The sequence below is a fragment of the Sturnus vulgaris genome, chromosome 8 (genome assembly GCF_052056855.1).
Source record: "Sturnus vulgaris isolate bStuVul1 chromosome 8, bStuVul1.hap1, whole genome shotgun sequence".
Lineage (NCBI taxonomy): Eukaryota > Metazoa > Chordata > Aves > Passeriformes > Sturnidae > Sturnus > Sturnus vulgaris.
In genome coordinates this window covers 5888937-5961025 of record NC_142250.1, presented here as the reverse complement: position 1 = coordinate 5961025, position 72089 = coordinate 5888937, and the positions used below count along the sequence as shown (strand labels likewise).

The 72089-nt window shown below is 42.0% G+C and overlaps 1 protein-coding gene across 1 annotated transcript; it reads right to left on the bottom strand.

Annotated features, from left to right (window-relative positions):
• Window positions 1-20976: 20976 nt before the first annotated feature.
• LOC148222961 (uncharacterized) lies at window positions 20977-58550 on the bottom strand. The gene is made up of 4 exons (XM_088168637.1): window positions 58424-58550; window positions 57649-57733; window positions 24998-25080; window positions 20977-21436 (listed from the first exon to the last, which is right to left on the bottom strand). Exons 1-4 carry the CDS (start codon window positions 58548-58550, stop codon window positions 21270-21272), a joined length of 462 nt encoding a protein of 153 aa, XP_088024763.1. The 3' UTR covers window positions 20977-21269.
• Between the last annotated feature and the right edge of the window lie 13539 nt (window positions 58551-72089).

Sequence of the window (72089 nt, the reverse complement as noted above, 5' to 3'; positions counted from 1 at the left end):
TGGGAGAAAGTCTCCCTAACTGAAGCTGAACAAGCTATCAGCCTGGGAACAGAGATGAGAGAACAGGAGAAACTCCAGCCTGAGAACGATTCTCCAGGCTGTGATTCTCCTAGATCTCTAGCAGTGTTTCCACACTCAAGGAAGTGTTTATCCTTCCCAATATATGTGCTATCCTGGGCATGTGTGATTAGACCCTTTCAAGGGCACTGGATTAAATGAAAGACAACAACAGAAAAAGTGAGCCTTTGGATAGGCTTAATTTGCAATAAATTTGTAATTTGTCATTTGTTATGAAAGACTCTGACATAAAGCCCTGCATGAAACTACTGCGCTTTTTTTGTGTAGAATTTGAAGACTAGTATATTGCTCAAGTGATAAACTACAAGGTCTTAATTTGAGCCATGGAGTTCTAGGCTTCAGTTTCCTATGAAAAATATTGCATTACTTACTATGTTTCTAAGAAAGCAATTGACAAAAATTAAGTAAAAAGAAGAATAAAGGATTAGATAAAGATAATTCTCCAAAGGGTTTGGAAGGAGAATCTTTTACAGGTGATACACAGATTAAAGAGGTGGCAGGTCAAGCATTCACAGTGCAGTAATTGTAGTGATATTGGTGTTTGCTGTGTATAGAACAGCAGGAATTTTTGGTATTGAAAAAGCAGTGCAAACACATGAAACCATCAAATAATCTCGATTCACTTTTACTATTAGAGGAAATATGGTTAAATTTATCTACTAAAATTCACCTAAGTAAAAATATAGTAATATGCAATCTACATGGCATAGAACAAATACTATTTTTCTCCCTTTAGATGATGTGAAGAATATGGTTCAGTTGCCAAAAATAGGTACCCTGGTCTCTGGGAGTGGTCCTGCCTATCCCGTGTAGTGCACAGGGCTCTGGGGAAGTTTCTATAGGCCCCACTAGCAGTTCTCCCATCCTCTTTGCCAGGTTGTGCCTATTCCTCTGTTAGCACAGTGTGCAGGAAATGGGTAAATGTTGGCTACATGAGAAGGATTTTAAGGGATGATGAGAAAAATTACAATTGATGATCTTTTGAGATGAACAGCCTTCAAATAATATTTTTAAAAATGAAAAATGTAGGGCCTTGGGATGGAGGCAAAAGTTTCAGCTGATATATTTTTGAAGGATTTCAGCATATAAATAGAATGGGTATGAACCACTGTACAAGATTTGAAATAATATTTTACATTTGATTATTCACTGCATTATTGACTTGGGTGCAATGCAGGATGTAACCAGAAGCATGTATTCTATCACCATCTATTGAAACCAGGTGGGAAAGTATTCTTTATCTGTTCCATGACCCGTCCTTCCTCCAGAGAAGTATCTTCTGTTAATGGGCCATTGAGTCCCACTGCATGAGTGCTAAAATTACACCATCCCATTGTGAAATGCTCCACCCAGGGGGAGGAGGAAAACATTTCCTACTTATATATAATCTGATATTTGGAACATCAGAGCAGCCTTTTTCTACTGGATTCCACTGGAAAACCAGATCCTTCTACATCATCACTGGAATTTGGAGGAAAACTGCACCCTTCTACAGGACCACTGCTTCAACAGAACCACATCTGTCACTCCAGGAGGACTGCAGCCACCATTTAATCAGACTGCTACCAACACCCTGACTGACAGGGTGTCAGGTTGTATTCTGACTCAGTGTTTGTTTTTTTTGTGTTACTGCATTTTTATTTTAATTTTCCTAGTAAAGAATTGTTATTCCTAGTCCCATATTTTTGCCTGAAAGCTCCTTGATTTTAAAAGTATAATAATTTGGAAGCAGGGAGTTTACATTTTCCATTTCAAGAGAGGCTCCTGTCTTTCTCGGCAGACACCTGTTTTTTCAAACTAAGGCAATTATCTGGAGTTCATCTCAATGTTCTGGAGTCAGCTGCTTTTTGTTTGGCATTCAGGATGCAAAACAAGGGTGAGTTTTGCAATCAAACCTGTATTTCAGCCTTATAATGGAGATATTTTCTTTTCCCAGAAATATAATCATTCTAAATTGTTTCCATCTATATGACTGCAAAATACTAAATGTTAAAAAAGTAAATACTCTTTATTTTCTCTGAGTATATTTATTAACATTCATTATACAGATGAAAAATACGCATCTATTAAAGTGGAGCTGTTTGGGAGTCAGAATATCTACATCCTTGTAGTATTTTAATGTTCGCTACTCATTTATTTGCTTTACAGAGTAAATAAAAAAAGAACTTATTTGCTCTTACATAAACATTAATAAAATTTTTTGAAAAATCTTCATTTCAGCATGAGGTTTGCTTGAAAAAAAAAGGCAGTATTAGGTCTTGGAATAATGTTTTTGCAGCAGTTAGATGAAAAATTAACTTTCTGTATGTTATTGCACAAAGCCCAGAAGGAGAGACAAGGTCAGTAAAAACCATCACTCAGTTTGGTTTACATCAGGTGAATTGTTTTTTGTATATATGCGTCTCAGGGGTAAAGATGAGAGATAATCTGCATGGGCAGAGAATCACTTCCTTCAGGCATGTAGTCCAGAGTTATTTGTAGCCCTGTGAGACTGCCCAGGTTCAGTCGGAGCAAGTACAGGTGAGCATTTCCCACTCAGGATGAACTCATGGGACCAAGCCCAAACTTTGGTACCCGGCTGGCTGGATGAATGGCTTTGTCTTACATTTGTGGATTGTTTCTTCTTCCTTCTTTTTTCTCAGTAACAGAATGTTTGTTTAGAGGGGGAAAAAAGAATATTTAATATGGGCATAGGGAAAGAGTGTCATCTTCGGAAACAATGGTTCTTGTTCTGAGAATGTAGATGCTGGCCAAGAGTACCGGATGAATGCAGTGAAAAAATCAGATCTTCTCTGCTTTTTAAGACACAAAATTTAGAAAGATCTTTGTGCTACTTTATTTGAAGATATAAATACTTTTAAAATTATATCACACTCCATGTTATCCCATCTTAGTTGCTGCCCTGCTACTTTTTTTGTACAATTAAAGCATAGGTAATGTTTAAAGGACAATGTAGCTGTGAGAAAACCATCTATGGTATTTTGGCTGAGTATTGCTTCAGCTTTGACAGCCAGATGGAAACATTTGATTTGCAATCAGAAGACAAATGCTATGGCTGAATGTTTCTTGGCTGGAGAGGAGGGCTGGATATTCTCTGCTCTCTCAGGAGAGGTGGCAATTCTTACTCACAGCTTGGTGCCCAACAAGATGGAAATGTACCACCATCTTCTAATATTGCAGTCTTGATTTGTGTCTGGCACGTCTAGAGTTAATTCAGTATAGCAATTTCTGAATACGTATAGAAGGAGATAACTGAGAGATTAAGTAATTGAAGCAGAGGGTTGCAATATGACTAGAGTCTAAGTCCATGAAGCTAGTGGGGTGTAGCCTGTGAACTGTGATAATATTTGCACTGTACCTGTGGAGAACAGGGGGAAGCAAACATTACACAAGCAAAAAATCTAACTTTGTCAGCAGGCTCTTCCCCTTTCATATGTGCCTCTCTAGCAGATTATGCTGAGGGATGAAAGGATAACCAGCTCTAAGTATCCTCACCCTGTGCTGCTGGAGGCAGGGGTGTGATTTTGCACACTGCTGTCAGTCCTGCCACTCTCACACACACACACACGGCAAGTGCAGATGTGCTGTGAGTGCATTAGTGAGCCAAAGAATTTGTTCTCCACGGTATGACAGATTTAAACTAAATGGGTGCTTATCCTTCCTGCTTATCAGCGTGTAGGAAGTTGGGATTATTCACACAAAAAAAGGAAAAAGTAAGAAGCAGAATTTCTTTCATCTCTCTTCTATCAGCAGGGAATATAGGTCATATTTTGTTCCATAAGGAACTCAGCTATACTGATTTTGGGACACGCAAGATGTGGTATGGTATTGTCTTGGAGTGACTTTATGATGCTTATATCCCCAAATCGTCTGTTCTGTTGGTATTGAATATTGAGTTCTGCAGCTTTAAGCCTGGTTCCAGGAATGAAGGGGGAGAGAAGAGGTGCAGTTTGTTATCAGAAACTGCACTTACTCCCCCACATCCTTCACACAGACTGTGTTGTCTGCAGTGGACAGAGCTCTCCTGTGCTTTTGGTTAGTTTTTCTGACTAGCTGACACAGGGAAGCTCCCTGGACTGTGGTTTGGTTTTTTTTCCCCCTTTTTCTTGGAGTTGTTCAAACCTGCTCTGGACTGAAAACCCAGAAGAGCACTGGGAGCTCACATCTGTGGCCCACCAGGCTTGGCCTGGGTGGCAGCATTTCCCAGCACCAGAGGAACTGAGAACAGACTGAGTGAGCTGGGCTGCAACCCACGGAAGGGACTCTTCTGAATTTGTCATCTCTTTGGAGCACTGAGAGATTTTGCTATTTAGTATTGTTCATTTTTGTGCTGGTAAGTGCTTTGCCTGTTAAATAATCAGGTTTTTTCCACTTCTGTCTGAGGAAATATTTCCCCGAACCAGTTGGGGGAGAGACTGCTTGAATCTGTTTCCTAGAGGGATCCCATTCAGAGATCTCCTCCCAAATTTGCCATAAACCAGGACAGGTTACAGCCTGAAACAAATGTGCATGAAAAACCAATCTCATGTAGAGAACATAATTTTGCCCAAGTCTGTGGCATTTTAGAAATTCTATTTTCATATAACCATCATGAAACTCCCAGCTTTCAAATAGAAATGTATGTACTTTAGAGTTTGGTCTTCTGAGGAGTTTTCCCAGATGGTTTTCTGGCCCTTCTAGAAGCCTACTTGAATCTATAAAAGAAAGTAATTGAATTAATGCATTGGAAATCAGTCTTATATAAAATGTAACAAAGAGACGTGTTTATATTAATTTAAATAATATAACTATTAAAATATTAATAGTTATAATTAAAATATTAATAGTTGACACAGCCCACTTGCTCCATAACCTGGCCCTCTGGCCCGCCCAGACAGCTCCTGCAGGCAGGTACCAGCGCCAAGAGTGGGCTGCTTCCCAGATGCAAGCATTCCAGGAATGCAGCTAGGGCTTTGAGGCCCTTCTAGTAGTGTCCATGTCTGGGAGCAGCAAAGGATGAGAGGGAGTCCTTCTGTTGATTCAGGGAAAGGTTTATTGTAGGGTCCGAAGGAAAGAGGTAGTAAGGAGTGGAAGCAACAAAAGGCAAAAATCACTGCTGTGCAGCAACTTAAATATGGAGAGGGCCTGAGGGCAAGAACAATGCATCAACCAATCAGGGTATTTTGGGGGAGGTGCATAAGGCGGGGAAGAATACATAATTAACTAATAAGGGAAAACCTGGGTGGGGAACAACTTGTATCAACAAATTAGGTTCTGAGGAAGGAGTAACTGATATAGAAGTGTCTGGAAGGTTGGGAGGAGATAAGGAGGATTGACAATGACATGGGAGGGGACTGGGGAGACTGATGGGGACCAATCTGGAGAAATGGGATGGGACAAGGGTAGATTGATAGGGAGAAGTCAGGAACTTGGACAATTAATATTACAACAAACATTGGGGAACAACATTGGAACAAACCATTATACAGGGGAAAACAGCAATAAAATAATACACCACAACAAATAGTAAAGAATATTTACTTGCTTAAAAATTAAAGTGTTGCCTTGTAAAGCAATTTCAGTAGTCTGGAGACAATTGTATGCTACAGTAGTGTAACTCATGGGAAAACACAAAAACAATTGACTTCCTCCAGATTTATGATTGCCTATCTGAGAGCAAGGTAAAGGCTGAAAGGTAAAACTTTGTTTCACGTTATTTTAAGTTAGTGTCATTGCAGAAATATACAAGCCTAATGTGACTATTGTGTAATCTGCAATTCAGAATACAAGAGGGATGAAATAGATTATTTATAAAAATCCTAGTTCAGAATTCCCTGGGGTTTGTGCACAGGAATGAATCACCAGCTGTGTTGGGTTTGCATGGCCTGGCTTTTGGTAGTGGGGGTGCCATGGAGGTGGCTTCTATGAAAAGCTACTGGAAGCTTCCACCAGGTCTGGAAGAGCCAATCCATGATGGCTCTGAAGATGGGCATGTTGCTGGCAAAAGCTGGGTCAATTACAAATGATGGTAAGACCTCTTTAATAACATATTTAAGAAGAAAATCAAAAGACAGTGGGGGCAGAATTTTTTCTAGCCAGAGAAGAAAATCAGGTGAGAACATGTGGGGAAAATAACATGGAGACACCTTGGTGGTAGGGAAGGAGGGGGAGGAGATGCTCTAGGCACCAGTGCTGAGATTCCTCTGCAGGCTGTTGTGAAAACCATGGTGAAGCACCTGTGCTCCTGCAGCCCATGGAGATCCATGGGGGAAGCAGAGATCCACACACAGCCTGTGGGGGAGGTGGCCATGGAGATGGCCATGCAGGAGCAGGTGGAGGAGGCTGTGATCCAGTGGAAGACCCAGTGGAGAGAGAGGGCCCTTGTTCCAGGCTGGAGTAGCCTGTCCCTAGAGGACTGTACCCCATGGAAGAATGACCCATGCCACAGCAGTTTTGGGAGGACTGCTGCTCGTGAGAGTGGACCCCCACTGGAGAAGTTCACAGAGGACTGTCTCCCGTGGGAGGGACCCTATGGTCTCACAGAGGATGACTCCTCTCCCTGAACAGTGGAAGAAAATCTTGGTGATGGGCTGACCAAAACCCCCCCACTCTGTCTCCCTGCACTGTCAGTGGAAAGGAGGGAATGGCTGGGAGAAGAAAGTGCTTAAGGACTTGTTTTACTTCTCATTATCCTCCTCTGATTTTGTTAGTAATAAGTTGACTTTGTACTTCTAAGTTTAGTCTGTTTTGCCCTTGGAGTGTTTTCTCCCCATCCTTATCTCAACTCATGAACCCTTAGTTAATTTTTTTCCTTTTCCTGTACTCAGCTGTGGCAGGAGAGTGTGAGTGAGCAACTCTCTTGGGTGCCTGGTGTTTGGCCTGTGTCAAACTGTGACACCAACCTTAAATTTTCAGTAATGCACTGTTGCTGTTAGTTAGGAGATTAACCCTTGGAACGGTGGTAATAAAGCACACAGCAACATGGTCAACTTTAGGATAGGAAGGAGACAAAGAGACTGGTTTATTGTAACACTACCTTGCTTAAGTACAGTTATACGCTACTCCACGGTGTCTTGGTTTGAAAGACAGGTATGGTCTAAGGAAAGGCAGGAGCCCCTTTTTCTGCGATGCAGAGTGCAACCCCCCTCCCTTTTAATTATTTTAGGTCCAATTCAGACACCTTCAGGCAGGAGATATGGGGATGAGAATAACAGTTCTTTACTGGTATTTAACAAAGCAGAAAAAAACAACAACAGCTATAAAAATTGGCAACAGAAACAGTCTAGCTCCGCTCCAGTCCCTTCTGGCCGCAGGCCGTCTCCCTGTGCTGTTACCGGTGCTGTGGGGGCAGGGCAGGTCCCGCGCAGTTGAAGAGGGCTGGAGTGATGGCGGCCGCGGCCCAGGGGTGAGCGGGGATGGGGAAAGTTACTCCCCCCTCACGGTGTCGGTCGTGGTGCTCAGCAGAGTGTCCGGAGGTAGTAGGGTGAGCTAGGAGAGCAGCAGAGCGATGTCCAAAGGCAGGGAGCGTGGATCTTAGCGCTGGGATGGCAGGGGAAGATGCCAGAGCAGAGCCCAGGTTGTCTTCCCACTCCAGGAGCCAAGCGAGAGCGAGTCCCCCGCTCCAGACCCCCCTATCCCCCCTTTCCTTTTCCGGTTCCCCCCCCCTCCCCCTCCAGCCACCCCTCTACGAGAGAACATTATCTGTCGTTTTAAGGTGTAGCCACAATTACTTAGCATAACAATGGGAGAAATTCCACAGAAAGAAAAGCGAAGCATTCAACCCCCAACACACGGACAGAATACAGTTCATTGGTTAGAGCAAGCAGCACTTGCATGAATGTTTTCATTATAAACAACAGAGTTCTCAAAATACACACTGTGTAAACAGTAGCAGGTGCCTTTGTTTGTTCCTGGGAATACCTCTGCTCCCAGACCAGCTCCTGGGAAAGCTCCGTGCTCATACAAAACTTTCCCATGGGCTTCCACAACGTACTACTTACACTTTGTCTAGTCTTTCTCATCAGGTCTTATTCAGGACTGTTATAATTGCAGTATGTTGAATATAAGTAGGTGAGCATCCCAGTCTAACTTCACCCGTAATACATTTTCATTTATGTTTTCTTTTAGGACATTTTTACTTGAATTGTAAGAAAATTGTCAGGGCTGAAGGGTCTCTGTTTCCAGAGCAGCTGTATCCCATGCTGCCCACAGCTCAGGAAACTGCATGGGTCCCTGCAGGCATAAAATGCCAGTGTTTCTAGGAAGGAGTCACTTGCTCTGGGCAAGGGCATTGCAGCTTTGTCCCCTAGACCCTGACCCTTTCATTTCAAGGTTCCCAAGAAAAAGTATAGTCCAAATTCACATGATGTGACTGTGATGCCTTCAACATGTTTCATTGACATCATGCCATTTGTCTGTGACTTGGTTTTCAAAGAAGCGTTAGAGGTCTTTTTATTTTTAGTTTATAGGGCTTAACCTACTCTCAGAGAGGAGCAGGTGCAGCTAGACCCGGAATCCATGCAGTTTTCTGGCCTCTTCCTCCTCTCTCATCTAACAGTTGTGGTGCAAGATGAATCAGAAATGAAAACTAAATGTGGAACCTGTCTCAAGATTCAGTGTTGACTCAAACCTTATAACTGCTGAAATCACTAAAATGGGGCAAATGCACCTTGCTGTGAGCTTCAGCTAATTATATATACTCATGACAATCTCTTATTCCTGTTATCTCTAATATTATAAAATCATTGGAAGATGCACAAACTGTCACTAAGTCTTTCTGTAAGCATTTTAATGGAAGCCATGGTCTCAAAACATTTAAGGACAATGCCAACAGATGGCTCTTTACAGGGGAGCTGAGCTTGTAAAATGCTCTTGCAGGATTCAGTAGAAGTCACTGTAAGACAACCCCTGTATCATCAAATAATATATGATCAAATAATTGCTGAATGAAAAAAACAACTCAATGTAATAGATTGATGCAACGGCCAGAGCTGCACCCACTTTGCCACTGTGGTCCCATGCCTAGAGTGGGTCACACTCCGGAAACAGGAGGCCTTAGATGTGCCTCGAGCTATTGCTCCATGGCCTTTTTGTCTGTCAGATTGCATTTGAACGAGGCAAGGAGGAGGGGGAGGTCTTTTGCATAGGATAAAAAGGACTTATTACTCTGGGGAATTCGGGAGGCAAAAGACAAAAATGGCGAAGGTGCAACAACTTAAATATGGGGGAGGTTCAAGGGAGAAATTCTGAGGAGGGATAAAGGGTAGGATTCACAATAGCATTGTCCAATGAGGGAGGTAGGAGGGAAAACTGGGGCACATGTACTAATGAGTCGAGTTTTAGGGGATTTTCAAAGGGGAATTCCAAGCAGGGGGCTGGCACAAAGCAGGATTGACAGGTAATTCAGGATAGATTGACAAGGTGGGTGGGAGGGTGTAATTTTGGACTAAACCATTTACTTGAGCAGTAACAGAACATACCATTAACAAGAAATACACTGCAACAATAGACTGTTGTCCTGGTTTCAGTCTGAAACTGGGCAGAAACACCAATTTAGTGTAGTGGTTTTGGTTTGCCAATTTGAAATTTTCCTGCTGTGAGATAGGATTTGGAGGAAGGCAAAACAGGCTCAACTTTAACTGGTACAAAGAGAAATTTATTACTAGAAACTATAAGAAAAAAAAAGCAATCCCTCTGAATGAAACTTTAGACTATTCTTCCTCCCCTCACACACTTAATTTCTTTCACATTGAAAACATACAGAAAACAACTCAGTCAGTTTACCTCCTCTAAAATAGTGTTTCACCAATTCACTTGGGAGAGGAGACTTCCCTCTTCAGTCTATGGAGATTTCTTCACAAGAAACAATTTTCTCGTGGCCTTGATGTCACAGTGATCAGCCGCCTGGGAGAATGGAGATCTGATCACTATGTAAAAACCCCTTCCTCAACTAACAGTTTTCCCATAATCATTATTGAGGACCATAAAATAACTTATGAGGTGCACTTTAAAGATTATAACAAAAGTTCAAACAAAAGCTCACTTCATCTTTGAAAACAGAGGTTTTTCTTCCTCTTCTTCCCTGGGGAGCAGCAGGGGTCTTCTCACTTTTCAGACTTAGGGCATCACAGCAATTTCAACATCTGCTTACTTTAACACCAATGCCTCTGCTCATATCTACAGTTAGAACATTCAATCCACCCCACAATTTCTTTATGTGTTATAAGGAAATGAGAGTCTTTTCTCCACAGCATAAAAAAAAAAATTCAGTCCATGACTCTCTTCCTTCCCTCAACTGGGACCTGACTCTTCCCATTGTCTGACCTCTGTGTTTTCATGCTGTTTCTATGCATATAATCATCTTGGTCCTCTTCTTTCATTCAGGAAAGAGAACAAAGTCTTATTCTGGGCAGTGAAAAAGTTAATACTTTGCCCAGGCAGCAGATGATCCTGTGATCTCCTCCAGGTGAGTGGCCGGAGTTATTTACAGTAAAGAGTCTTTCAAGGCCATGCTGTGGCTGGGCTAGGATCATAGGGCCCAGCCAGAAAGTGGTGATGAGTTTTCTGACTTCATGGCTGTTTTCTGGCATTTGCTGCATTCAATTCCAGCTGCAGGCTGGGGAGCTTCCCTCCACCCTGCCTAGCAGGCAAGGGTGGTGGGGGCCTTGCTAGAATGGGGCCCAGCTGTTTCTCCCTGTCTTGGTATAATTTAATTTCTTTAAAAAATGTTTTGATTTAATTTTGTTTCCCGGCCAACGCACCAAATAATGTCTTAGTTTTGATTTGCCAATTTAAATATACTCATTTTTCTGTTGTCAGACAGAACCAGGAGCAAAAAAGCAAGACAGGCCTAAAACTTAAGAGAGTATAAAAAAAGAAATTCATTAACTACACAAATGAAGGAGGAAAAAAACCAAATTCAGAATAAGATTTTTTTTCAAACCACTCCTTCCTTCCCTCTCTCAACCTTCATAACAACAAAACAAACATACAACAACTACTTCGGTCAGTTCTCAACTTAAGTCTTTTTCAGTTCACTTCCAGAGAGAGAAGCCTCCTCTTGTTGAAGCTGTAGGGATTTTTTTTCTACAATAAGGAAGAAAACAGTCCTCTCGTGGTTTCATTTTTCACGATTTGCATCCGCCCGGACCTGCAATCGTGACACTTTTCTTAACTCTATAGCCTTTCCAAAGCTGTAGATGTGGGCCATGTCTTTCTCATGGGGTATTACTTTTAAGAATGAAATGTTCCACAGCAAAGGTTCTTTTCATTTCGTTTCTCTCTGTTTATGCTTCATCCTCAGAAAACCGAGATCCCCTTCTTTCCTTGGGACAAAAGATTTTCAACACAGGTGCTTTTTGGTCAAATCATCTATTAAATGGAACATCTCCATTCCCCCATGTCTTTCTCTATGGTTTATAGGAATACTCAGTACATCAGTTCATCCCTATAATCTTACAAAAGGATTTTCAGCCATCTTGACAGCATCTCCTCACTCTCCTTCCATCTAAAAAACACTTAGCTTTTGCTTCACTGACTTAAATTTTTTTTCGTTCCCTTTCATATTCAAAGGAAAGCCAGAAGTTTTACAAATTTTATCTGAGCACTAAAGAGTTAAAGTTTAACACAAGTACAAGAGTTGGGCCAGGCCCAGGCTGCGCTGGGTGGAGGGGGGCAGCTGAGGTGTCAATCAGGCTTTCTGGGGCTGGGTTGCAGCCCCAGACTGCTCGTGGTCACCCCTGCTTCCAGACAGGGCCCGGCTGCCTCTCCCAGGCCGAGTGGTGGCTGGCCAGGCCTGGCCCTTCCAAAACTTCTCCAAGCCAGCAGCAGGAACCGGGCCCCCCGCCCAGAGCCGCAGGCCCGTAGAGGAAGAAAATGTAAAAATTCTATCGACGAGCCTCTTCTCCTCCTGGCCATCAAGTCCTTTTGTTTGCAAACAGGGCCCAAGCGGCCTCCCAGGCCTCCCCCTGAATAGGTGGGGGAAAGCTTGGGTTAGTGTTACCTGCTCAGCTACCAGAAAAACCAAAAACCTCGGTTCCAAATTACGTCCTTTGAAATGTGTGTTCACGGAGTGAACTAACTTTCTCTTATTAGCGGTTGAAGTTGTCCCAACCCCCACATAAAAAGCTTCCTTAGAAAAAAACTTCTCTCTGAGTTTCTTTTTCCCAAGTCAACCCATCACACTCCCCTAGGCTGCGTGGGTGGCAGGGAGGGCCTGGCCACCTGGAGCTGCTCCTGGATGGCGGGAGGGCAGGGTTCTGCTGAGCTGCGGCCTCCCTGGCTGTGCCGGGGGGGCTGGGATCTTAGCAACAGCTCCCTCCTCCCCCTGGTTATTGGGGCCCCTGGTTGAAAATGGGGCCCGGCAGCTTCTTGAACCCTGTGTCAGAGCCTGTCCACCCCTGCATAGCCTGGGCTGCATGAAGGGGGCCCAGCCTAGTGTTAACTTCTGAGAGGCTGGAAGGGAAAGAGGGCTCTCCTGGTTTTTTTTTGTCTTTACATGTGTGTTTCACAAAGATGCATAAACTTTCTCATTGGTGTAACAATGTGTCAGTATTAAAAATCCCAGACTTATTGGTTCTTGTACAAGGGAGACTGCCCAGGTCTTGGCTGGTAAAAATTTCAGAGAACCTTTACAAACCACCACAACTGTCTTCATTTCAGAACATTGTGGAAACTTAAAAAACAGAGCCATTAAAAGCTCCACCAGATCTAAATCCCGCTGGAATCTGTGTTTCGTCTTCTGTCTGTAAATGTTGTGTATCAGCAAGAAGTGAGAGGGTGGGAAATAGTCTGTATTTCACAGACTCTTTTGCTGATATTTCTTTTTACTGTTTTATGATGATTCAGAGACAGTAATTACAGAAGTATGGTACAGACATTTAAGGGGAGGTACAGTCTAAATAAAAATGAAAAATGAGATAAATGCTTTCATGTGATCAGCATGAAAAGGAAGGTGAAATTTGTGAGATTTTGCAACTCATATAAGACTGAAAATTCAGTCTTAACATATGAGGAAAACTGAGTGATAAAAAGCTGTGAGAGGATCAGAGAAGATTAAAAAGAAATTAACCCTTACTAGACCAATGACAGTCTCTCAAAGTGTAGTCATTCAGCAATGGAGATGATAGTGGGCATTTGTTTGAATTTGTGAAGGTGGCAGCAAATCCAAAATACCCCTGGAATAGTCATAAGTAGGATGCTAGGTGAAGCTCAGAAATTTTCAACCTAGAATATAATTCCAAAGGTAAATGGATTAAAAAATGCTATCATCCTGCTGACATAATAAAGGATGTTAGTAGAGACAGAAGACAACAGTTTGGACAAAGGAGATGATGGGAGCCCCATGAGCTTTGAGGAATTCTTCATAGGAGCAGAAGACAATGATATGGCAGAAGATTAACAGATTATTTTCTGTTCAAAAGCTAATGCTTTTGGTTGGCTGCTAGACCACAAATCAGTGTTGCCAGGAAGAGGGATATTATCCCTACGAGAAAAGTGAGAAGCAAGAGAAAGTCAACAGATGAATTTCAAAGTTTTCAGCACTGATCTTACCTCCACTTCATGGGTATTTCTAAAAAAAACCTTCAGCACGTAATATTTAGAAAAGGTGTAATATTGGATTGTACCTGGATGAGGGAATGGGGAACCAACTCAAGATCTGGCAATTGCCAAAGCCCTTTGTCTTACCCAAAATAATGTGGCTGTATTGCAATACCAGAAAGCTGCTTGCACTTCTCCCTTTGGTTAGAAATGGTACTTCATATGCAATTTGGTAGAAAAAATACTTGAGTTTATTTCTGGGAATGAAATAATTTTTAAAAGTATATGTCCTAATTTAATAGTTATTAGGTCTTCATGTATGAGATCAATCTATTGTAGGGCTTTATTTATTTTCTTATGGTTTTGTTTTTTAAATATCTCTGGCACTGCTTTTTGTGGGAGGGGTTGATAACAAAAGTTGACTATGCTAACTTCTTACTCTCATTGCTAATAAGATGAATTTTGACAACATCTTTATTTCTAGACATCACAATGACTGCAACTTTTCCTTATCTGCACCTTAATCTTTAAAATCTGTCTCAAAAAATGAAGGGGGATGAAGATAAACTTCATAAGACAAAGTCAACATGAGAACACCTGCCTCAAAGAACTAGCAGGAGAGCTAAGCTTCTGAGTCTTCTGGCAGATTAAAGGTCAGTTTTCTTTAGCTTAAAAGGGAAGTAAGGGCTATAAACATTCAGTGTAGGCAAGAGCACAAGAATTCCTTTACAAGGCAATATATTCACACATTTTTAATAAGAGAGCTTTTGGATTGCTCTTTACATTTTAAGTTTCACATTTTAGAATTGGTCAGAACCTAACCTAATGCACAGTATATGATCTTCTATCATATTAACATTCCTTGTTTAAGTCCTGATGGGAAATTTTGAAAATTGGAATGAGAAGTAACTACATCATCATCTAAAATCTGTTTGTAGAATGAGAGATAATAATAAGGCATCACCCCTTTCAGCTTGCTCTCTGTCAGTATTAGGACTGGAATTACTAATGTCAAAAAAAGTTGTCATGTTCTGCCACTTGGCTGAATACTGCTTATTGTTTGCAAACTAAATAAAACTGGTGCCTAAAGGCAGTGGGATTTCCTTGACTATATGTTTTAGAGGATAAAAAATTGGAACTGAGCCTGAGTGGGTATATCTTGCACCCTTACACTTTTAAGGGGCTAGAGTAAATGTGTGTTCCCACAATATACATCCAGTGTGCACAGCTGGGAAGCAGATGGGAGACAGAACACAAAGCTCCTCCCATCTGTGCAATGTGTAATGGAGAGCAGGAGAACCTGAGTAGTAGTGTAAGGGATGAGACACTTTGCTGGGCTAGTAAGCAGTCCAGGAATTGGCCTCCCTACCAAGACTCTGTAACCTGATCCTCTGTAACCTGACTCTGTAACCCAGACTTGCTTTACAAAATTTTATGCAACTGGTGTGTCACCAAGAGTCCAGAGGGAAAAGCGGTTATGTGAAATGTGCTCCAACCTCACCAACCTGGATTTCTTTGCTTTCAGAAAGTTGCATTCAGAAGTGATGCTCAGAAGTGAGAAAGTGAAACAGAAGATAGGTTTATTGTTCAGTAATAAATGACAGCTGAGATACAATATGCAACTAAATGTAAGAGCACCTGGAAGAGTGTAATCAGAATGGGCCTTTTGTACTAATTAAAAAAAAATGTTTTGGGTAGTTACATGTAAGTTGAAAGAATTTGATGTTCCTTCCTTTCCTGGTTTGCTTATCACAACACATGCCTTGTTGTCTTTGTTTGATTTGTCAATTTAAATAAATTCATTTTTCTGTTGTGAGATGGAACCAGGAGCAAAAAGCAAGGCAGGCTTAAAACTTAAGAGAGTATTAAAAAAGAAATTCATTAACTATACAAACAAAGAGAAGGGAAAAAAAATTCAGAATAAGATTTTTTTCAAACCACTCCTTCCTTCCCTCTCCCAACCTTCATAACAACAAAACAAACATACAACAAATACTTTGGTCTGTTCCCAATTTAGCCTTTTTCAGCTCACTTTTGGAGAGAGAAGCCTCTTTTTGTTGAAAGCTGTAGGGATTTTTTTTTCCACAAGAAGAAAGAAAACAATCCTCTCATGGTTTCATTTTTCACGATTTGCATCTGCCCAGGAACCTGCAATCATGACACTCCTCCCAACTCCACAGCCTTCCCAAAGCTGTAGATGTGGGCCATGTCTGTCTCATGGGGTATTACTTTTAAGAATGAAATGTTCCACAGCAAAGGTTCTCTTCATCTCCTTTCTCTCTGTTCAGGCTTCATCTTTAGAAAACCGAAATCCCCTTTTTCCCCAGGGCAAAGATTCTCAACACAGGTGCTCTCTAGTCAAATCATACATCAAATGGAACATCTCCATCCCCCCATGTCTTTTTCATGGTTCATAGGAATATTCAGTACATCCCTACAATTCTACAAAAAGATTTTCAGCTATCTCAGCATCTTATTCTCCTTCCATCTAAAAAACTCAGTTCTTACATCACTGACTTCAGAAATCTTCTTATTCCCTTTTATATTCAAGGAAAGGCCAGAGGTTTTGCAAGTCTTATCTGAGCACTAAAGAGTTAAAGTTTAACACAAGTACAAGTGTTGGGCCAGGCTCAGGCTGCGCTGGGTGGAGGGGGGCGGCTGAGGTGTCAATCAGGCTTTCTGGGGCTTGCTGCAGCCCCAGTCTGGAAGCAGGGCCCTCCTGCCTCCCCCAGACCGCATGGGGGCCGGGCAGGCCCGGCCCTTCTGACAGGAGTGGAAACCGGGCCCCCCACCCCAGAGCTGCAGGCCTGTGGAGGAGGAAGCCGTAAAGGTCTTATCAACGAGCTTCTCCTCCTCTCAGCCATCGGGTCTCCTCGTTTGCAAACAGGGCCCAAGTGGCCTCCTGAGCCTCCCCCCTCCGCATGAGGCGGGGGGGTGGAAACTCAGGTTGATGTTACCTGCTCAGCCACCGGAAAGACAAAGAGACTCCATTCTGGATTACCTCCTTCAAAATGTGTGTTCATGGAGCGAACTAACTTTCTCTAATTGGCTGTTGAAGGTGTCCCAACCCCCACAGAGGAAGTTCCCTTAGAGAGAACTTCTCTCTGAGTTTCTTCTTCCAAAGTCAACCCATCACACTTGTTCTCTAAAAAGTGTTTTCATGGCCCTAATTACCATGTTGGAAGTTGAGAAATGTTACTGTTGGGGGAGGAAGAAATAACTCCAGGGCAAGTTTATCCCATTGTAAGTGTGCTGTGCGAGACAAAGTGAATCATCCACAATACTTACGTGTATCTCTCTTTTGGACTCCAGAAAGAACCAGGTTGGTGGCTTAGGCTGGGACCAGAAATTAGAGATGGCTGTGCTGGTGTGATAAATGTGATTCGTGCTAATTAAGTTGTAACTATATTAACAAAATTGTATTTAGATCAATAGAAGACAATTGTTACAGAGTGAGAAGGGGGAGATGGGTGAGACAGGATAAAAGACATCTCCCAGATGTTGGGAGTCGAAGAAGGAGGTTGGAAGAAAGTCAGATAAGAATAGTCGAAGGACGAAGGTCTGATAAGCGGCATCTAGAAATACAGCTTCAACCTTGAAGCTGTCAAAAATGGAATGATCACAAGCATGGGACTTAATTAAAGTCATGTTATGGAAAACATCTGCTCAGTCACACAGGGCGCCTGCGCTACCTGCAGGTCACACCTCGGTCACTGATGATGATGATGGGCCTTCACCGGAAATAAGACCCTTAAAAGGATAAGAGACCCCCTAACCCATTAGTAGAGCATGCGCCGTGCAGTATAGTTACGTAGATCTTAGGAATAGAAACTAGGAGGAGTTTTCTAGAAACTTCTGTAGCCTACAGTATATAAGTGGGATTGTTAGCCTGGATGCTTTGATACGTGAGGAATGGCGAACCACTCCCCGTATCCCCGGTCGGAGGGGGGCCCCTCCCCGGTCGGTTTTGCTTATGCTTTATACGAACCTCAATTATACTAAATTACTTACTGCCAAATTTTGTATATTCTTAAATATATGCACTTTGATTGTTTCATCTCCAATACTTTAATTGTCATCTCCAATACTTTGATTGTATTCATTTTGTTACTATTAAAAACTTACTATTAAATTTAATCTTGTTGCTTGATAAATTGAGAAAAATAGAACATCATTCATAACACTGGGATGGAGTAAAGTATATATGGGCAAATGAGGCTGTTTGCTGTGCTGCACCCAAAATTGTTCTTCATGACAAGGAAAAACCAAACATGGTCATTTTACCAATGTGGGCAGAAAAGGGTCATGGAAAATGACAGAGAGAGAAATTCTACCAGTAATTGTCACTGGGCAGACATTCCTGTTTTGCCTCTGCTGCATTACCCAGTCAGCACTTTTTGGGGAAAGTGTGATGTGGCTGTCTGTGGAGGCAGACAGCCCAGCAGAGAAAGAGTCTGCCTCTCTTCCCTGGAGGGAATGCCCTCAGGCACTCCCTCCTCATAATGGTTACAATAAGGTTACTCCTGGCATGCCCTCCATGTTTCATATAAATTGTTGGTATCCTATTGGCCCTTCCCCCTTTGTAGTGCCCTCAGATGATTTGTTAGCTGCTCTACCCTGTCCCCTAGCTCTCCTATATCAACCCTGCTCCCTCAGCCCCTTTGAGCCAGTTCATCCTTGGACCCCTCTGAGGAAGAATAAACTTCACCTTGGATCACCAGACGTGGCTCCTGTCCCTTCCTCCAGCCCTCACAAAAGAGCTAATCACTCTCTGCCCGGGAGCAAGAACATGCCTGTTACCACCAGGATGTCTTTCTAAAGACGCTTTTCTGGAAGGTCACAGCACCAGTGCACCTGCGCCCACCGCCACCTCCCCACTGGTGCCACTCCTCTGCTCTACGCTGCGATAGGTGTCATACTATGAATACTGACTGGACTTCCAGTATGGTGGTGAAAAACTGCTTGATAGGAGAAAAAGGTATTTGGTATGATGAACCAATTCAGAAGCAGATTGTATCTCTCTGAGATTTCTATTGCTTTTTTATTGCAGCTGTGGTCAGACTTTGTTGGAATTTGCATATTATCTTCTTTCTCTGTGATGCTTTTAAGTAAATCTGAAGTGTGCTGTTACTGAGGGGGCAGTTCCCTGCAGACCCATCTGTTCTGGTTCCACCCAGAACAGGGTTCATTTTTTGCAGTAGCCAGGAGGGGCATGGCCAGGACCTGAAGGTTATTCTCTACCACCTCATGTCATTGCTGAGGGCAGGGGAAAGGGAGTCTGTTCTGAGGAGAAGGGGTTCCTCCTGGTCAAGGAAACATGGAGTAGGGAGCAGTCAGGTGTCTATTGTCAGAGTCCATGTGAATAGTTTCTTGTACCCTCTATCATTAGTATTGTTGCTGTTACTGTTTTTGTATCACATTGATGTTTCTAGTCAATTGTTCTGTGATTTTTACCTTTTGTGCATCTAGTTCCCCTCTCCAGGCACCACAAGGGATGGGGAGGGGAAAGTGGGAGAGTGAGAGAGTGGCAGGAGGTTTGAAGAGTCTTAGTGGAAGACTGAATTGAGGAGCACTATTCCTAAAGCGCAACACCCATCTAAACCAGTCAAGGCTCCCTGATATTTAAAAAGCAGATGAACACAGGAATCTGCAGCCTGTGTCTCATGGAGCTGTTGATCAAGACATGTGGTTCCTCCTACTGAGATAACATCAGGATAATCTGGCTTGGGGCCTCTTCCTCCAGTGGCAAGCCATGAAAAATTGTTACTGAAATACATGGGTAAATTAATCATTTTCCTCTCTCTTTGGGTTAGTAAATATGGCATGATAGATTAGGAAAACTCACTTGATTTGCAAAAGATAAAAATAAATTACCTAAATTACATGCTTTACCATTTTGAATTATATCCACCAGCAGTGAACATCTAAATTAATGTACCACAATTAGCAATTACACAAGAAGAAAGACAGCTTTTTAGGCCTCTCCTTTATGTGTTATATTTGTAAAATTAATTTGCTGCCATTTCCCATGTATATTCTTTTTTCAACCTACAAGAATGTAAGAAGCTTAAGGAGCAACATCAACTAAAGAAAAATCAGAACACCTCTGTACAAATCAAAATAAAACTGATATATATGTATCAAGAAGACAAATATTTAAAAGATTAATTTTATTATTAGCTGAATCTTTTAGGGTAGTTTTGGCATCACCAAAGCAGCATTAAATAAGTAACTGTATAGAAAGACACAGCAGAGCTGTGATTAAAGAGGGGGATGTTTAACTAATAGACTTCGGAATGTGCTTCTCATCTGCATGGTTCTGGCTTATTCAGAGAACACTCAGCTGAGGGCTGTGCATGTCAGGGGCAAGAAGAGAGGCTTCCAAAAGCACAAAACTTAGACCTGGCACATAATAACAAGATGAAATTACTACCTATTCTGGCAGGAGTCCTCCCTCAGAAGCCAGGACTATAATTTAATTTGAATCAAAGAAAAGTGTACAATCTCTCACTCCCTCCCTTTGATTTTTTTACATGTATTATGAGGGGAAAGAGAAGATGCCATAACTGAATGGCAACAGAGCTTCTTGTTCCATCTCTGTCATGTGGAAGGAGTGCTGGAAATCTGTTGCTGTGTTTTTTATGAAAGTGAGGTATTTATGTTTGTATCAGAAATAGGTATGGAAATCTTTGGTGCCTGCTTTCAACCCTGAAGCTTTAGCTGGCAGTATTAGTGGAAGCCACAGGACGGTATCTGTGAAAACTCCTAGCATTTAATAAAGGCATGGATCTCTACATGGGAATTACTACATGCAGATCTTCAGGGGCATGTTTCATTCTCCCATGTTTCTTGTTCTACAGTTTACAAATCAGTACCTTGTATAAAACCAACACTTGGAGTTAATTTATAAACTAGGATAAAGTGTGACTGAACTTGATCTTTCTCTAGTGGCCTTTGGATGAGTTTCTTAATTCTTATTCTTTGTTTATTTATGTATTTCATACACCATGTTAATTTAACAGTAAGTTCTGAATAAAACGTGGTGAGACTCATAGTAGTATCATTAGTAGGATGCACAAAGTTAAGTGCTTTCTCTTCTGGTTGGGCTCAATTTTATGAGCTTTTGAAAATGTTTGTAGAATACTAGATACTAAAATTAGATACTGAACATTGATTAATCTGATTTGAATTTGCAGTGAAATTTCAAATTTCGATGAATAAATTTTGATGTAAAAAAATACAATGATACATTAATTCAGAAGTTACATCTTGGCCTCATGCATTCCCAATTCGGTATAAGGAGCTCAGACTGCAGAAATCTGAATGACAGTTGAAACCAAATTGCTCCTAAATTCTCTGTAAGACTGTGTTACTCCGAGTTTGTTTTATAATTTACAGAATCATATTCAAAGTATAGTTGGTGTTAAGCTAATTCTTCTCATTTATTGTCTTGGTTTGAAAGACAGGTGTCTGCTAAGAAAGGCAGGAGCCACTCTTGAAATGGAAAATGTAAACTCCCTGCTTCCAAATTATTGTAATTTTGAAATTAAGGAGCTCTCAGGCAAAAATATGGGACTAGGAATAACAATTCTTTACTAGGAAAATTAAAATAAAAATGCAGTAATACAAAAAAAACAAACACTGAGTCAGAATACAACCTGACACCCTGTCAGTCAGGGTGTTGGTGAAGTCTGATTAAATGGTGGCTGCAGTCCTCCTGGAGTGACAGATGTGGTTCTGTTGAAGCAGTGGTCCTGTAGAAGGGTGTAGTTTTCCTCCAAATTCCAGTGATGATGTAGAAGGATCTGGTTTTCCAGTGGAATCCAGTAGATAAAGGCTGCTGTTCCAAATATCAGATTATATATAAGTATATATAAGTAGGAAAAGTTTTCCTCCTGCCCTGGGGTGGAGCATTTCACAATGGGATGATGCAATTTTATCAGTAATGTAGTGAGACTCAATGGCCCCTTAATGACCCTGGAGGAAGGATGGGTTGTGGAAAAGATAAAGAACACAGCTCCACCTGGATGGCCCATTAACAAAAGATAACCCCTTGGATATAAAGATCACTGCCCCACCTGACTTCAACAGATGGTGATAGAATACATACTTTTGGTTACATCCTGCATTGCAACCCAAGACATTTATTTAGTGTAACAGTCATTCAATAAAGACATTTACTCAATCAGAAATAATTAGTAGTGGCAGTAGAAAGAAGATAGTACATCACTAGATGTGTCTGAAAGACTCAATGGAATCCTAAATAGTACAAACACCTAAGATACTTGGGTATCATGATAATCTTAATATCTTTGTGTTCCACTAAAACTTCAAAGATTTTAAAATAAAAGTAGGAGCAAGCTGAAGTTCCTCTGTTATGGCCAAACAGCAAGGGGTGACCTGTCTTTGGGGAAGATGGTTGTGTCAGTTCACAGTGATTATTCTGTTCTTAATTGCGGTTGAAGAAAGGAGAGAAGTTTTTAAGAGAAATGCAGCCTCCTGTTCACATGTACGTATTTTAGAGGGAGTTTGTTAAGAAGGTGGGCAAAGCTGAGTGGTATAATCCTTACACATGAATGGTGCACATCTCTCTTACAGGATCTGGCTTTGCTATCCACGGTTGACCTGCTTTGGCTTTTATTTCATATCTTTCTACTGTTGAACTTACAAATTCATCCTAAATATTTGCCTTCCGATCTACACTCCAATGGCAATCCCAAGAAAGTGATGAGGGTCCCGTACCAAATACTCTGCTCTTCCCCAGAAGGTTGATGTAGAAGACTTCCATGGTGTTGCAGGTCTCATGAAAACCTCTGCACAAAGGGCTGAGGAGCTACAAAGAACTTAGATTGAAAGTTCTTAGACAGAATTGAGGGCCAATCCACATATTGACTCTAACTTTTCTCTCTCAACACATAAGCCAGCTGAAGAATTAACTGATTGTAACCGAGCGCAACCACTTTGATGAATAATTTTGTCTTTAGTCCTGGTCCTTGAAGATAGTATGGCAATAGCACAGTAGGGTGATAGGTAACTTATACAGAAGAGCTGGCCTAAGGGTTCTTTGTGAGAAATAGGCTTGAAATTCTGTTCCAGAAAGAAGTGAGGGGACCAGGTTTGTATCATCAATTTAGGATTACTAGTTGTAGCTTGTCATGTGCAGTACCTAAGAACTCTGGGTGGAGACTACATGCACAGTGCTTTCAGAGACGGGGCAAAAAGCTGTTTTGTGGCTCTAAGGATTTGGAGTCTGAATCAAGGAACTAGTAACTCAATGGAGAAAAACAGAGAAAAGGATGAAAAACTCTCGGTGCTGTTTACTGGGATCCTGTGAGAATGGATGTCAGAACATGCAGAGAGTTTGGTGCTGAAAGACACTGTTGTAACTCCCTAGATGTGTTGGAAATGGTAGATTCCGTTACCCCTGCAATGCCCTGTGGTCTGTTCCCTCTCCCCTCTGGCCATACCTAGCTGGCCGAGATCCAATTTCTTCCCGCCCCATTTTCAGACCCTATAAAAGACCTGTGCCCCCTGACCTCGCTCTCTTTCTCTCTTTTCGCTCTTGGAGGACCACAAGAAATAAGCCTCTGCAACCTCCCCAGGGGGGAAAGAGCCTCTTTTGTTATCTTTTATTCACGTTCATGTGGCGGATCCGTGAGGCGTCTCCCTAACATCTGAGCTAGTCCGGAGGAAAGGGTAAAGACTCATTGGTCAAAGCCACAGTTGGTGCTCAATGTGGTTGGTCTCTATGGATTTAGAGAACCCCACGACCAGCTGTGACTCCCATTTTCAGGATTCAATAAGCCTTTGAGCTGATCAACTACCTTAAATTTCTTTGAGCTGCATTTTTTGCAGTTCGAAGACTTTAAGGAAGAACTGGAAGCCTGTCAGGAGCCCAGGCAGGTCGGTTCTGGACAGAGACCCACTACAGTTACACAGAAGCCTATGCCTGCAAGATAAAGGGTGAGTGTATGCCTCCTTTTGTGGCAGGTGGGTTCCCGGAGCTCCACGGGGGGGGTCTCACTGGTGGCATTTGGCCAGTGTGGTGCTGCTTGTGAGAGGTGGCGGCACGGGGGTGTGCACGGGGCGCGGCATACAGGCTGGAGGGGGCTGGAAGCAGCCACCTCAGAAAATGGCACGGCAGGTGGCAGTTTTGATTGGTTTCAAAGTGGCGGCACGGCGTTTTTATGGCTTTTTGCAGCTTTTTGCGGCTCCGCTCAGCTGGATCGGTCCCAAAAGTGGCTCTGGCAGCACGTGGGTTTTACCGACAAAAGCGGCGGAATTAACATCAGATCCGCGGCCAGCAGAGCCTAAAAACTGTGCTGTACCTGGCACATTTTAACAACTAACTCTTTTCCTGTGTTTTAACTGTAGTGGGGTAGATATAGTGGCAGATTGTTACTAAACATCATGGGCTTACAGCAATCTGCCCTACAAAAGAGTATAAGTTCCCAACTCAGGAAATATTAAGTTCAGGAGATGTTTTAATATCTAAGAAAAGATTAGCCCGTTTTGCAAGCTGGCTGTCTGTTGAAAAATCGGACCTTGAATTGCAAGATATAAATTCTATTTCATTTTGGGATGAAATAGGGGATTTATTAACTTTAAAAGTGGAAAATGAAGATGAAACAGCCTCTCTATTCCTCCCGATATTCTTACAAATTCAGAAACTTTTAATTCAGACAGAAACAACAGGCAGCAGCAGCAAAACAGTTCGGATTCACCTTCCCTTTCCCCAAAACCCTATAACCTGGAACTGGATGGGACCCATGGGTCTCCCCGGGAACCGCAGGGCACCCAGCACAGCTGTAGCTGCTCTGGGCCCCTGAGTCCTCCCCAATATCCCGGTTCAGATGATTTTTCGAAAATTGTCAGCCCTCCCTCCTTGTACCCTTCCCACCCAAGTGTTTTTCTTTCGGAGCAGTGTTCCGAAAGTTATAGAAATTACTTCCCTTCAGGGCAACGGCCACGTGGCTAAGCCTGAAGGGGTCGGGGGCAAGGTCCAGGATAGCTCTGGCCATGCGGTAGAGCGAGTGGGGGGGGTCCCATATGCTGGCAGCCACGTGTTTCCTCCTTCATCCCACAACCCCCTTTACCCTCTGGTCCCTGCCCCTAACCCTTTCCCCTCCCATAACCCATCCCTGCCCTCAGCTGCCTTGCCCCCTCCCTCCTCCAAGACCCTGCCCTGCATGACAGCACCCTGCAACCCTGCCTGCATGTGTTGCAACCCTGGATCCCACCACCACACGCCTGCTCTGGTTTCACATGCCTGACCTCCAAGCTACTGCGGGGTTCAGTGCCGGTGGGGATGGGGGTGGGGGGGGGGACCAGCTCACAGCCCCTGCTGGACAGATGGTGTCCCCGTGGTGGGGGGGGGGTGCCCAGCCCTGTGAGTCAATACCTGGGAGAAGAATATATACCATCAGCTGCTCCCGTGGTTTATCTCGGTAGGAGAAACAGCAAGAGACGTTATCACCCTTTGTCCTATCAAGATAAAAAAGGAAATTTGTAAAGTACAGAGAGAATTTGGCAGAAATAGTGAAATCTTTAAAGGCATGATGAGAGCCACCTTTAGCTCAAACGAACTGGTTCCATATGATATCAAGGATCTTTTCCGATGTCTGTTAACTCCCTCAGCCTGTGAAAAAGATCTTTGGAAGTGCTTTTACAAGAGCTTTTACAAAGCTCTGAGGATGCAAAAGATGGTGATAATAATGACATAACATATGAACACCAATGTGGGGAAAGGGATTGGCATTGCCCCGAGAGACAAACCAGAGTACTATCCAAGTCTGTCCTGGATAAAATATGCAATGTTGCAGAAAAGGCTTTTAATCAATTACCAACAGTAGATGCCAAGGGTAGTTATGTTAACATTAAACAGTTTGCTTCTGAGAATTTCTTACAGTTTGTAGATCATCTTTGTGTGCAAGTGGAAAGGCAGGTGCGTGATCTGGTGGTACAAGCATATTTGATTAAGGAGATGGCTCAGAGGAAGGCTAATGAAACCTGCCACAGGGTTATCCTTAGCCTTCCCCTTGAACCAGTGCCTAGCTTAGCACAGATGATAGAAGCCTGTGCCAGGAAAGCAGAACTGCTCAGTGGACACGAGAGAAATCCAGGACTGGCACACCCAAAGACCATGGCAGCTGTGACACCAGGAGAAAAGAAGCAACCAATGTCCCCAGAGCAGCTGCAGCAGATCATCTGCTTCCAGTGCAAGAAGCCAGGACATTTGGCCAGAGACTGTCCACACAGCCAGAAACAGAAGAAGACCAAGAAACAAAAAAACTAGCATCCCAGCGCGCACCCGCCATTAACACAATCGCGCCCTCGGCTATAAATACTGCGGGCTCCACACTGGCAAAAGACTCCCTCTTACAAAAAAAGGGGGAGGATGGAATACAGGGTGTGGGGATGCATAGCAATCAAAATATTAAATGTTCAATTAACAAGGTTTGGAAGCCACTAGGCCGTTTTAGGCTCGTGACTACCAAAGGTTTTCATTTCAGGTCACCTGATTGGACAGTCATTACAGTGGACTTACCTAACAGCACACAGGACATGATGTTAAACCACATGAAACTGGACAGTGAGTATTTTGTTACTGGGGACACAGCACACACACTCCTGGAGACTGAGGAGGCTCTCATGACCAGCAAGGGAAGCATAACCAGCTTCATTCTCCTGGCACGATGTCCTCTACCACCATATTGCCTGGTCGAGGGGCAAATCCTCGCCCAGGCCATTCCCATTCTAGAGGAGATCCTAGTAGATGGAAAATCACCTGAAGTCTACTGGGCAGAAGTGGTGGGTGAGGAAAAGCCTTCTTTGGCATGGAACCTAACCCATGGATCAGACCACCTCCATGTGGAAGGGGTACTGGACACAGGCACTGATGTGACTATCATACCCAAGAGGATGTGACCGTCACATTGGGAACTACAGCCTGTGGCAGGCAAAATCCAAGGTGTAGGAGGAGTAAAATTGGCAAAAATATCAAAAAGCATCGTGCAAATTGAAGGGCCGGATGGAAAATTGGCTAGCTTCTGTCCATTTGTTACAGACTATAAATGCCCTCTATGGGGGAGAGACACCATGTCCCAGTGGGGAGTGAAATTGATTATTCCTAAGACTCCTCGGGATTTTTAAAGGCGGCCACTGTAGAGTGCCGTACTCAAAAATTGAAATGGCTAGATGATACCCCAAAGTGGGTAGCACAGTGGCCGATGAGTAAGGAGAAGCTCAAGGAGCTTGAAGAGCTTGTGGAGGAGCAATTGGCTAAAGGCCACATAGAAGAGACCACAAGTCTGTGGAATTTTCCAGTCTTTGGAATAAAGAAACCGGGGAAGGACAACTGGAGGCTGCCTCACGACCTCTGGGAAATAAACAAAGTGATTGAGGACATGGGGTCACTCCAACCTGGGATGCCTTCTCCAACGATGCTTCCCAGAGATTGGCAATTGGCTTTTCTAGACACCAAGGACTGTTTCTTCCACATTCCCCTACACCCAGAAGATGCCCCACGGTTTGCCTTCTCGGTTCCTACCATCAATCGAGAAGCCCCAGTGAAGCGCTACTACTGGAGAGTTTTGCAGCAAGGCATGAAATGTAGTCCCTCCATATGCCAGTGGCAAGTGGCCTCATTGCTGTCCCCGGTGCGTGATCAGAGAAGGGAAGCCATCATCTTACACTACATGGATGATGTGCCTGTGTGTGCGCCCCCGATAACTCTCTACTTCAAGACACACTTGACCTAGTGGTTAAAGTTTTAACCTCTGCTGGATTTCAATTGCAGCAGGACAAAGTCCAAAGGATGCCACCTTGGAAGTACCTGGGCTTGGAAATTACTGCACGGACCATTGTTCCGCAGAAACTGGAAATTAATTGTAATCCAAAAACCTTGGCAGATCTCCATTTCTTGTGTGGGTCTTTGAATTGGGTTAGGCCTTGGCTAGGCCTCACTAATGAGGACCTAGAACCTCTCTTCATTTATTGAAGGGGGAGAGAGAGCTGCTTTCTCCCAGGGAACTGACCCCAGAGGCAAAGACTGCAATCAAAAAGGTACAGAAGGCTTTAGGAGAGAGGCAAGCTCATCATTACCAGCCCGAGCTGCCCTTCAAATTCATTGTCCTAGGAAAACTGCCACACTTACACGGGTTGATATTCCAATGGATCGAGGGGCAGAAGGGTCACTCTTAATCATAGAGTGGGTCCTCCTCTCGCACCAAAGATCCAAAACCATCACTAAGCCACAAGAGCTGATAGCTCAGCTGATTTGGAAAGCAAGGATGAGACTGTATGAACTGGCTGGTTGTGACTTCACATGTATCCACCTCCCAGTCAAATTGTCTGAGGAGGGGAGGGACTCTCCTGAGAAATTGACTAAAGAGATGTTTGAGCATTTGCTTCAGAGCAATGCCAGTCTCCAATTATCTCTGGACAGCTACAGAGGACAAATATCAGTCCATGCCCTGTCTCAGAAGCTGTTTAATGAGGAATTCCACCTCATTCCTCATGAGAAGAGGAGTCGGAGACCACTCAAAGCTTTCACAGTGTTCACGAATGCATCCGGGGCTTCCCACAAGTCGGTGATGACTTGGAGAAATCCCCAGACTCACCACTGGGAAGCTGATGTTGAGTTTGTGGAGGGATCACCCCAGGTAGCTGAACTGGCAGCAGTGGTAAGAGCCTTTGAGAAGTTCTCAGAGCCAATCAACTTGGTAACGGACTCAGCCTATGTAGCAGGGGTAGTGTCCAGGGCGGAGCAGGCAGTGCTCAGAGACATTGAGAATGAGCAGCTTTTCAGGTTGCTTTCAAAACTAATTTATTTGATTTCTCATAGAGAACATCTGTTCTATGTGATGCATGTGAGGTCACACACCAATTTGCCAGGCGAAATTGCAGAAGGGAACCGTCAGGCAGACTCCCTTGCAACCCCAGCAGAACAAGCAACCCCAGCAGAACAAGCACACCTCCCTGACATCTTTCAACAGGCAAAGCTGAGCAATATCATCAGAATGTGCCAGATCTGATGTGTTAGTTCCAGCTAACATGGAGTCAGGCTCGAGCCATTGTGGCCACCTGTCCCAACTGTCAGCTCCAGACCATGCCATCAATGGGCATGGCGGTTAACCCCAGAGGTCTTGGCAGCTGTGAGGTATGGCAGACAGATGTAACACACATACCCAGTTTTGGTCGCCTCAAATATGTTCATGTAAGCATTGACACATATTCAGGAGCAGTCTATAACTCTGCCCATGCGGGAGAAAGGGCTGTGCACACCAAACAACACCTAGTGCAAGCCTTATCAGTGCTGGGGATCCCTAGGGAAATCAAAACTGATCAGGGCCCAGCGTATGAGTCCAAGGAGTTCCTGGAATTCGTCCAGCAGTGGGGAGTGGAACATAAAACTGGCACCTCCCATTCCCCCACAAGCCAAGGTGTAGTTAAGCGAGCCAATCAGACGGTTAAGCAGGTCTTGGCAAAACAGAGCAGTTCAGCTGTGTGGATATCTCCACAGTAGAAGCTCTGTAAAGCCATGTTTACTATCAATTTCCTGAATTTGAGAACATTTGAGAACATGAGTCCACCTGTGGTACATGACTTTAACAGTGGGAAACAGTTCAAGTTATCCCAACATCCTCCAGTCTTGATTAGGGACCCAGAAACCTGAGAAACCAAAGGTCTCAATGAGCTCGTTACCTGGGGACGTGGCTCTGCATGCGTATCCACTCCCTCAGGCCCTCGATGGATTCCACAAAAGTGGGTGAAACCGTATATCCCCAAACATCCTGCTCCAACTGAGGGGAATGAGGAGCAAGTGGCTGTGGCTTCGAAAAGAAGATGCCACCGAAAAAAAGGAAAGGAAATCCTCATAGAGGATGACATTTCGGCAGATAGAGACTTTTAACAGGTTTTACAATGTTTGTCTTTCCTTTTAGAGAAAACCTTCCCTCCACTCAGTCCCATGATGAACCCCATCCAAGTTGTCTTCCTGTTAACACTGAACAGTTTGGCAGCTGCATGGATCATCCCTCAGCCATGTCAGAACATCTGGGTGACCCTGGCACAGACACTCCAACAGGAAAACATATGTCTATCCACAGCAGCAACAACAAACCCTATGTCCACCTGCCTGGTAGGAATCCCATTGAAGACTGGAAAATATTCAGCCAGCTTTGAAACGCAAATGCCCAATGAACTTCCCGAGTCACACACCATTTCATCATACAAAAATCATAGGCAGCAAGCTGTAATGAGTAAGAACCCCATAGCTGAGTTGCTGCCAAGTTTTCCCAAAGCAGCTCAGGAACCCCAAGAATTAGAGCTGTTAGGTTCCTACCCAGCACAATATTGCATTCATTTTAGGATCTTCCCAAAACCTTCTAGCATAAAAGAATTCCACAACATAATGCAATATCATGAGGAATTCACTGCCAAAAGGTGGTGCAATATTATAAGCCATATTGCAGCTGACACCCCAACTCATTCAAGCCCCAAAAGCCTCCCTAGGTGATTGTTCTTGATTTGTGGAGATCGGGCATGGGCAGGGATCCCTTCTCGGCTTTTAGGAGGGCCATGCACCTTTGGGCGGTTGTCCCTGTTGGCATCCAATGAAACCTTAATTAACCATTGGACTCACAAAAACAAATCAGCTAATAAAATCCAAAAGAGAAGTGCAGACAATTTGGACCCAAACTGTGATTCTGAAATTTTCCATTGGGCCAAGTCAAAAAGAATTGCTGTGTCCCTGTTTCTTCCGTGGGTTGCAGCAGCCAAAGCTCTGGGTGAATTGGGCCACCTAGAGTGCTGGGTAGTCAAACAGGCAAACTTAACATCCACCACTATCAGCTCCCTCCTGGAAGACGAGGAAATTACCAGGCAGGCCACACTCCAAAATCGTGCTGCTATAGATTTTCTGCTGCTGCTGCACGGACATGAGTGCCAGAAATTTGAAGGACTTTGCTGCATGAACCTGACCTCGAGAGCTCCTAACATCCAGGCTACCCTCCGAAGCATGAACAGCTTGATCGGACAAGTGAAGCAAGAATCTGAATATTGGTTCAATGAACTGTTCAAAGGCTGGGGACTCACCGGGTGGTGGACTTCTATCGTTAAAACAATTTTGTTAATTTTTATTATTCTTTTCCTTGTAGTAATGGCGTTCGGGATCCTACATCACTTGGTTTTCAAGGCTATTAATGGTCTCATTCCTTCTATCTCAGTAGTCAATCACATAGAAATTAAAAACCTAGAACAATCTAACTCTCCCACTAACTGCAAGTGGTGGGCAAGATCGTAATTTGAATCAAGATGAACTGAATATTCTTCCTTCTCCTTTGTTAAACAAAAAATGAGGAGATGCTGTAACTCCCTAGATGTATTCGAAATGGTAGATTCCGTGACCCCTGCAATGCCCTGTGGTCTGTTCCCTCTCCCCTCTGGCCATACCTAGCTGGCCGAGATCCAATTTCTTCCCACCCCATTTTCAGACCCTATAAAAGACCTGTGCCCCCTGACCTCGCTCTCTTTCTCTCTTTTCGCTCCTGGAGGACCACAAGAAATAAACCTCTGCAACCTCCCCAGGGGGAAAGAGTCTCTTTTGTTATCTTTTATTCATGTTCATGTGGCAGATCTGTGAGGCTTCGCCCTAACATCTGAGCTAGTCCGGAGGAAAGGGTAAAGACTCATCGGTCAAAACCACAAGACACCACTTAGGTTAAAGCAGTGATAGAACTATTTGGTTAACTCAGCTCACAAACCCCGCCCTGTTTGTGTGTGCAAACACTTCAGGCAGGGGAAGAAGAGAAGGAAATAGCAGAAGGGCCTGGCTGTATCACTGGGTGAGCTAGAAGAGCAGAAAGAGAGGAAAGTGATTCAGCAGCTGTGAGAAGGCTGTATTATCTCCTAAGCTGGGATTAGTTCTGGTGGTAAAATGCAAGTCCTCTCACTCCAAATCCTTCAGCTGCAGAAAGGAAGAAGAAATAGCATTCTGCTTTTCGTCTTCCTTTCTACTCTTTTCTCCCTAGGAGGACTGTACAAGTCCAAGTTTCCAGCCTCCGAAAGGGCTGTTTTTATGACATTTGCTCATCTGCCCAGGGTCTCAGGGAGAGACTCTGAAGTGCATTGTTGCACTGGTTGCTTTTTTCTGCATTGTCTACTTTCTTTCATTTGTTTTTCAGTCAATGCAGACAGTAATTATTCCCTGTAGAAATGCCTTTTAAATACAATTGCAAGTCTACAGAAATTACAAGGAAAACTACGGTATAATGAAGTACATAAACCCAATGCTGATGCTGAAATGACTTCTGGGTTTCAACAGAGGAGACTCACAAGTCTTGACAGTGATGACCTAGTAGCGTGTTTTAATATGGGAGTTATAAAAGTTTTAAAATTTTCCCAGCAAGTTTTACATTACATGACATTTCAATAATTGTGCAGTATCTTTAGAAAAGGAAGGAAGGATTTGCCTGACAAATGATAACAATGTAAGTAATGATTTAGGTGCACTTGAATGCTAATTCTTTTATGGCTTGGAACATGAGACATGATTAATTTAGAAGGCTTTCATGTGATTGACAGGGATCCAGAAATTAGCCTGCAGCTGTTCCTTGTTGGAAAAGTAGCTTCTTATTTTGCAAGAGGTGATAGAATATCCATTTGAAAGACATTTGTTCTTCACTGCGGCATGCTGGGGTTCTGTAAGTAAAGGCAGATCCACAAAGAGGGATTGTGTCCTCCAGCAGTGTGTCAAGAGCAGCGCATGTCCCACTCCTGGGTGTGTGGGGACATGACACAAAGATCTCTCTCATCATGAGCTGGGGATATAAGCTGTGATAAGAGCATCTGGCTTACAAGAGTGCTTACAGTCCTCACAGGTGTTCCCAGAGCCTCATCCCATGTGGGGGTTCCTAGCATTCCACATGGATGTACCTGAGCTGATCTCTGCTTCCAAACAGGCCATGCCAAAACATTCCTGTCCTCTGTTCTGGAGTGAGAGGCTGGAGCTCCAGGAGATGTCCATCAGCTTACTAGAGGATGGTGGTATGTTTGGAGAGGGGAGGGGGAAGTCCTGCATGAGATCAAAGTGAGAGATGAAGAAATAGCAGTAAGTTTTTCCTCTATCCAGTTTGTATCCCATTTTGGAGGCTGTGGGCACTGCCCTAACTTGAGCAAAGCCAAAAAACCCAGTCCTACTGGAAATTGAATTGGGCCCATGTATCAACTGGCATCACAGGACATTTCAATGAAAGTAAATTGTGGGTCTAAAGCAATATACATAATTGGCAACTCATGTCTGAGATGGAACTGAAACTCCTTACATTATTCAGAGCCCTTGGAGATGACCTGATTTTGCAATTTCTGAGGTATTTGTGCATGGGTAGAACTCAAGTTGTAAAGTGGCTTTACACTGCTGAGTTCCTACTCCTGCATAATATCCTGTAATTTCATAAATGATGTTAACTTTAATGATTTAACAAGAAATATAATTATGGTTTCTACAGCAACCATGACTTTAAATATCCTGAACTATGTACATGTATAATCTCAAATATAATGAAAGACTAATACAGCTCATTGCACGTAAATTATATTCAAAGTTAAAACTTTCAGGAGAGAACTGTTTTTGAATGATCAGGATGGAAAAACATTCATGATAGACTCCTACTTAGCATCAGAATTTATGTTGGTTCATGGTCAGATTGTTAAAAATAAAGTATGCTTTTGACTTTCCAAGCCAATTTCTTTCTTGACTGAAAATAAACAGGTGAGTACAGTTTGTCAGTGTTGTTTACACTGTATAGAAATTTATGAGCACACCTTCTGATGCAGAATTATTGTGTTGCTCCCAGGAAATATCGACATTACTTGTGACTTGGGAAAGTATCACTGCCAGCAAATTGCTGATGGCTCTTCACTTTTTTCCTCTGAGGCCTTGCTTTATGTCTGAGGCTGTTGTGTTCTGATCAGCAAAAAACCACCCCAGATATGTTTGCCTTTCACAACAAGTACATTTGTGTGAGGCCAGTTTTAGCTCTCACAGAAGTTTGCTGTGCTCTACTCTAAGCAAGGGAAATAGAGGAGTTTGGTATAGGTATCAGCATTGCTGTGAACAGGGAGGCAGTTCAGAGTGAGGGGTCAATGCTTGGGCTGAGAAAACAGATGCCTCTAAAGCAGTTGGGAAAATTGTCAAAGGGCTGGGAACCCCAAAGGGGCAGAAACACAGGGCCTCCCTTCCCACCCAAACCAGAGAGGAGTAATCCTCCTTCCAGACAGCAGAAATGTGAATTTTCAATATTTCTTTTGCTTTAAACCTCTTCAAATCCATATTATAGAGTGGGCCTGGGAGGATTATTTTCTTCTCTCACAGTCACAGCTCTGATGTCTTAAGTACAGAAGATGAGGCCAGATAATTCTTTTTTCCCTAAATTTGAAGGGATTTTTTTTCCTGGAGTGGATTTGTTCTTCTGGATTTTTGTCAGTGTCTGAGAGCAACAGTTGATGTGATATCTCCAAACGAGTAGTTCTGTGCTTTGTACCCCAGTAGATCTGTGGAAATACAGAGGAGGTACAAATACAGCACCAGATACTTAAACTTCTAATAAGGACTTGAATTATAAGTCCTTATAAATCACTCTTCTGATAATAATGTATATTATTAATGAATAGAAAATGAGTATGGCTATTTTATATGGGGTATCTGTCCTTGGGGTTTGAACTGAAGAAGTTAAGAATGTGATTTAATTTCTGAGTTTATATTTATAGCTTCTAGCTTTAGGCAAGCAGTTCAGTAAAAATTATGCTGGAAAGTTAGTGAAGTTTCAAACAAAAATAAAATAAAAGCACACCAGGAGTTAGAACAAAACCCAAGCTAAGAAGATGCTGGCAGAGATAAAGATTTTTGTCTAACAGAAGGATTTGAAATATTCAATATCCAATCTCCTGCCCCTGTTATTCTCTGACTAAACTGTGACAAGTTTTAATGCTACTGAAACACACATATATTAATTTATCTTGAAACATCTTTTTCCTCTTTTGTTCGACTGTGACCAAAGCTGCCAAGTTGCCATAAACAAGGCTGATTTTTGTGTCAAATCATCTACTTCAGTTTGCATAGACAGTGAATAAGCTAATCTCTTTTTCTCTTTACAGGATACTTTTGTTGAAAAAGTATGTTTAATACTTTCACAGTTGATTTCTCTCCTTAGGATTATATAACCACCAGATGTCTCTAAAACCATACTCTCTCATAAACATTGTTTTAGTCTTTGAAGATGTTGAAAATCTGGGATTTAAAGGACTATTGCATCCATCTACCCAGGGATCAAAAGCTCTATTACAATTACCCTGAGTGCAAAGTCAGAAAATTTATTTAGCTGAGCAGGTAAGTTTGAGACTTCTCAAAAGTCCTCATTTAATCTGTATACAGTAAAATCTAATATACTAAACTCATTTTGAGATATAAAATTGAAATCCCTGTAGGATACAATACTTTTATCAAAAATGTGAGTAAGGGAAAATTTATTAAGTGGCATAGCAATCCCATTAATCTGAATATGACATATGACATCTTATTTCCTTTTGCTTATTTGAAGTTCAGTCACTTTCATCCAAATAGATTTTTTAAAATTCATGTAAAGAAGTCCACGATGCAGCAGAATTTTTGATGAACAGGAGGAAAATATCAACCTCATGTTCTGAAGGATCCTTATTGCAGCTACACATCCTTGATCTTCATCTCTTAAATCTTGAGGCTGGTAATTCAGTTAGATGAGATGACAACCAATATATGATCTTGTAAATATTCAGAGCAGGAATACACAAGCTGAGGATACCGTTTGGTACAAATAGGGACCATCTGATAGGAAAGGCACATCCACTTGGAAAAGGTCAATTTGACCCTTCCAAATCCTGGCCTGCATTAAAAAAAGGTGCCACCAGCAGGTTGAGGGGAATGGTTCTCTGCCTCTACTCTGGAGGCCCCACTGGAGTTCTTCATCCAGCTCTGGGGTCCTGGCACAGGAAGGATGTGGAGATATTGGAGCAAGTCCAGAGAAGGCCATGGAGATGTTCCAAGGGCTGAAGCCTCTCTGCTCTGGAGACAAGCTGGGAGAGCTGGGGGTGTTCATCTACAGAAGAAAAGGCTCCAGGGAGACCTCTGAGAGCTTTCCAGTGTCTAAAGGGGCTCCAGGAAAGCTGGAGAGGGACTTGGGACAATGGAGGAACAGGACAAGACGAAGTGGCTTCCCACTGCCAGAGGGCAGGTTTAGATAGGATATTGGGAAGGAATTATTCCCAATAGGTGTGCGTGATGAGGCCCTGACAGAGGTTGCCCAGAGAAGCTGCAGCTCCCAGGAAGTGGATCTCTGGAAGTGTCCACAGCTAGGTTGAAAGGGCTTGGAGCAACTTGGAATAGTGGAAGGTGTCCCTGCACATGGCAAGTGGTGGAATGGGATGAGCTTTAAGGTCAGTTCTCACCCAAAGTGTTCTGTGCTTTATGAAATTAAAACTGTTGAGGAAGAAGGTGAAGTTCAAGGGTCTCCAGCATGGGAGCTGGGAACTGGAGCAGGTCTTTCCCAGAGATAGGGAATATCTATACCTGGTGCTTCCTAAGGGAAAAGACTTGGCACTATTTTTGCACTTGTGCTTTTGCTTTCCCTGTGCCTGGGAGCATTCAGAGATGTGACCGAAGGTTTATTTCCATGTAGATCTTGAGTAGCTGACATAGCTGTTGGGTAGGAAATTCTCTAAGGAGCTATCAGATGGGGCAGAGCCATCTGATAACTGTGACAGTGTCTTGGCTATATAATTGAGGCATCAGGGAAAGGCACCCAGTGCCTCTGGGATGTGGCAGCACTGTGGGTGCCTCTTGCATTTCCCTGGTGGCTGCACTGGTTCATCTCTGGCAGACCTCAAAACCAAACAGTTGAGCTTATCTGGATTTAGCCATCTTCAGGAAAGAAACTTTATCTTTAAAGTGAATTTCAAGCATGACTACACTCAACCACCCCACCCCCTCCAAATTGGCAGAACTGCAGTAGTGGTTCGGTGTTTCAAAGCTTTAGGAGCTTTTCTTCCTGTCGTCATAGCGCTGTAGCTACAACTTAATTTAAGGCAGGCAACTAAGCAGCTGTTAGGTCATAACAACTTTCATTGCCAGCTTAAGCCAAAGTAGTTTCTGCTGTTGTATAATATTTTATCTGTACAAATGATAGGTAACAGCTTTGTAGCTGGAAGACAATTCCTGAAGAAGAGCTTGAGTCCTGGTAACTACAAATGAGCGGTTTGCCAAGTTCAGGGTTTGTTGTGTTTTTGTTTGGTGAACTGGTTTGACTAATTATGTTTATCATGTGAATACTATCAACGTTTACTTAGAGTAATTTAAAAATGTGCGTATCTTTTGGGAGTCCCAGTTTTGCAGTGAAAAAAGAGATAAGCAAGACCTTATGTTCTTAAGAGTTTGCTGCTCTTGCCTCCTATAATTCTCTAGTGTTCCCATTCTGTCCTTAGTTGCCTACCATGCGTCCAGCTGACACCTGTAGAAAAGGAGTGAAGCTGGTGGTGGGTTTGAGGGATGACTGTGCTGGATGGATGGCAGCATATGTGTACCACCTAGTAGAGGCATGTAATACTTGAACTTAATGTGTAGTCCTTCCATATGTGGAGACATCCTTTTCCACTTATCGAAAGGTTGCAGGCTGAGGGATGTGTTTTTATCCCACAGCTATTGTTCAGAAACTTGAAGGAACTTAAAATCTTCTGACATCTCTGTATCTTATCAAATTTATTTGTAATTGCCAATATGCTCAGGGACTTTTGGAGGAAAAGCAATTTTAGGTTGCGTGATGTTTAGGCGAGAAGGCTGGTTCTGTGCTTCACTTACTCCGCTCCTTGCTTCAGGAGTGCTCACTATGAAGCTGCAAAAAGCTGTTTCCTGTCATATTCGATCCTAAGCTTCCTGGTGACCATGTTTCTTTGCTCTACTGACTGTGAAACAGGGCCTGATGCAAAAGGTGAGCTCAGTAAAATGTGTAGGCCTGGATTCCTCTGTGTGTCAAATATGTATTTGTACCCTCAGGCTGGCTTAGAGTTTATGAAGATACTGAGGCATTTGCAAAAGGTATTCTGGTAAAATGTAGAAAAGAAATATGGAATTTTTTGCAATCAAACTTTTTTTCGTAAATAGCAATCATAGCCTTATATTATTTTAATAGCTAATGTTTTTATACTTGGAGCTGATTTTCATAAAAGTGTTTTTTACTGTGAATCACTTTTCAACAACCTTGGTCATATAGCAAGAGGCCCAGCATATGCAATCAAATTATCAATGGGGAATGAGGTTTGTGTCAACCAAATTCAACACTCTAGAAATTGGGAAGGTGGTGCAATACAGCTGTCCAGTCTCTCCCATCATCACATCCCATTAAAAAAAATACAATTGATGGAGAGAATTGTTCTATTGAGATATTTAGATGCTCTACATATATGAATGTATGTAGAACACATACACACACATAATATTATTCCCTTTCCTTGCCTGCTTGGAGGCATAACCAGTGTAACTGGCTACATTATGAAATGTTCACTATCTCAAAGTGGGCACAGGAGCATTTTGCCTGATTAGGCTATTTATTGTCTTGTTCTGTAGTGAACACAATAGATAAATTAGCACAGTGGCCTGTGTTTGTGTGGCACATACCCCTGCAATCATATCAGACAGAACAAGGTTAAGAGCTGCATGTGCAAATTTTACAGCAGTTGAAATGACTTATCATATTATTATCCATCTTTTGTAGTAATCATTAATGAGTTAATTTAGTGTGTGAATCTGAGGCAAGGGGTGTAAAGAATGTGTATGCTGATCAATAATTCTTGTGAGCTTGAAACAAATGTTATTGAAATCAGTCATAATTAGCCGTAGATAAAATCCTAATAAATCCCTAGTACTGGAGTAGTTATCTTCAAATTGAAAAAAAAAAATGGAAAGACTAAGAGAGGGTCAGACCAGTAAGCTATGAAATTATTCAGGAAAGGAAATGATGACAAGAAGAACTGATACTCATACAAAGAAAACCTGTATGGAAACATTTTAGTGAAGAAAATCCCCATTTTTCCTGAGGAATGAGGAGAAACTGAGACAATAAATGATTATTTATTCCCAGGAAGCACCAGCCTCCCTGTATAACTGAGTTTGTGTGTTACCACCCTCTGAAATGTGTGCGTCAATTTCACCATTCTGCATTATGAATGTTTTTAATGGGAATAGTTAATTTCAATCAAAATATTTCATCTTTCAGATAAGATAAAATGCCATGATCCTGGCCTCAAGATGGATTTTATAGCAGAGACCTTAATTATTTTAGAAGTAAATTCATTTTCTGTCCTATGCAGAGGATTGCAGAGGAGCTTGCTATTCCATTACTGTGTATTGTTTGAGGAAGAGAGGAAAAAGTCTATAGTCATAACTAACTGTGTATGTGGAAAGGAACAGAAGGGAAGTTCAACCCTGGCATTGCAGTTTTTGATGTCAATAATATAACTAGCTTTTTACATCGAAGCCTACACGCTGTAAACAAACTGGAAAGTAAAATACTCACAGGCATTTACAGAAATCCTCTGCTTTTGAAGCTAATGTTCTGAATGAACAGAAGAATGAACATGCAATTAATATTGCAGGCATGGGGATATCATAAAATCATAAAAGTCAAATCCTGTCATTGTCAAGGCAATCAAACTAGGTCATATTTAACTCCTTGGTATGAGGGTCAAATGTGTTTAAAGATACTGGTTTGGGTAAAGCAGGGAAAACTGCCCTCTCCGAGAAATTGTGGTAATACTATATGAAGTGCTTTTTAGATTTGTTTGGAGCATAGGGTCAAGGTTTGGTTATCTCACTAAAATAAAGAAAAAGTAAGCTGGTAAAAAAGAATTATGAAGTGAATAGCTAGGGATAACAGATGGAATTTCTATCCAGGGAAAAACTGAAAAATGGGTTTTTTTCTTTTTGCCTGGAGCACAATTAAGTGAAACTGTTGAAGGCTTTAAACTAATTAAGGACATTTATAACATTAATTTTAAGATACACTTGAGGGTATTGAGGGAAAATTGGTTAGAGCATACAGGGCAGAGAACAGAGGGAACATCTGTCTGGCAGGCATGAAGGGTCTTTTATGGCCACCACAGAGATTTTGGGAGAGTGAGTGGTCTGTATTCAGCTGGTTGGATTCCTTCCAAATCTCTTTTGTCTTTATATATAGTGACTTCTCTGTGCAGGTGAATTTATCTTTGCACACATGTAAATTTTTTCAAGCCAAAAGGAATGAAAAGGTTACAGCTCAGTAGCCCCTGCAGGTGCAGGAAGACGCTTGGGGACGAGGGACCAGCTGTATAGCCATGCTCTTCCCAGCACACACGTGTTCCTGCAGCTTCCCATCCAATGGGTCCATGCGTGGCACCAGCAAAATATGACCTGGCTGTGTTTGGGAGCCTCATCTCCCAGAGGAGCAGTGTCTTTGACCTATTTGGAGTTTCCTAGTAGAGCATTTTACTTGTCAGTGCCCTGCCTAAAGCCCAAGCAGATGAGTTTTAACTATTTTTTAAATTTTCTGTCCCCAAACCCTACTTGAATAGTGTGACAAGCCTGTCTCGGGAGCTGTGACTCCCTTGTGCTGCCAGTTTAATTTACGGTATCTTTATGCATCATCTCAATAGCAAGGTTTCCTCCTCCAGCTGTGTGATAAAAAGTCTGTTGCCAATTCACTTTTGGGTTGATAATGGAACAAGGATCTAATTGCAGATCCTTGATTTAGATCAGCTTTGCAGCATCTCACACTTCAGTGAAAGCTATACACTACCAAGGAGGGTAGAAGTGAGGCCTGTGTTTAGCGATGGCATAGGTGTGAAAATTCTGTAACAATTATGAGATCATATTGCTAAGCTAGTTTTCCAATGGGAATATCTTGTAATAAGAATATCTCCACAAATAGCATTAAAATTGTTTTCCCATCAGCATGCAAAAGGCACTTAATGACATTGCTGTGACATTTTAATGCAATTTCCAAACTATTTCTTATTATATTCTTACAGTATGATGAAAACACTCTGGGCTCTCTGCATATCAGCACTGTGCTAATATTGCTGTTGTACTTATACCCATAGAAAATGTAATGATGCTGTAATGTTTTATTGATACATGTAGGAAAACTTCAAGAAGGGAACTAAAAGAAGGGATTTTTCTGCTCTGTGAAATAGAGGCTAGTCAAAAGACTTTAGCCTGTCATAGATGAAAAGGCTTGAACATGATGTTAGATGCTCTTTGTTTCCATGGAAAAGGCTCAACCATGAAAACATGCCTCTTTTTAATAGACTGCATTTAAGATATCTTTAGAGTTGTTTTACTTAGGCCTCTTGAGCCAGAGACAGGCAATAAGAAAATATTTATTTTCTTTTCCAGTAGCTCCTTCTTGCCTAAATCTAACATGAAGCATTAGAAAAAGGAACTTTCTATTTTGGTTTGGTTTCAGGACATGCAGATTTCAATCAAATAGCATTTTTATTTGTTACACTGATAATTGAAACTAAATATTATACCTCCATTCACATGAGGTGCAGCTGTTGTATAGCCCAGTGCTTTGGTGAAACTTGCTTTAAAATCATTCCCTGGAGAGTTGTTTTGCAAGGCTTGTAACAGACAGAGCTGTTGCAGTTTAAGTGCTTTATGGAGTTCTTCCTTTCACTTTCATCAGGCTTTGGATGACAATGCTCTGTGTTGCCAAACTGTTTCTTCCTTATCTGCCACTCTATGAAACCATTTTCAGCAGTGCATCATTGGAATATATCAGGCTAACATAAGATATTAGAAGTCCAAATACAGAAATGTGTCAACATTTTCCCTCGAAGAACAAGGATGATACACATGCCTCGTCAGCTGGATGATTGTTGCAGAGTAGACAGTAGCGTAATTCCAAAAATCTTTTTTTGGTTTTGTTTATTCTAAAATGAAGCAGTTTCAAATTTGCTGCTCTGGAGATCCAGATTTTTCTTGTAATGTTTTCTTTCTCTTCCGTGTTATCATTCCTGTTCACTGAATCAAATCTCTGTGGCTTTTCAAAGCTAAACTTTTACAGCACCAGTAATATCATTGCCATTATATTATCCTTTTACATAGGTTTACTCTAATTTGCATTTAAATTAAACATTTCAGAAGACGACTGTGATTTCTGAATACACACAAAGTATGCTGTTTTGATTCCTTGAAAATAAAAATGCATAACATTAATAAGAATATTACTTATATACTGTCTCTTTTATCTTACCAGTTTTTGTTCATGTGAGTCTTTTTTTTGAAAGCTTCTGTGGCAATGGCTGATTATTCCTGCTCTAATGTGGAACAAGATTTGACAACACCTTACTTAATTCCATCCACATTAATAAAAAACTCTCAGATTAAATTGAAGTCCAGCACTGTAGGCTCTTAGTATCTAGTGTTATGCTATTATAGGTGGGTGGTGAAGGTATGAGAGCAAATGGAGGGGAGGAAATTTTGATATATGGATTTTTTTATAATTTCTGGTATATCAAATTGTATTTAACACTATCCCCTTATTCTTTGCTTGAGATGAACAATACAGAAGATGAAGAAAGGATAGCTGAGAGGAGCTAAAAAATAATCAATCAACTAAACAAAGATAAGGGAATATATGGAACAGGGAGAAAAAAAACCCAAGATACCTCCTAGCTCCTAGCTTGTATTTAAAATGCGTTTATGGATCCTGTAAGATTCACTAAAACTGTTGAAATTTGGGCTGGTTCTTTTAAACAGAGTTGCTCATGTTTACTACCTACTTGTTGAGTTTGTTAGAGTTACTAACAAAGTAGAGTTACTCAAACTGCTTGGTTATTGGAAATATCCAGGCTCACCAGCATAGCTGAAAAGGAATAAGCACCATAAAAAAGTTAGGGAATGTGGATTTATTTTATTTTTTAATGAGAATGTCTTTTTTCATGATGACAGACATTCCCACTGCTGGAGCTGCTCTTGCCATATACTAATGAAGGTATGAAGCAGGAAGTGAACCACAGGATACTAGTGTCTGGAAGGCACACATCAGCCTGGGTGATATGCAAGCTATCAAATACCAGAAAATTTGGAAAAAATAGGTTTTGGGGGTGTGTATATGGGAAGAGCTTTCCAAAGAGCATGTTTACATCAGCAAAGGCTCAAGCCCTTTGCTTTTGAGCTGAGCACTGATCCTGGTGGTTGCCCTGGAAATTGTACATGCTTGGGATAGAGGCTAGATTGGTTTTCCTGATCAATCAGTGAACTCTGAGCTCCTTGTGTGGAAAAGAAAAACCCCACACTCTTCTTCTCTTAACCCTCCTGCCCTGAATTAATTGGCCCCAGGGTAGGGAGACATGTGGCCTCATTCTGAGCCTCCCACGACAGCCAAGCTTTGACTGCTTTGCTTATGGCTGTGGTTTTACTCTGCCAGAGAAGCAGGCTGGCTCTTCAGAGTTGCAGAGTTGCTGTGTATGTGCTGAGGGCTAATTTGTGTAACAAAGAAAAATAAACAAGTGCCTTTGGTGGAGGCCATGAAAAAAAATCTAGATGTGAATTGTTACCCTTTATTTTAAGCCAATTCTGGACACTAGTCTGGGAGAAGAGGCATACCCACCCAGGCTTGCTCACCTATTTGAATAAAGAAGGATTTTACAGAAAAGAACAGAGAAACAGTAGAGATGTGGTATGTACTTTAGGCCCAGATGACTTTCTGCTGCCCTCCCCACAGTTCCCTCTTTGTCTCCTGTGGAGGGAGCAGAAACCATTTTTGAAGTAGAAACCCTCTCCAAGCCCCTGGAAGGGACCCCATAGAAAACGATGCCTTAAAGATAAGAAATTGCCAAAAGGTATTCTGCCCCCCTTGGTAGACCCCTGTGTTATCTTTCTGTAATATTAGTGGTCCATTTTTCTGTTGTACTAATTGGTAGTTTCAAACCTAAAAGTCCTCTGTAGATTGGTTAGTTTTAGAATTCCCTTGGTAATTGGTGCAAAATGTAAACCCCCTGAAACATATAAAAACCCCCAACCGTTGAATATGCTAGACGGGATCCCTTCATAGAATAAAGCTATGGATTTGTGCCTCTCTTCATATTCCTATCTCTTTACTCCGCTGGCTTGAGGCGCGATGCAAGCCAGATTCTATCTGGGCAAGACTTGGAAACGTGCCCTGTCACTGAGAACTGCCTGGGCAGTTTTGGGGGTCTCAAGGAGGACCCCACCCCACCGGCAACAGTCTCTCAGGTTTACCAGTTAACTTCCCATTTGCCTTTGAAGTGCGTGTGCAGCCTGTGTGAAATGATCCAGCCGTGTCATGCAATAGACTGGCCAGTGCAGTGCCAGTGCTGGCTTGCAGATGGGATTTTCACTGTTAAGTGATGAGTATTTTGAAGAACAGTTTCACTGGGAAACTAGATGCCCCTGGGCAATAGATGGGTTGTAATGCAGAGCTAGGATCCCATAAGGATGATCAAACACTTGTATAAACTGGCCATAGGTGCAGGTGTCAGATGTGAGCCCCAACCATGCTACTTCTCTGTGTAGACATGGGACTGCTGTCACCCCAGATGAAATCCATCAGCTTCTCCTGGGGTTGGGTTTAGGCCTTGAATGACAGGCAGTACACTATATGCTATGAGCGGTAAGTCCTACAGGTATGGAAACTCTGACACTGCCTTCCTGAATGTGTTACTTCCTCTTCCATCCTTGTTTAAATTGTTTCTGTGACAAGGTTAGTTGCTGTAATACCCTCTCTCCCCAGTCGTCTTGGCTAGCTCTGGACTGAGGGAGACGAGGATACTGACAAGGATGAAGGCGAAAGACCAAAGGAGGCTCTTTCCCCCGTGGGAAATACTATTTATTGTAGCTTCCAGGTGGGAGAAGCAGAGAAAGAGAGCTAACAGAAAATCACGGGAGGTTTTAAACTCGGGGAAAGGGGGGGGAGGAACAGACCAATGGGATACAACTGATGGTGTTGGGCGAGGGGAGGGTGGAACCATCACCATAGCTTGGGGGTGTACAGAACAAACCATTTAGTGCAATAGAACAACAGTGCAATACAACGAAGGTTTACCATTCCTCAGCCTGAATACATATCCATTGTTGGATTTTGTGTCAAGGAGGTTATATTTACCAAGGTTGCTACTGTTATTATGATAGTTAAAAGAGCTCCAGGACAAGTACTCCCAGTACCAAACTGATATGTAACAGCCTGGCACAGTTTGGAGACTGTGAATTTTGACTTCCTCTCATCGGGTGTCCACTGAATGGCTGCCCTGGCCTAATTGCTTGGCCTCATCTGATAGGTGTTTGCTCACTCCAAAAGGTGTTCAAATCCCTCTACAGTGATGCAGCAGTGAAGATAAAAAAACAGAGGTACTTGTGCTCAGCTGGACTAGAGAGTAAAAAAGCCCTTTGTACAGGAAGCAAATAGGATGAACTTTGTTCTTGTTTATTTAGAAGGTTTATTCATCCCCCTATGGAAACTCCTGGTTCCAAAATTTCGTTGTTGTATGGGAGAGTCCTTGTTGAGGCTCTCATTGGCAACTGCAGGGATGCCTTCTGAAGGAATTCCAAGAGAGGCTTGACAAATCTGACATCATCATCAGCATGCAACCAAGGTATCAGAGCAACTAAGTGGCTAGGGGAGGAGCAGTGCTTCTCAGACATAATTTGTCTGAGGGCTAATGGCAGTCTGGGGGGCGGGTGGAAGGAGCTGGACATAATAAAAAGCCCAGGTAGGGTGTAGAGCATTAACCGTAGTGCTAGTGCTGGTCTGGCTGGTATGTTTGCATGTGCTTAGACTACAGATCAAACAGCTAATGGTGAAAGCAGAGTAATATGATATGGAATATGTATATGTATTTGACATGGTAGCTGATAGGGGAAACCATGAGACAATCTATTAGGACCTGGTTAAGTCTACATTAAGTGGCATCAGAGCAGTGTTTTGGATGGTGCAGCCACTGACCTGCAGTTCCTCCTCTTGCAATACACTGCATGGCTGGGTAAAGCAGTTCCTAGTTTTTTTGGGAACACTCATGCCCTTTAAGCCACTGGCATTCAGTTACAAATTATTTAAAATAAATGGAGTACATGTCAGTGCTCTGTTCTGTTGTTCCTTTTTTCTTCCTAGAACAATGCCAGCTACCTAGCACATATATTAGAGTTGTGTCCATTTTAATCAGAATGTGCAAACTCATGAAGTTAATGAGCTCCAATTCACTTTGATTTAAAATGATCAAAACAAAAGAACATCCTCTCTCACCTTTCAACTAATATTTACACTTATAATTTGATAAGGGCAAAGAAAGTCCCCTCTGCTGTCAACTGATGTAACAGTTTTTTGACCTATAGCAATTTCTTTATCAAAGCTATATATGTACTTAAGAGTTCCCTCCTTTGAAGGAATTTCCTCTGAAGGAATTGTTTGAGGAACAACTCTCAAACTTTGTTTCTGCTACCAGCAGGGTTTGCATTGTAACATCCCCAGTGCTCTAGCAGGGTGTTTTTAGGCCCTGCTAGAGCACTGGGGATGTTACAATGCAAACCCTTGCTATTTAAAAGAAGGTGATATTGAAGTTAGGAGTGCGATGAAATAGCTGCAGAGATGGAAAACTGGTCGAAAGGATGCTATTACAGTCCTTTTTTAAAGTTATCAGTACAGAAGGGCTGTTTTCAGTATACAGCACTAGTTTTGGAGAGCATCAGATTGTTGACACTGTTATGTCACACCACGCTCACTCAGAGGATAATACTTCATTTTCCTAGCGCACACTCAGAGACTTTTTTATTTCCAGTTTCCTCACTCAGCATCAACAATCAAAACGGTGCTGATCAAATATCAGGATCTCAAGGAGTTTGGAAAATTAACAAATAAAACCTCACAAGTTATAGGTAACCTATGTGTTTATGTGATAGGAGAACCTGTAAACATTATAAACAGCTGTTTTCCAGAAGTTGTGGGGATGTCTCCGGCTCAGATTTTTTCCAAGGCTCCTTTCACTGAACTCTGCATTATCTCCACTCCTTTCCTGGGGCTGGGCTGTTGTGTGTTGTAATTGCTACAGCAGCAACACAAACCAGTTGTAAATGTGACCTGAAAGGAAAACAAGCCCTTTTTAGGTGTTTTAGGTGGTTAATGCTCACATCTCCAGAATTTCTTATTCTCACTTACACGTCTTGTCAACACTCAGGAGAAGGAAGAGCTAATTCGCTGCCAGTCCAGCTTCCTGGAGGTAACATCCTATTTCCATGTGAGGACAGATACACAGTCTATGTGGAGCTTTCATGCTTGCTAAAGTCAAGGATCTGCTGGTACAAAATTATTCCTACTAGCAATGTACTGTGGTCTAGTTTTCAGCAGACATGTAGCAGCCTGGAGGATATTGTCAACTTTTGGACTACAAAAATTAATGCCACTCTTTAAAAGGTGTATTTAACAGCATCAAACTGAAAGAATAAAATAGAATGTGGACATCTGTCGTCACTAAAGGTGTTTTTTGTTCTCTCATCTAACTTATACAGCTGTGGTTTTTCCATGGTGTTTGCATAGTATGTCATGCAGCTCAGAGAATTAATAGGGTTGTAGCAGCTTGTGCTTTGGGTATTGAAGTACTCTTTCTTCTCAGCTCCTGTAGCAGTCCAAAGTGCAGCGGTTTCAGCACAGGGATATCTGGTGTGAATATCAAGATTGTTAATGATCTGAGCTCTGACAGGATGGAAGTTGTGATGGCATTGTGGGACAGAGCCCTGTAGACATGAAATCTTGCTGTGGTGCTAGAGATTTGAGGGTTCATGAACCAGAAAAAAAAACATCAGTGACATAAGAAAGAAGTTTGGGTTTTGCATTGGCCCTTTGGAGACAGGATGCAGGATAGCACAAGGCAGGGAAGGCGTTCAGTCAGTGAGGAACCCCCAGGTTGCCATAAGATAATGCTTATGGACATCTGGGCATGGAACAGCCTGGAGTGACAGCAGCCATCATGGCCTGCACAGACAGAGCGCAGCGTTGTCTGTCAGCAACTGCTCAGTGCATTGCAAGATGTTTCTCCATCATTTCCTTTGACTTTTGTGGAAGCAAAATTTTTATCATGCTATAAATGAGATAACTGAGGGGAACCTGCTACCAACAATTTGCATGTCAGTTCGTACTTAATTACTGGAATATCAGTACTGAGGCTAAAAGCCTGAAATGGTAATATGAAAAACATACACATAAAAACTAAGTTAAATGGTAGGAGCTATTTTTAGATGAGCAGCTTTTTTAAAAAGCAGCCTTTTAGAAGGGAAGGAAAAGCTTTATTGGTAGTGATAGCATAAATGCAGAATAATGCAATTTTTGAGTTAAATTAAAAAGAGAAGTCTTAATTTAAAGGTAATTCATTGCATCGTTTAGTGAAATAATAGGCAGAAGAATGAAGATGCAGCAAACAGGTCTAGACCTGTGCCTTCCAATGACCCCATTATCATGATGGAGCCAAAATATGCATGGTGAACTATTCCAGTACCAGGGCCATAGTGGGGCAAGGAAAGATGTGGGGAGGAAGGAATGGCAGACTGGGGCTGTTAGGGACTGTCACCTGCATTCCTTCACCCCCTGTGCTATTTGGTCGTGAGAGGAGTCAGGCATGAAGGTGTGACGCTGCACCAGAGAAGAAGCAGGAGGTGGGTGTTATTTTTTGCGTTTTTCATAATCCAACTTTATTCTAAATGGCAATAAATTGAATTAATTTTCCACATCTTGAGTCAGTTTTGCCCACGGCAGGGATTGGTAAGTGGTCTTCCTGTCTCAATCTCTATCTACAAAATTTTCCTTGTTATTTTCTCTCCATCCTGCTTAGGAGAAAGAGGGAGATGGCTGGGTGGGTGACTGGCAGCTGGCAATGGCCAATCCACTACATAGGCAATCTTAGAAAAAGAAGAAATGCTCTGCATGTGGTTCATTCAGGTTCATTTTCAACAGGAGGAATTTTGTGGCTCTTTGAAGGGAGAAGAAGTATCTTCAAAGGCTTTGGACCTTGAGGTCTGTGTCTGCAAGAACAAGTCCTGACTGATGAAACATGGAACAACCCCATGTAGAGATACAGCTGGAGAGCAGGGCTGAGAGCACTGTTCAACTCATGGCTGAAGTGGATGTACTAGGCTTGGTAGGCCACAAGCCCTGGCAAGATGAGGCTGAACCCTGAATAGCGAAGTACAAGGTATGCTTGGTGTGCTTTGTTTTAGATAAATCATGCAAGACCGTATGTGCCTATGCTGGTCTGTACAGGTCTGTGCAGAGGGTTTGTGCAGAGCTCTTTCTGATTAAGTAATGTTACTTAGAAACACCAATTGTGTGATTGTGCTATTTTTAGCTGTAGTTGAAAAGGTATATATTGATGTGTGAAATCAATAACTTGGCTTAATGCTTGCATCAAATGGAGATCTTGTCTCTTCATTACGCAAATGGCAGTCCCATCTCTTTGTTGATCGTCATCAACCCCAGATATGTTCCCACTCATTCTGCTGTTAACCATTACTTTTCCTGCATGGCATCCCAGCTCCTGGTTTGGAAGGGCCTTAAAGCCCATCCTGTCCCATCCCCTGAGATGTGTAGAGACACCTTCTACTACCCCAGTTGCCTCACCCAAGCTGGCCTTGGACACTTCCAGGGATGAGGCAGCCACAGCTTCTCTGGGCAACCTGTGCCAGGGCCTCATCATCCTCACAGGGAAGAGTTTCTTCCCAATATTCCAGCCAAACCTACTTTCTTTCAGTTTAGTGCCCCATTGTCATGTTATTACATGCTCTTGTAAATAGTCTCTCTTGATCTTTCTTGTCCAGGTCCCCCTGGAGGGCATCATGTCCTTCAGGTCTAACCCCTGGATAAGCATAGTCAGCAAACTGCATGTCCCTACTTGTTGTTTTATAAAATCACTTATTAACAATCAGGCTCTTCAAGGGAGAAATATGTCCTTCCCGCCCCCTTATCATGATAATCAGCTCTTTTTTTTTTTTTTGTAAAACATGATCAACATATTCTCTAAAGTGATGGAGAGACCAAATGGATCTATTGTGCCCGGATAAATTTATAACCTGTCTGTAGTGTTTGTAAAGGCTTTTCTTACGTCCAACTTTCTTTTTTTTTTCCAGTAGGTCTCTAGGAAATAAAGAACTAAAGGTAATTTATGCTAGATGCAACAATGTATTATTAATTACAATTGCTAATATGCCTGAATGTCAAGTAAATGGTTTGACTAGTGGTTTGAGGCAACTGTGTTGATTGGTCTTTATCTTTCTCTTCTCTGGAAAAAAAGACATCATTTTATATAATGAAGATGACCTTCTAAGAGATTAATCTGAGATTTGTCATGATAACCTTTACAAAGTCTCTACTGATCTTTGAAATTAAGATATTATTGATATGAGTAGAGGGAAGGAATACACACACCCCTATTTTAAAATATATTTTACTGCAGAGAGGTACCTATGACTAAGTTAAAGAAAATGCAATGTGAAGGGTCTTTGTAATGTAAATATGCATAAACACAAGAAAATTTTTTAGTAAAAAAGCCTTGATCTTGAGGGAAATAGGAAAAAATACAGAAAAATGCAAATTTTGCAGAATTCACATATTTTAATATCTGTTACTTTCCCATGCCATTAAAACAGTGAAATTTGAAGAATATTTGATGTAAAGCTAGTAAGATCACTAATCTCTTGTTCACTGCCCATGCAATGTTTCCTTGCTTTGAAGGAAGCAGATTCCTGACAGTCATATGAGTGTTCAAGACATTGCCTGTTTTCATTACTATCAGATGTCCTCAGTTAAGTTTTTTCCCAATATCCAAAATTTTCTAAAGGAAGGAGGCTGAAGGAGTATCAGAGAAGGCTTTACTCTGGGCTGTTTTTGTTGTATGCATTCACTATTTTTTTAAGTTTGCCTTTTCCAAGTCAGAGTTCCTGATTTCTCTGCCCAAGCTCTATTATATCCTTATCCGTGATTTTTTATGTTACTACCACTGTCCTCGTGATCAAGGTGACTGATCAAAGAATCTTCATCTCCAGTGTTTTTCTTTCCTCAGAGCTGAGTCATGAGGAAATTAAGCAGTGCCAGACCTCACAGCTCTCTGTGCTATAATAATGTTGGCAAGGACTCTTCCTTGGTTTTTGTCCCTTGAGTTGGCCTAGCCTGGGGAGTGGTCCTAGCTAACAGACTGATGTGACCTTGCTGCTTGGGGTAGCAAGAGTTCAGCTGTTGGGACACAGTCATGTGTGGCAAGGTGGCAGGTAAAGCCATGAAATGGTAGGTGGCAATAGTGGGCTTTTGTATTTATCAGTCCAGGATGTGCCTCCCAAACTGTGCATCCCACCACAATATGCTGAGTAAAATAAATTAAGATTTTTCAGTCAAATTTCTTAACTGAGATCCAATCTATTCCTGTCCTAGCTATTCTGTTTTTCCATGTTAGCAATGCTATAGTATGCTTTAGCCGAACACTGGCACCAAAGCATTTTTACTTGCCCTTATTCTGATCACAGTTTTTTCCATTTTCCCATGTCCTTTCCTGTGCTTTGTGCTGGTGGTTGTCTCATAGTCCTCTTTCCTATCTCACCAGGAGCTACCTTCACTAGGAACACCTTTCTCCAAGCTCATGGCAAGCTACCAACTTCATTCAAATCCCTCCTGAAAATGTCCCCCTGCTTAAAAAAGCAGAAGGTGAGAAAGGAGAGGGGACAAAATGAAGTTGGACAGAACCAGGAGAGGGGACATGAAGTCTTTCTTGAATAGCACTAACATTCATTCATCTTTCTTTCATGGTACCTTTTTCTTTATGAATGCCTTTGTCACGGAATCACAGAAGTACAGACTGGGTTGGGTCAGAAGGGCCTTTAAAGCCCATTCAGTGCTACCCCCTACCATGGGCAGGGGCACCTTCCACTAGACCAAGGTGCTCCAGTTCCCATCCAACCTGGCCAACCATGTCTAAATCACACTGAGAGTAATTTGGGAGCAGATAACTGCACACTACACACCACTGTGGTCCCTTCATTAATTCCTTAATGAACTCTCCAGGGAAGCATATGGAAATGAAATAGGCCCCGGATCCCCATGACAGGGAAGCAAAGGTTAACTTTTTTCATCTCAAGTAATCACATAAGTGAGGAGAATCTGGAAATGAAAACACCAGGGAGGGGCAGTGAAGATGCCTTACATTTACCCGTTGCAGTGCCCTGGAAAGCAGAATGACACTGCAGAGAATAAAACACTTGACAGTGCTCACTGCCCTTCTCCTGCCTTCCAAAAACGTGGTAAGGTGGGGCTGTGCCAGTTATGCAGCTACCACTGATTTAAAACCTTTTTATGATTTAGCCTTCACCTTTCTGCCTAGAAGCTGTCTGAAAGGATTAAGGAGAAACACACATCTGAGAAGAGCACAACTAAAGCTGAGGTGTGAGAAGTGTGGTTTGGGTACTGCTAAAGGATCCTGAAACGCTGGGAAGGTGTGAGGAAAAATTGTAACAAACTCTCTGGAATCCTGTATTTGTCTGAGGGTGGTATGCCCAGCACTTTTCCCAGTGGCCAGGCTGTGTTTGTGAACTTGCGCTCAAAGCTTTTTATTTCATTAAATAACTTGTTTGGCAGCATTTTTGATTTGTTTTCAGCTTTTACACAGCTGAAGGACCAAGTTAAGCTGACTTGTCTGTGATTCATATCTTAAAGGGGGGTTTTGGGGATTTCTTTTACTAAATTACTTTGACCTTCTCCCAGTGCCACCCAAACGGCAGATTTAATTTGCACTAGAGCTCTGCTGGGCAAGAGTGTGATGTGGAGAGAGTGAATCCTTACCTTCCCCAACCTGCTGAGGCCAGATCCTTCTCATAGGGCTGCTTTGCCCCACTGCCTTCCTCTGTTGGGACTCTCTCTGATACAGGTTGTGCTGCCTCTCAAAGAAGGATTCTGAGCTCTGGTGGCTCCCTATTGATTGGTCTTGGTATATTTCGAGCTCACTTCATGTTTTAGCCTAGTTATTGCAGCTAGGAAAGAGAGAAGATGTCCTACACTCCAGCTTTATTGATCTTGTTTTTAAAAATGTCCAGGTATGATCTGGAAAAGATAGGAGAGATCATAGTTATTTAAAACTATGTATTTCATTTTCCCTGTTTATAGTACAACAGGCTAAATGTTAATATTTTTGCAGCAATATTTGGCAGCAATATCGAAGCAAGCAGCAAAGCTGATACGGTTAATCTGGTTTTGGTGAATACAGCTCCTGATTAATTTCTAATTTACACTTTTATGAAGAATTGAAATAAAAATTCAGTTTTCTGAGCTCTAAAGGCAAAATCATTTTAAGAATGAGATTTGAATATTTTATAGCTACTGAATTTATACATTCTGATATATTTATGATGATATTTGTGTCAAGGCAAATCTCTTGCATATAAAAAAAATCTTAATTTATGCAAATAATTGAGGTAGAATATTCTTAAGTGAATATAAACCATTATGAAATTCTATGTTAGCTCTTTCCATTGCAAACTAAAAGTAAAATTTTTTTTCCAAATAAAATATTAAGATTCTTAGATTTTTGAGTAACAGTTCATAAATGAATGTAGCTGTGACAGCGATTATTACATGAAATTATCTAGTTAATTCATAAAACAAGAATGGAAAATAGCTATTTTTTATCCTATATGTTAGTCATCTTTGTTACATTTCACAAAAGCTTTCCAGTTCAACAGTTTTAAGTGGGCTGTAAATAAGTTCATTCCTCCATTGTCTCCAGTTAGAAATATTACATTACATTACATTATTTTGTGAAATAGCAAAAGAGGTGACAGTGGTGCTTCACTTTTCATCAATATATAACATCTTCTATAGCAACATGCATTCATCCTCTTGCTGCAAGAGTTGTCTTTTTCTGTGTCTTTACATGTGAACTCTATTTTTGAGCCCTTTTGGAGTAATAACCAATGGATCTATTTTCCCTTTTTCAAGGTGAGGTCACAGTTTTACAGTTTAATTTCACTGTGGTGACTGGAGCATAAACCAAAGGTCATGTTCAAAGTTAATACAGAGTAAAGATATTTCCACAATAAAAGATAATGCTCCAACTTGAACAAATATATCTTGTAAGTTTACTGTAGTTTACCCACAAGGATTTCTCAGAGTTTCTCAGATGGGTATAAAATGATAAATAAACTTTGCAACAAATGCAAATAAAATCATTTAAAGTGGGGAAGCTGATATGCAGGAGGAAACAAGTTAAAGATTTCTGATTTCCAGTCACTTATGTGCAACTCGAATAAATTATCCTCTGACAAATGGAGGTGCATATTGACTGATAAGCTCTAAGTGTTTTTAATGACTTGGGCTGCATAAAGCAGCTGTTGAGGCTTAAACTGGGTTTATGACTGTTGTGCTTTGCCAGCACAGAACAAAGAATCCCAAATATAAAGGTCCTGCTATCTCATTATTTGTGCCGTTATGCTCAAGATAAAGCACTGCACATTAGGTATACCTAATTTAATCCGCTGAATGTAGTAAAAAAAGATAAGATTATGGCTTCTTTTCCTTTCACTGGTTTTTCATATCAGATGCTTCTTGGTTAAGAAATGCACACTGTTGCTTGGAGAAAATAATATGTGTAACTCCTTTTATAAAGAATTGCTGCAGCTCTAAATAAATGTAAGATCCTCCATCATCTTTACAGAGGGAAAATGTGTGCTGGTGTCTTTACAAACCATTTGATGGGTGTTAATATCTTTGAAATGGATCTTAATGTTTCTGTTGACTTTGGGGAGCAGGTTCCTTACCAGGCCAGACAGCTTGGTGCCTGAAAACAACAAGGGTCTGCACAAGCTGGAGTTTCTGAATTTTAGGATAAAGTGACAGGTTCAAGGGTGGATATTGAGTAGGTGGTTAGGGAAGGCTGTACCTTCCTACTACCTCAGCTGATGGGGAAAGGAAGAGGGCAACATGTGGCCAGGAGTTCAGGATAAAAGGGAGATTGCACCCTCTGAAATCTTCAGAGAGAAAACCGTGTGGGTATGCGCCCCAGTGCACTCTCTCCCTTTGTTCGAATAAAGTTGAAGGACTCCTCTGTCTCCTCTTTGGACATAAACTTCTGGTGTTTGTGGATTTTCCTGACAGATCTGGGTCACTCTCAAATTATCTGTTCCAGAAGCATGTACCCAGGGTTCTCCTAAAAAACCCCCACCAATATTTTGCTTCCCAGTGTTATAAAATCATGGGTAGTACTGAAGTGGTTATTTTCATGGCGAGAAAAATCTGCTGTCTTTAGGCAGAAAATAAAATTAGCTCTGGTCTGTGTTCATGTTTCGCTGCTAACACATTCTAGTCATGTGATTAAGAAGGTAAGGCTGTGCCCAGTAGCCTGGAAGACAAGAAATAGTCCCCTACTGTATGGTCTAGGATTGCATGGAGGATTTCCTGAAGGAATTTTAACAGAAGGCTCCTCTAACTGTCTTAGAAGCATAAACCCCTTTGAAAGGAGTTATCTTGTATATCCAGGCTGAGTTCTGCCCTGCAGGAATATATTCCAATGTTTGCAAAGTGCCTTTTGCATTACAGTACACTAGTTAATTAAGATATACATGTTTTTGCTTTGACTGATGCTTTTATAGAGACTTTCTGCTGCTTTGGTAAGTGAACTGACAAGTAAGTTGGGCTGCATGCTGCAATTTGATTTTCACTGAAGGGAGGAGTACATGGAAAATTGCTGAAGGTGGAGAATTTGCTCACAATTTACTGATTTTTTAAAAAAGCTAGAAAGAAATTGTGAGAAATGACCACTCACTTTAAAATTTCAAAGGTTAATAAACCTCAATAAACACAACAAAGGACTGAAGAAGGAAAAAGGAACAGCACTGGGAGCATGGCCGATTGCCAGTGGCTCATCCACAAAATGGCTGCTCTGCCTTTTATACTCCCAGTGTTGCATCAGTCAACCCTGGCCCCTCCCAAAGTCTGACAGTCAACACATCTTTGTCATCCATTGGTGAAGACCTTCCTGCAACTTGATTGGAGGTGAGGTGTCCTAACTGCCCCATGCAAGGGGCACATGTACATGCCCTCTCTCCCATGTCCCTGACAACCAAGACTGTCAGGTGGCAACAATACAGGGAAGGAAAGAGGACTATAGGGAGAACAGTGGGTATCCAACCAACAAACTCCAATAATATAACTACCCATCAACAAAACTCTTAACATACACACAATATTCATCTCTGAATTGTGAGACCCCATCATCATATTACCTATCTATAAAAAAAATCCCCTTTTCCTTTTTGTCTTGAGCAATAATTCCCATTTCCTGTTTTGGTGATCCACTCATGCTTCTTGTAAGTCAAATTTGATTCTTGGATGAGTTATAATAACATCTGTTAATGTGGGTGAGGACAGCAGAAAAAGAAGAAAAAAACCTTGTTTTTTCCTTAAGCAAAATGATTGCTGGTGTTTGTCACAGGAATTGGTTTGACTTCCCAAAATGATGAGATAAATAGCAGACAAAAGGGAGTAACAGAAGTCCAGCACTACCCCCACCTACTATGCCCATGTGGTTGCTACCCAGGTGTATATGATCTTCTTGGTGGTGAGTACAGAGATCAACCTGGTCTTGCCTTCCACTTCTTTGTCACTTTCCCTTTTGCTACTTCCCAATTTAATTGCTTTTGGCACTTCTTCTATTATGGCCTTTTCACTGTCTCTGAGGTCCTTCCCTTCAACAGACACTAGTAGCTCCTATCCAAAGAAAGATAATTATAATAATACAAACACATTTGGACCCCCTGATCAATACAGTCCTGGTCCTCCTGCTTGAAGCAGAAGTGTCTCTCGTCAGAGTGATATTGGAGGTTTTTCAGAACTTGTCCAGATGGTACTTGAAATGGTAGATAAGCACTTGGCCTTATTTCCCAGTTGTATGTGACCCTTGTAACATTTCTTGTATCATTCGGGTCATCTCAGTTCATTACCTCTCAGTCGTCATTTAAGAGTAAGCTTCATATCACCTAGTCTAGATGTTATGGTCCATTCCTTAGGTTCTTTCACAGGTCCTTTGGCTCTGTTGGCATGGGTCCACCCTCGTTCAGCTGTTCTGACAGCTGTCTTGGTTGTTATCAGAACTTGAAAGGGACCTTCCCATTCTGGTATTAATGATTGTTCATTCCAGGGTTTAATCAAAACTAAATCTCTGGATTCTATGTGATGTATTTTGAAATCTAGAAGGGCACTTTGGAACAATCATCCCCCATTTTCTTAAATCTTCTAGATTTCGGGCTATGGTCTTAACATATTTCATAATATTTACCTCCTCTTCCTCATAGGTTGTGACTTTGTGGGCCGAGGCTAGAAAGGGTAACTGAAATATTATTTTGTAAGGGGATATGCCTAGGTTGGACCAAGGTTGTATTCTAACCCTTTGTAATGCAAGGGGTAAATATCTTATCCAAGACATATGAGTCCAAATCATTAATTTAGTCAAGGCTCTTTTAAAGGGTCTGATTCATCCTTTCAACCTGTCTGGAAATTTGCGGGTGCCATGGTGTATATAATTCCCATTCTATTCCAAGTACTTTGACTATTTGTTATAAAACTTTGGAAGTGAAATGTGTTCCCCTATCTGAATCAATACAGTTAACCATCCCATACTGGGGAATAATTTGCTCTAACAGCATTTTTGCCTTGTTAGATACCAGTAAAGAACTGTTATTCTTATCCCCATATCTCCTGCCTGAAGGCATCTGAATTGGACCTAAAATAATTAAAAGGGAGGGGGGTTGCACTCTGCATCGCAGAAAAGGGGCTCCTGCCTTTCCTTAGACCATACCTGTCTTTCAAACCAAGACAAAACCCTACCCCCCTCTTGAGTCTCACCCATTGGTATTTCTCTCAGGAGATATATCCCAAACTGGTGATTCTCATTCTCATACTTTGATATTGCTGTACTCGTGGTGTTCTGGCTAGGTCCATATAAGGGTATTACCTTCTCTGGAGTGCTGGTGCTTCTAGGGGTATCAGTAGATCTGGAGCAATGGAAGGTGTGGGTGCTTCTGGAGGTACTGCTGCACCTGGGACAGGGGAGAATGGCAGGGGTAAGTGGTCTAAAAGGTCCCATTCCTTTTTCTTGGATACTTTAAAAGTTTTTGCCTCTGAAGGCGAAATCTCCCCTTTCTAGCAAACAGCATAGTCACCTGCGTGCTGACTAAAAGATTCCTTAGCCTTTACATGGACATTTAAACCCTGACATATTCACCCCTCATCTGACCAATACCATGGCCAGTATACATGATTGGACCGAATTTCCCCCTTAATCCATTCTATCATACAATACTGTATCATCTTAACGTCCTTATCTTTGGTGTTTGGGTCATATTTCCACAGGGCTAGTTTTCTTCCCAGGAGGCTGTCTAAGGGTATATCTGTTGGTATCTCGTCACTTCCTTCTCCCCTTGGGGATTCCTTACTTACTCCTAGTCCCATCCTCCCTGCCAATCACAGGTCTTTGCAACAAAAGCCTGCTGTTTTTTTCAAGTAATGAAAAAAACCTGCATTCCTGCAGGCAAAAGAAAGCAAATAAACAGCTGCAGCCCGGCGAAGTCCAGAGAATTAGCGAGAGATTGACTCAGTGTCCCCACCACAATGGGGCTGACAAGCGAGGCCGGACAAGCCTCAGCAGAGTTATCTCTGCCCTGCACATTATCATCCACCGCCAGTGCCGGCTCCCTCCTCCTCCCCCCCCCCCCCCCCCCCCGACTCACCTACTGAGGTCGCGGCCCCTGCTCTGCACTCGGGACTGCGATGGGCTAGGAGGCAGCCCTGCGCGCTGCACATGCACGTGTAGGACGAGGCTGGTGTGCCACTCGGGTGGGCGGAAAGGGCTGGCATGTGCGTGCGGCGGTAAGGATGGGAGGGGCCCGTGCCTTCCCTTATGTTGGCAGGCACCGCGGGCGGGAGATGGCCGCGGTGGCCCTGCACTTCAGACCGGGCTGGTATGAACGTGGACAGCTGCTGAGAGCCTCCCACTGGGACTTGCTCCTGCCGGCGGTCTGCACCCCAGAGATCCCCGCACAGCCAGGCTGGCACTGCTGGGTGTTACTGCACCTGGTGGTTTTGAGACGCTGCAGCCAGTCCCACACAACTGGTCCCTGCCTCTCTTTTACTTCACATCTCACCGCCAATCTAACATGCTCTAAATCCTGTAACTCTTAACCTGGCTCTCTCTCCCAGGTACTCTTGAGTCCTCATCACTGCCAATCTAACACATGCTAAATCCACCCAACTGTCCAATGTCCTTAAGCTTCGATGGGCTCAGGTATGGATCCTGTGCAGTATAGACTGGAGCTGAGGTTCCTGCACTCGGATTACAGACAATCTGGCCAACATAATTAGGAGAATGGTGCCTTTTCAAACCAATTATCCCAAGTCTCACTCACACACTAACCACACTCTTGGACTGCGTCCCACTCCAAGCACACTCCTGGACTCCTTCTCCCCATGCACAATACTCACAATCCTCCAGATCTTTCAATCTGCAGCTTTTCAGGAGGCCTTTTCCCTTCTTCCCCCTCTTATTTTTCCTTATTTAGTCCCTTGTTGTCCCTGGGGTGTTGATCTGCCAATCACTGATGATCACAGGAGAAGCCAATTGAGCCACCAAAATTGGTGGGGCATGCCTCTCGTCTGAAATATCCTAGGGCCAAGGAGATGAGGCTTTTATCCCGGACAAGTCCCCAGATGTGAGAAATGACCACTCACTTTAAAATTTTAAAGGTCAGTAAATCTCAACAAACATGAAAAAGGACTGAAGAAGGAAAAAGGAACAGCACTGGGAGCATTACTCAGTGGCTTGTCGACAAAATGGCTGCTCCACCTTTTATGCCCCTGATGTTACATCTGCCAACCCTGGTCCCTCCCAAAGTCTGACAGTTAACTCATCTTTGCCATCCATTAGTGGAGACCTTCTGGCAACTTGATTGGAGGTGAGATGTCCCAACTGCTCCATGCAAGGGGAACATGTACATGCTCTCTCTCCACATGTCCCTGACAACCCTGACAACCAAGGCTGCAGGTGGCAACAATATAGGGGGGGAAAGTGGACTGTTGGGAGAACAGAGCATGTCCAACTAACAAACTCCAATAATATAACTATACATCAACAAAACTTCTCTTAACATACACACAATATTCATCCCTGAATTGCAGGAGCCAACTATCTATAATAAGTTGATTTTGTTAATTTAATAATTTTTGAGTAATTTCTATTACTAGACATTTTTGTGTCTATGAGGGAAAATATATTTAGAGGCATTCAGCATGCCATAATGAAGAATTTATTAGATCTGTTTCTTTTCTTGCATTGTTTCATGTTAAGGCCTTTCTCCATTATGGAGTTTAAAGGTTTGTGATTCTGTTTTAGGGTGATTTATGATGATAGTCTATTCCCTGATCCTCTGTTTTGTGCCAAGAATGGTTACTGTATCTTTAAGGTGGGTCTGGAGGAGGGTGGAGCCTTGGGCATATGGTGGGCTTTTTCAAAGCCTTGCTACCCAGGCATCTGAGGTATGGAGTGGTCTGGGTTTTGCTTGGCTAGCTTGGTTTTGTTAGCCCAAGCAAGAAGGATTTTTTTCCCTTCCCTTGGAAAAGCTGCAGCAGGAATCCTTTGACAATTTTTTCAGAAAACTGGACAGCCTATTTAGTCTGGATTCAGAGAAAACAAGACCTGCAGGAGAGGGGTCTGTCGGGATCACTGGGAGAGAGGAGCCTCTCCATTTCAGCCCTGGAAAACCAAGCCAGAGAGGGATAGCACACCGGGAAACTCTAGCCCACCGGCTTCATTTGCTGTGGAGAGGGAATTGATGATAGAGAGCCACCAGGTTTTCTTCTGTTTGCCCAAATTACTGCCTGAAGCTTCTGGGTTTTTTTACCCCTGAGAGAGAAACTGGTGCCACCTTCTACTGCATGGTATGAGCTGGTATTTTTTCCCTGGCATTTTGGGTTTTTGTTCCAGTGTGTGTGTGGTGGAGCAAGGTCTGACAGTTTAATATCTAGCATTGTTTACTTTTCCCCCCCATGCCTTGTGGGCATTCTGTTTGTTAATAAACTCTTGTTTTGGTTTCTTTTCCCCTTTCCACTCATAGTAATTTCCTATTGATGGCAAGGGATTGTTGGAACCCATTTAGAGGAGACTACTCATTCCTGAGTGTTTTCTCCTAAATTTGTATCTAAACTGAGACAGATACACCAATAGAGCTGTACTGGCTTCACTTGCATGTATGATATGGAGCATGATTCTGAAATATTCATTGCAGAGACCAATGATATTCTAGTTTACATCCAGCTCATTGCTTTACTTAGGGAAAACAGGACTTGCTGCCAAGTATTTGTGGACATTGAGTTTACCAGGATGTGATGTATTCACTCGTTAGCTCCATGTGTTGCTTTTATAGCTTATACAGTCAGAAACATCTTTAGCAAACATTAAAATTTGGGAGCATTGCAGATTGTATGGACTTACAGCCCATAATAGGTGGTTTGGGTTTTTGTTTTCTTTGACAAGGGTATCCTCTCAAATGCTTATGACAGAAGTTAAACGTTGATGGGCTAAAAGCTAAGTACAGTCTAAAAGGCTTTCTGGAATATGGCCAATATTATAGGTGCGTAATGTGATAATTGGGTCTTGCCATTAGGAGATGAATAGTGTGTGTGTGTTAAGAGAAGTATTGTTGATATATGGTTATGTTATTGTAGTTTGTTGTTTCAACACCTTCTGTTCTCCCCATAGTCCCCTTTGTCCCTTGGTATTGTTGCCACCTGACAGCCTTGGTTGTCAGGGTTGTCAAGGACCTGTGGAGGGAGGTCGAACACATGTGCTCCTTGCATGGGGCAGTTGGGAATGGGGGAAACCTTGTTGCTGTAGAGGTGTGGTATGACAGTACCTCACCTCCAATCAAGTTGCCAGAAGGTCTCCACCAATGGATGGCAAAAATGAGTTAACTGTCAGACTTTGGGAGGCGCCAGGGTTGGTTGATGCAACATCAGGGGCATAAAAGGTGGAGCAGCCATTTTGTGGACAAGCCACTGTCAACCGGCCACACTCCCAGTACTGTTCCTTTTTCCTTCTTCAGTCCTTTGTTATGTTTTTGAGATTTAATAAACCTTTAAAGTTTTAAAGTGAGCGATCATTTCTCACACCAAAAAAAAGACTGTTTAAAGATGTACAGCATAAATTTCATCTGATACAGTCTCAATATATTTTTACATTCATACCATACCATTCTTTATAACCAGCCACTATGATTTTGTCACAGGCATGTTATCTTGACATTGCTTTATATTTCATTGTTAAAGAAAAAGTTGTAACAAGATTAATGTTTTTAATTTTTTGTTTTTAATTTTTATGAATTGGTAACTTCTTAAACCTTACTGTTCTGGCTTTGTTTTTTTTTTTTCTCAGATGTGAATTTTTTCCCATCTGCTATCTGGAAGAAGGACAATGTGAGGGGATGGCATTGCCTGAGAGACAAACATTCCATTGAAACGACGGTGAGAGTAGCTTGTGGGTGATACTACAGAAAAAGGTGAGGTGGCTACCCTGCGGGCTTTAGCCATGTTTTTGTGGAGTGCAGTTTCTGAGTTCGGTGGAGGAAGGAGCTTGCTTGCTTCCCTGTCCCCCGACTTCTCAGAGCTCAAAATCAGTGTGTGATAAATGTGATTCGTGCTAATTAAATTGTAACTATATTAACAAAATTGTATTTAGATCAATAGAAGACAATTGTTACAGAGTGAGAAGGGGGAGATGGGTGAGACAGGATAAAAGACATCTCCCAGATGTTGGGAGTCGAAGAAGGAGGTTGGAAGAAAGTCAGATAAGAATAGTCGAAGGACGAAGGTCTGATAAGCGGCATCTAGAAATACAGCTTCAACCTTGAAGCTGTCAAAAATGGAATGATCACAAGCATGGGACTTAATTAAAGTCATGTTATGGAAAACATCTGCTCAGTCACACAGGGCGCCTGAGCTACCTGCAGGTCACACCTCGGTCACTGATGGTGATGATGGGCCTTCACCGGAAATAAGACCCTCAAAAGGATAAGAGACCCCCTAACCCATTAGTAGAGTATGCGCCGTGCAGTATAGTTACGTAGATCTTAGGAATAGAAACTAGGAGGAGCTTTCTAGAAACTTCTGTAGCCTACAGTATATAAGTGGGATTGTTAGCCTGGATGCTTTGATACGTGAGGAATGGCGAGCCACTCCCCGTATCCCCGGTCGGAGGGGGGCCCCTCCCCGGTCGGTTTTGCTTATGCTTTATACGAACCTCAATTATACTAAATTACTTACTGCCAAATTTTGTATATTCTTAAATATATGCACTTTGATTGTTTCATCTCCAATACTTTAATTGTCATCTCCAATACTTTGATTGTATTCATTTTGTTACTATTAAAAACTTACTATTAAATTTAATCTTGTTGCTTGATAAATTGGGAAAAATAAAACATCATTCATAACAATTTGGTGCCGAAACCCGGGAACTCCAGTCCAAGTGAAGAGTGGCTAGTTTTGGGAAGGAGCTCCCCACCAATTGTTAAGGTGGTCCCAAGGCTAGACCAGGCTCTCTTGGAAAAGGAGTTCCAAATTAAAATAAAGCATAAGCAAAAGAAGCTAGCTACAAGGAGGCATGCCAGAAGAAGAAGGCTCCCGTGAGAACGCCGGCAGAAAGGGAAAGGTGCCCGTAAAACGTCTTGTGCACAAGAACCCTGTGCGAAAATGGGCTGTGTGAGTACCATGGGGTTGGGTAAAGGGGGCGGCTGTGTGCTTGTGTGTGAGTGAGGAATGTCTGAAAGGGGAGAGCGAGTGAATACCCTGGGAGGGACTGGGAGGGAAAGTCCCAGCCCGAGAACTCACGAGAAAAGTCTTTGAGAAGGGAGCTGATGCTCGGAAGAAGTGATTTAAGAAGGGAGTGAATGAGTCAGGTTCAACTATCTGTTGGGAGGATAATAGATGGAAGTTTCAGTACGTGATTAAGAAAGAATTGTGGAAAATAGTCAGAAAGTGAGGTTGGGGAGAGAATAAAAGGAAAAGAAGGAATTAGGTAGGAAACAAGTGTTTGGCAAAAGAAGTGAGATTGGTATATTAAGCGAAGGAGTTGAACCGCAGAACGAATGAGAGAGAGCAAGGGAAATGTTGCCGCCAGAGATGGGTCAGAGGAAAAGTAAAATCTCTGACCCAGGGGTTGTGAATTATGAGAATAGTTCACGAGAACCCGGTGTGCCTGGGAACCGAGAGGGGGTTTCCCAGAAGGGGAGTGAGATTCCTCAGGACAGCCCCCTGAGGATAGTGTTACAATACTAAAGTACAAGGGAATCCCAAAGAGAAAAAGTAAGCAGAAAATTATACAGTACTGTATGTTTGAGTGGAGAAAAGAAAAGATTTGTGCAAATAATTTGTACTGGCCAGAGTTTAAATCATTTGAAGATTAGATTTGTCAGGTTTTAAATCTATATATGAGTTCAAAACAACGTTTTAATTAGGAAAAAAAGTGAATATGCTGCTTTGTGGCTTCCAAAAAGTGTGTGGGGGGTAAATTTATAGTTCAAAGGCAAGAAAAAGAAGGTTATTCGTTATACCCTTTGCAAACTAAAGGACGGGCAGCAAGAAGGGACTGGCTAAAGCCATGGGACTCGTTAAATCACCTCCCACCCCCATACAGACAGCCTGTCCAGCCTGTCCAGCCCTTGGTCCCCAATGCACCCCTTATTCAAGTCGAGCCAGTAGCACACAGAACTAGAGGCAAAAGGGAACAAGAGGAAGAAAGTGACAAAGAGAGTGAGGAAGCAGGAAGGGAAGATAGATTATACCCTCTTAGAGAGGTTCCAATGGCAAATCTGGCCCCAGGACAGGGACCTATTGGTTACATGAGTGTTCCCCTGAATACTAGGAACTTTAAGAAATTTAAGAAAGAGATGGGCAGGATGCCAGAAGATCATATTGAGGTAGCAAAGAAACTAGATCAGTTATTAAGACTGAATATTTACACCTGAGTGGAATTGCAGTCTATTTTAGAAATCTTGTTTACAGTGGAAGAGAGAAATGATTAGATAGTCAGGAATACAGGCTTAGAATAGAGATCATTAGAAGCCAAACCAAAGAGATCAGAAATGGCCTATGGCAGATCCAAATTGTAATAATCAGGAGGTAGAACATAGGCAAAATATGAGAGATTTCAGGTAAATGATTATCCAAGGTATTCAGGAAGCAATGCCCAGAGGACAAAATATAGGGAAATCTCTGAGTGAGCACCAAGAGAAAGATGAATGCCTGGCAGAATGGTTAAAGAGACTAAAAAAAAATTGGATTTGCAGTTATACTCAAGCATAGACCCCGATACACCAGCAGGGCAGGTCCTTTTGAAAACACAATTTGTAGCTAAGTCTTAGGGGGGGGACATCAGGAAAAAGTTAGAAAAATTGAAAAATTAGCAGGATAGGAGCTTCAGGAGTTGTTAAAAAAAGCACAATAAGCGTATGTTCGTAGAGATGAGGAAAAGAAAATTAAAGCCAGGATTCTAATGACAGCAATCCAAGAAATACAAGCAGCCACAAACACAAAGAATTTATCAGAAAAGAATAAAAAGAAGAAAGAAAAATCAGGTCCTGCTTCTGAGGACACAAGACCTATGTGCTTTTCTTGTCACAAAAAAGAACATTTACAAAATTTTTTTCCTGTTTCTAGGGGTACAGGACACATTTGTTTCTATTGTCATTAAAAAAAAAAATATTAATTCAAGAAAACTAAGGAGGGGTCAGGGACTCATTTATTTAATATGAACCAAAATACCAGAAGACCCCTTGATAAAGCTGAAAGTAGATTCTCAAAATGAAGAAATCATATTTTTAGTAGACACAAGGACTTTGTTTTAGTTTAAGGTAAATTTAGAAAGAAACTTTTGAATAGAATTTTTCTGGGAAACAAATTTAAGCAATCTTTTTTTAATTAGTTAGAGAAAAAAACTATTTCCTCAGAGAGAAGTGGAAAAAATAACTATTTATTTAACAGGCAAAATACTTTTCAGTATAAAAATGAACAATATTAAACAACAAAACTTCTTATTGTTTCAAAAAGATGACAGATTCAAAAGAAGGGTTTTTTTGTAAGTTGCAGCTTAACTTACTTAGTCTAGTATCAGTTCCTTCAGTGCTGGGAAATGCCTTGGCCCAGGCCAGGCTAGGTGGGCTACGGTGTGAGCTTCCAGTGCTTTCTTGGGTTTTCAGTCCAGAGCAAAATTAAATAATTCAAGAAAAAAAAAAAGAAGAAAAACACACTCCAGGGAATTTTTTTTACTTTAATTGGTTAAAAAGAAAAAAAAAAAAAAAAAAAAAAAACAAAAAAAAAAACCTAACCAAAAAGTAAAAGAGAGTTCTCTCCCGCTGTCCACTGCAGACAACTAGGTCTGTGAGCAGGAATGCGGGGGAGTCAGTGTAGTTTCTGATAACTAATTCTGCACTCAGTCTCTCCTCTTTCACTCCTGGAATCAGTCTTAAAGCTGCAGAATTCAATATTCAACACCAACTGAACAGACTATTTAAAGATACAAGCATCATAAAATAAAAAGAAACAATTTGGCTGATAATAAAGCAGGGGGAAGCCCTAGGAAAAAACGGCAGTGTGAGTGTGGCTTTTCGGGAAGCAAAAGCACAGGGTGGGGCAACATGCTTTTCCTTGGCAGAAGTGGAGGCTGTGAAAAAGCTGGGGGTAACCCTGAAAAAAGGATGAATTTTTCTGCCCAATAGTAAAAGAGCGGTGCCAGGACTTTTGGCCCAACAGATCCCAGACAGCTCACATGGGGGGATTCACTGGGGCACGAGAGCACTTTGTGACCATTTTTGTAAAATTTTATTAAAAAAAAAAACAAAAACAAATTACTCAAAAAAAATTGTAATAAATCAAATGAAACTAAGGAGAGTACTGGGTGCCAAAAGCTACAGTCCATATAGAGTTAGCATAGAACCCCTGTACTTTGGGACCAAGGGAGAATGTGATTTTTGTATGTGCAGTGAAAAAAAATATTATTTTACTGCTGTTTGAAATACCAGTTTAAAGTTGTTTTAAAAGGTGCATTATCAAAGTCTGGACATCCTGAATTAACTGCCTGCTGCAACCTCATTGAACCTGAAGGCAGAACAGCGCTGATGAGAAAGAATCAGACACCTAGTTCATCAATGAAAACAGCCCAGGAGGATTGAAAAATTTCTCCAAAAGCCTCCAACAGTCAACATTAACTGATTTATTTGAAGAACTACCACTCAAGAGAAAGAGACTGGTAACACCTATTATTGAGGAGGCCCAAAAACAATTAGAACATTGGCAATGTCGTACTCATGGCTTAGAATGCCGCCCATGGATTTGTATTCTTTGCACTTGCTGTTTTTAATTCATGGTGGAGAGTAACTAGGGCAAAAGAAAAAGAGAGACAATTGCTTTGTTTCAGTTGTTCAGGGCGTATGCATGATCAGCTAACAACAGAAAGATTTTTTAGTGACTTCTATGGGAAACCATTAAGACATGAAAACGGGACCTTTTATGCCGCAATTCAACTAATAGAGAATCAGGACCAACTACTCCTTGCCATATTAACTTTTGTGCAGGCTAAAGAACAAGCAATCCAAAATATTATAAATCAGAGTATCATAACTGGCAATTGCTGTGGAGAAGAAGTCTATGTGCCACGTAGTAAATACGTCTCACCAGCAAATTGGCATCGCGAGTATGTCTATTGGTGGAAAAGAAGCTTTAGAAAACCAAAAAGAAGAATTATTTAATTGAAATAGTGTAATTTTGTTGTGGTTGGCATATCTCCGGAGCTTTACTAAATTGGGGAAAAAAAAAAAAAATTATTAGCTAATCAATCTAGGGAAAGAGATAAGGCAGTGCTGCAGAACTATAAATATTTTGTGCCATCTTTGGAACAGAAAAAGTTAAAATAGATCGTGCGAACCTTATGAGGCCAAGGGTACCAAAGAAAAAGAAATCCCAGGATGAAAACTTTGCTACCGAGAAGATGGACATCTCGGCCCTTGGCTGCAACCCAAGGGGCCTTGAGACAGGTAGAAAGTTAAAATTCCTGAGGATTCTTTTCATGGTGCTTACAATAATACCCCTAGCAGCTGGCCAGAACCGTAAGACTGCATGGAACGGAAAAGAACAGGCCATGCAGGAACAAATTACAAGACGACAAACCACTCAAGAAGCAGAAATAAAGACACGAACCCTTCCTGATCCCTGTGACAAATGCAATCAATCCATGTGGGTCAAGAATAAGATGGAATCAGTATTTGTGGCACACCCATATATTAGTGCAGCTTGTTATGATCATAACAGCTTCTTAGAAATTTGTGTAAAAAGTTCAAAATTGTATTGGGTAAGAAAAAATTTGGGATTCAGGGGACGAGCTCCTTACCCTAATGATAATCAACTCGGTCTTAGATACGAACATTTTTTGTGTTTTGAAAAGGATGAAAAAGGAAAAGAGCCAAAGAAAAAACTAATTGGAAAACAAAAAGAAACAATGAAGGATAGGGAAATAATCAAAAGGAAAGAGTTAGAAGAACTGGATGAGCTGTATAAACAATTAAAACAGCACTATAGCGACTGGGATTTGCCAACTTCAAACAAAAATTTGTTTGTAGATCTGATGCAAGAAATTGCCACCGAATTAGGGTTATCTAAATGTTTTGTTTGTGGAGGACTTAGGATGGCTGAAAGATGGCCATGGAGAGGTGAGGGTTTGGCTCCAGAACAATTTTTAAAATGGAATCATACACAAATTTCTAAGACCCTAAGACGGCCTGAAGGCTGGGTCCTGAGTCATCAAGTCATTGGAACAGTTTGTATAACTCGGGAAGGGAGAAAATACACTGAAGTGGTAGGATATACTCCTTGCCTATCTACTTTAGTAGTAAATTCAGACAATAACACAAAGACCTGGCGACCCAAGAGTCCTACTGGATATTGGGGAATAGCAAAAGAAATGAATTGCGAGTGGAATAATCAAACTAATTTGTGCTGGCATAACAGTTCTGGAGCTAACCCCTACCAATCCATAAAAGACTTGAAATCTTATTGGGAACAACCAGAAAATACAAAAGAAAGATGGAAAGCCCCTGATGGAATATATTGGATTTGTGGGCAACGAGCATACAGTGAACTACCCTGAAAATGGGAGGGAACTTGTACCTTAGGATTATACGACCCTCCTTCTTTGTCAGACCAAGGTCTAAGGGCGATGTACTAGGAACACCACTTTATGAAACCTTAGAAAGAAAAAAAAAAGAGAATTAAATCTCGACTTTCCGATGGCGGAAGGAAACCAAAAATGGAAAGATGAAGAATGGCCTGCAGAAAGAATTATAGCATACTATGAACCTGCTACTTGGGCTCAGGATGGGTCTTGGGGATATAGAACTCCAATTTACCTATTAAACCGGTTGATAAGGCTCCAGGCCGTAGTAGAAGTCGTCTCAAACCACACAGCAGACGCTTTAAAGTTGTTGGCCAAACAGCATTCACAAATGCGAGCATTTGTATATCAAAACAGAATTGCCCTAGACTACCTGTTGGCAGAAGAAGGAGGAGTTTGTGGGAGGTTTAATGAATCTGAGTGTTGTGTGGAAATGGATGACCACGGGGAAGCCATCACCAAACTTGCTGGCGAAAAAGTGGCACATGTACCAATTCAAAAATGGAATTCTATCCTGAAAGCTGACTGGTGGAATAATCTTTTTGGGGGTGTGTGGTGGAAAAAATTAGGATTCATGCTATTGTGTTCTGTTTTAGGTCTATTGTTTCTGCCTTGCATGATACCATGTCTAATCAGACTAATACACTCAGTAATTCAAGGAATGCAACTTACAGCCATACCTATAGATCCAGAATTAACAACAAAAGGAAAAATAAATTCCTTGATGGTACTGAAAGCACAATCCACTTGCACTCGAAGAAGAAAAATCGAGAAAATAGTGACTGAATGCAAAGAGAATACCCTGGCATGAGAAATGTTAACCAAATTTGAGAAAAAGTGTGAAGAGCTAGATGCCACATGAAAAATGTTAAAAAAAAAAAATTAAAAGCTAGTATAAAAAAACATAGACAATACGAAGTAGCAACTTTTTAGAGCACGAATCAATATAATCAAAAAGAGAAATGGGGGAATTGTGATAAATGTGATTCGTGCTAATTAAGTTGTAACTATATTAACAAAATTGTATTTAGATCAATAGAAGACAATTGTTACAGAGTGAGAAGGGGGAGATGGGTGAGACAGGATAAAAGACATCTCCCAGATGTTGGGAGTCGAAGAAGGAGGTTGGAAGAAAGTCAGATAAGAATAGTCGAAGGACGAAGGTCTGATAAGCGGCATCTAGAAATACAGCTTCAACCTTGAAGCTGTCAAAAATGGAATGATCACAAGCATGGGACTTAATTAAAGTCATGTTATGGAAAACATCTGCTCAGTCACACAGGGCGCCTGCGCTACCTGCAGGTCACACCTCGGTCACTGATGGTGATGATGGGCCTTCACCGGAAATAAGACCCTCAAAAGGATAAGAGACCCCCAACCCATTAGTAGAGCATGCGCCGTGCAGTATAGTTACGTAGATCTTAGGAATAGAAACTAGGAGGAGCTTTCTAGAAACTTCTGTAGCCTACAGTATATAAGTGGGATTGTTAGCCTGGATGCTTTGATACGTGAGGAATGGCGAGCCACTCCCCGTATCCCCGGTCGGAGGGGGGCCCCTCCCCGGTCGGTTTTGCTTATGCTTTATACGAACCTCAATTATACTAAATTACTTACTGCCAAATTTTGTATATTCTTAAATATATGCACTTTGATTGTTTCATCTCCAATACTTTAATTGTCATCTCCAATACTTTGATTGTATTCATTTTGTTACTATTAAAAACTTACTATTAAATTTAATCTTGTTGCTTGATAAATTGGGAAAAATAAAACATCATTCATAACAAGTGTGTGTTGTGCCAAAATGCCAGGACCGGCTCTTGCCAGACTCTGCCCGTGACATGTTGCTGTGGTGACTCCTGTGTGTTGGACTCTGAGATCCCGGTCTGCTGCGATTTTCCTGCACTGCGAGTCTGCTTAATTATTTTTGTTTTCCGGCTGTTTGGGAGACTCTAGAGCCAACGTGTAGGGCATCCCCATATGGTCCACCTCTCTGCGCATTAGCCTGGCAGTTGCAACCAGCTGACGCCCCTGACTTTCAGCCCTGCTGCCATTAATTGTGTTGTCTCTGAGCTCGTGCCACAGCGCCCCCTGCAGCCACGGGGGCGCCTACGCTGCCCACTGGGAGCCACCAGCGTCCCTGCCAGCTGTGACTGGAACTGCACCAAAGGGGAGAGTGCCTGCAGCTGAGAGAAGGCTGTTACTGGGTTTCTGTTCTGTTTGCTGTTGTTGCCACTGCTGTTGTTTGTTTGCTTTGTTATACATATATATACTAGTAAAGAACTGTTACTCCTTTTCCCATACCTTTTCCTGAAAGCCCTACAATTTCAAAGTTATTATAATTTAAAAGCAAGAGAGTCACATTTTCCGTTCAAGGAAGGCTCCTGTCTTCCTTAGCAGACACCTGTCTTTCAAATCAAGACACTTGTGCAGGATATCATTCTGCAGAGGATATAATTCAAATAAAATCTTGTATGGGATATATTGGATGAGGATCCATGGTTAGATACCTCAGGATATTATCCCATTGGAAGGAGCCATACAACGAATTTTCTGCCTCTGGTTGCCTCAGATGAAGCTCTGATCATCTCAGAAGAGGACACAATGTGTTGTAGTATCTAGTTGCACCTTTGTGGTTTGTCTCACTGAAATGTACAGGTATCTGCTTTTTCTCAAGAAAACAAAGTTACTGTTTACCTGGTGGAGTGATAAGCACTTACAGAGATCTAATTAATTCTGAAATCCTGTTACTTCAGCTATGTATTTCAAGGATGAAATTCGGTGTTCCTTGCTTAGTCCTCTCCACCCTTAACCCCACCCCAGCATTTCTCATCCCTCATGTACAGTAGTGCAGAACACTACTTGGCATGGCTGTGTGGCTAGGAGCTGCTGTTGACTTTGGAAAACTTGTCAGGAGGCTGCAAAAGTTTTCTTCCCTTTTGTGGCTATGGTCCCCTGGTTTAGGATAAATTACATTGTGACAAGAGAGAGTCAGGAGAAAAAGACTTCTCAGTCTTTCTGGCCCAGTGGCCATTAAAGTAGTGAAGAGAACATAGAAAATTAGATTATGAGGAGACATCAGAGTAGCATTTTTTGCCATAATGTGTACTGGCACAGAAAACTCCAAGAAACTCAAAATCACATCGTGGGCGAGGGACAGTAGGAGGAGTATACTCTTCTGAGAA

Excerpts from the sequence above, each read along its gene's own strand:
- LOC148222961 (XM_088168637.1), bottom strand. The coding sequence starts at position 58,550 with ATGCCAGCCCTTTCCGCCCACCCGAGTGGCACACCAGCCTCGTCCTAC. Across the intron at positions 25,081-57,648 it reads GCACCAGCACTCCAGAGAAG|GACAAAGGGTGATAACGTCT; the intron begins GTAATACCCTTA and ends TTATCTTGATAG. Across the intron at positions 21,437-24,997 it reads GGTATATATTCTTCTCCCAG|CAGCCTTTATCTACTGGATT; the intron begins GTATTGACTCAC and ends TATTTGGAACAG.